The sequence below is a fragment of the Lissotriton vulgaris genome, chromosome 5, assembly GCF_964263255.1.
Source record: "Lissotriton vulgaris chromosome 5, aLisVul1.2, whole genome shotgun sequence".
Classification (NCBI taxonomy): Eukaryota; Metazoa; Chordata; class Amphibia; order Caudata; family Salamandridae; genus Lissotriton; species Lissotriton vulgaris.
In genome coordinates this window covers 1,239,312,694-1,239,384,782 of record NC_141693.1, presented here as the reverse complement: position 1 = coordinate 1,239,384,782, position 72,089 = coordinate 1,239,312,694, and positions in this window count along the sequence as shown.

Sequence of the window (72,089 nt, the reverse complement as noted above, 5' to 3'; positions counted from 1 at the left end):
TGGTGGCTTCCAATGGGAATGGAGGGAGGCGGATTCTCTGGGTTCTGTTGGTGAGTAAGGAGGTGATCCTGTCCAGGGCTTTGTCGCGGATCCCTGCGTTGTAGAGGCATGTGCAAAGGGTGTGGTGGCAGACGGTGTTGAAGGCGGATGAGAGGTCCAGGAGGAAAAGGGCCCCAGTTTCGCTATTGTCCAGCAGGGCCCTGATGTCGTCGGTGGCGGCGATGAGGGCAGTTTTGGTGATGTGGTTGCTGCAGAATCCGGATTGGGACGAGTCCAAGGGGTTGTTGTCTTCGAGGAATTGGCACAGTTGTCTGTTGACGATCTTCTCGATGTATTTCCCCGGGAGCAGGGAGATGGGCCGCAAGTTCTTGGGGTCCTTTGGGTCTGCCTTGGGTTTCTTGAGTAGGGCGTTGATTTCTGCGTGTTTCCAGCTTTCCGGGAAGGTGGCAGTCTCAAATGAACTGTCGAAGATCTTACGGAATTGGGGTGCAATGATTTTACAATTAAATTAATGTAGGCTTCAGCCATCTTGGGTGGAGTACTCTGACCTTGTATAGTCACTCTGCAAAGTAGTCAGCAGGGTTTTGATCCTTCCCTGGATAACGCACAATGGTATAATTGTATTCTTGTAATAGTAGACACCACTGTTCAAAGGAAGGAGGCATCTTGAGTTTTGGATTGCCAAAGATAGTCAGTAAAGCTTGATGATCAGTTACCAGCGTAAAAGGCTCTCTGTACAGGAATACATGGAAATGTTCACAAGCCCATACCCTGGCTAAAGTTAGCTTCTACTGGCATATACCACAATAGGCCTTCGAGCATTTGGATGTCCACTGTGCTGTGCAAGTATAGTGCCTAACCCGACAGGCTAGCATCATCAGCAACCTCTGTGTAAAGCTTTGAACTAAAGTAGCCCATTTCGGTACCAGTTCCAATGGCTTGTTTGATCTTCTTGAAACTTCTCTTATAGTCATGTGGCCACAAATGAAACTTTTTTCTTTGTTAAGTCCACAATGGAGCACTTATAGTAGCAAAGTATTTTATGCATTTTGAGCAGTAGTTGGTCATGCTCAGAAATGAACGTATCAAAGTAACAGCTTGTGGTGGATCAGCATTTAACAGTGCTTTTACTTTTGCAGGATCAGATGTCATATACCATCTGAAAAGATATGGCCAAAGCACTTTAATTTTGTCTTGCAGAACTCACACATGTCTGCATTCAAAGTCAAACCTGCATCAGTAAGTAAACGACATACTTGTGTGAGAGCTTTATCATGCTCCTTCTGTGTAGCTCTGAAAATTAATATGTTATTGCTACAATTGAATGCATTCCCAACAGGCTGTATGACACATCGAATGACTGCTTGGATAAAATCTGTGGCCGATGACACACCAAAACAGAGCCTCTTTTATCGAAACAGCCTAACATCTGTAGAAAAGGTTGTAATGTATCTGCAAACTTCTTCGAGTTCCAACTGATGATAACCTTTATTTAAATCAAGCCAAGAGAAGACTTTTGCAACATTCAATTGCATTATCATGTCAGCAATGTTTGGACCTGGATGTCGTTCTCATTCAATTGCCTTGTTTGCTTGATGCATGCCAACACATATGTTTGCAGGTCCTTCACTGTCCTTTGTGGGGACTACCACTATGGGAGAAATCCATGGCGTCGGATCAGTTGAACTCTCAATAATGCCATTCTTAAGTAATGTTACAAGTCCTTTTTCAACAGCGTCTTGAAAATGATGAGCAATTTGCTTATGTCTCTCAGCAACATGACAGACATCTTCATTAATGTGTAACTTTACTTTCACACTTTTAAGTTAGCCTAAACCATGAAACAATGAAGGGAATTGACTTACTATATCGTTATGAGCATTCACGTTGTGGTTCACCGATATCAGTAGCTGTACTGAAACTGAGCAGACAGGCACTTGACGCTGTACCTTGAGGCACATGGATATGTGCTTGCACCATCATTTTCTTGTGTTTCTTTGTTGCCACAAATGAACCTTGACTTTTTAAGGGCATTGATGCATCCCATGTTTACACTTTGGTTTTCGATGGTGTAAGTCGTGGCCATGAAAATAATTAATTGTATTTCTCTTCAAGGATTATGTTTGTTGATGCACCACTGTTGATGATGAAAGGCACTGAGAAACCAATTATTTTCAAGGTAATCTTCAACCAATGTTTGTTTGACTTTGGTGCTTCGGCATGTCAACTTTTCTTACACTGACATGTTGTCTGATAGCAGCCAATCCGATAGGCACATGTTTCTCCCAGGTAAACATCGACATGGCACAGCCATCTTCTTCACTTTCACTTGAAATTAAGGTAGAAGAACTGTTTGACGATGATTTAGATGACAACTGACTACGTTCAGTGTCACTTTGCCTCAATGGATGATTTTGCTTGGCCTTGTGGGCATGCGTCAAACGTTACTTCTGGAATGTTCAGGGAGCCATTTTTGTTTTTGCTCTGGGACACACTTTTTAGCTTTACACACATCAGAAAATGGTTTTCTTTCCCACAGCCTTTATACGTTTGTCCAATGGCGGTAAATTTATCTTCATGTGGAAACAAAAGTTCACATCTAAAACATAACTTCTTTTAACACGTTGACATCACTTTGCATCCTTCAGTCTTTTGTTTTGGCTTACTTTTTATACTCATGACTGATTCACTCTTGGCACCTCCGATATCAATGTCAGCAGCTTGTCTTTCAGCACGCTCTTCAGCTCTGGCATATATCAATACTCGATCCAGATTAAGAGTTTCTCTATGCAGTCGCTGACTGAATGACTCTGACAATTATCCATCAATAACTCTAAGACGTATAGCTTCTTCATCCTTAAATTCATTGAACTCACAGTGTTTGATGAGTGTATAGAGTCTCTCCAGAAATTCATTAACGGTTTCACTGACTTTTTGGCACTCTTGACTGAAAATGTATGTTTCATAATTAATGTTTGGTTTGAGGTTCACCATTTCTTTAATCTGAAGGTATGTGATTTCATCATCAGTTCGCTGGTTTTGAGATATTTGATAATCATCTTGTTATCAGTCTCTGCAAGTGCATCAATGAAATCTTCAAATATCTCTATCCACGTAGTCCTTCAATCGCCAATATTTAGCTTTTTGGCTGTATCAAAAGTTGTTGGTGGTGGTTTCAGTAAGGCAGCAGCATGGTAACTAGTTATAGGAGTGGCTGACATTAAGGGTGCAGCTCTTTTAGCTCTGATTAACTGTCCATTTGAGTCTGCGCCATTCGCTATTTTTTCTGAAGCCTTTCGATGGACCAGTTTCAGTGAGGTCATGGACAATTGGGTGTACTGTGACTTCCCCCTTGGCCTCCATTGGAGCCCTTTCACTTGCTGGAGACATCTAGAGTTGTTCTGAGCTGTCATCTGGCAGTCTTGGTGGTGTGCCACATCAGGTATTGGACAGCTCAGTAAGCACAACCCTTGTGCTTCTTCTTGGATCTCCTCGCCCGATGGGGAGGTTGTAAAGCTCTGCTTATTGAGGCTTTGGTAAGCACAATGATAATATACTTTTTTGCACTTATTCTGTCACTGCTTCTGTTCACAGTATTATTTTCCAAGTTATTATCAGCTGGCACACTTCGTAAACCTTGTTGAATCTACCTTCAGTGTTAAAACTATGTATAATGTACAACTTTATCTTGCACAGCAGCACAATACCTTTATATATGGCTTGACCAGCAGGCTCTCGGTCATCGTCATGTAGGTTCTTTTCAAAGCTTGTGTTGTCTTCAACTGGTTTACAGTGACTGGAGCTTCACTTTGACACCACATGCATGAAGCGTTGATTCCGTATTTTCACAACGAAACGCGCTGCACGCATAAGCAGTTTGATTAGAGCACGGCAAACTCTCTGCGAGAACACTTAATTCTTCACATTACTTATCCCCTATCGCATTGCTAGTTGTAGCATCTTCTCCAGCCTAGCTACCCACCAATGACTACACCACACACAGAACTTAGTATTACACGTCTTTATTCGTGTGCGTGTAACTGCGAACTCAACATTCTAAAACAAGCTGGATTAACACCTACATCACAGCTCAGAGGAGTCCATTCGGAGCCAAAAGGGTTCAGTCTTAAACTCACAATACACTACACTGTCAATGGAGCCCAAATGTCATTCAAAAATATGTGTTTTTATCCCTTCAAGTGATGATGCATTTCGCTTCTCGACACATCTTCCAACCCATTCAGAAGGCTAAAGAAACAACTGTGTCCACAGAATAGTCCACAAGCATCATACAGAGCATGGGTGGCATCCAGATGATATGTTTACCACGTCTTATGGTGTGGTGCCACTGTACTTCCCTGAGTTAGTGTACAAGATCATCCTTGCCTGTTGAGGCTTGTGCAGTATTGGGTACGTGGGAATACACAGACTATCCAGGTTCTCGAGCTGGCCCATAGATCAAGATCTGCTTCTAAGTGACCAAACTTCACGTCTCACAAATCGGGACATACCACTGCCTACACATAAAACCATGAAACATCGTTGTTGGTTATACCCTCAGGCAAATGATGTAACAGGTAATCATGTGTATAAAACACACCACACAAATGACTTGACTGAAACTATAGTACACGTTTTGTGCCTGTGTAAACACAAATGCGACTGAAATATGTGGAAAAGTATTTATTCTTCCTTTCTCATGTGTGGTTTAATACAACTAATGTGCCTAAACACACTTCACTCAATTAAGAAAAATCGGATGATGTAACCATATGAATGATATGAATGATGCACCGTCAGAGAATAAATATTGGGTGTCATCCAGCCTCAATCCTGAAAGCACTTTTTGTCCCCTCCCCCAACTGTCTGTCAAGTTCCTGTCCTCTTTCAGAACTTACACAAAGCATTTATACGCAGTGGCCATAGACTAATTTGACAAAGATGCGTACCTTGATCTGAACAAGGAAGTGCAAAATCAGACATTCATGAGACATCCACTGGGAATACCAGAAATCATCTTTATCATGCAGCTTTTTACCCTGGAATATAATAAGAATAGGACCGAGAGGTCCCCAATTTCATGCAAGAGAAAATTGAGGTAGTTGGGTAGAGGATCTTCATAAATTTGTCGCACCTGTATGAGTTTCCTCCCACTGAACAAGTTTGCATTCCTAAACATTCGACAATATATCACCCAGGAAGTGTCCAGCAGTGTTTTTTCATCTTGCACAGCCAGATGCCTATAAACACTGGAGGATCTCCAATGATGGTCAAGGATCAAGGAAGAGGACATCTTTGGGAGGTCGCCCATAGAGAAAATCTCACTTGACTCACCCTAATGGATAGCACTAATATGTGTTCTATTGTCCCCCCTCCATTGTTTAATTAATTGGGATGTATTTTGTATGTTTCAGGTTAGACTCAGCTAATAAAGAAATTCATCTTTTCAATGATTATTGCTACATCCTTAACTACACAGCATTGAAATCCCTGTAGGCTCCCCTTTTCGAATGTTGGCTCAATAAAATGTACAAGCTATAATAATGATAAACGTTTTTAGTAGACAGAAGAGGTTTGTTTGAAGATGAAATATTCGGAGGTGTGACAATATTTAAGCAATGTGGTTTGATATAGTTAGAGCAATTAAATCTGTTCTGAATTTTAGTCACGTTGGGAACTACGTGTATAATTATTTATCACACTGTAAATAATGAACAAGGAAGTTTTTTGATGTATTTATATTTCTTCAACATTTTTGTAATATTGAAAAATGGAAATCAAAAAAGCAATCTGTGTGCTGAACTGGATGAACAGTCAGGTTTGTTGCCATGTTTTTTTGAGTGGGTGCGTTTTAGTATATTTGCCATGGTGTCTGTGTTTGTCACATATATATGGTTTGTGAGCTTAATTACATTTTGGTTCTTGATATATGGTGTCATATGTTGGGTCACGTGTGCATCTTGCTTATTTATTTATATAGGTTTTATAGCACTAGCTAGACTCTAAGGCATCAGAGTGCTTTACATGTAATGCAGGGTCGTTCCATAGAAGTACATATAAGTATACAGGACAAACATAGAGGTGCATCCATATAAACAGATCTAGGAGATCGGATTGCTTATGTGATTTCATGACAAGACCGGAGGCTGGCGTTATACATATACTTATTATTGCAATGTCCTTGCAGCACTTTAAAGTAGAACATAAACAACACCAAAAATTCCAGAACTTATGTTCCTTAAGCCTGTTGGTGTAGGTTCATGGTGGTGAAAATCTGCTCCATAAGGGTAAGCCCTACGCTTTCGGATAAGGAATGGCAGGACATCTTCTACCGGGCGCACCACACGGCATGCAACATGGCAATTCGGGAATCAGCGGTCAAGGTGGCCTATTATTGGCACTTGACCCCGGATAGGTTGCACCAGAGTAACCCTAGCCGAGATCCCCTATGCTGGAGGGGATGCGGGCACACAGGGACCATGCTTCACCTGCTATGGCAATGCCCAGGGGTAAAGGAATACTGGGATGAGGTACTCCGGGATATAGACCTCTATTTCGAGTCAGAGATTTCCTGATTCCCCTCGTACGCAATCCTGGGCCTGCCCAATAAACTCACCTTCCCACTCAAGTCAATACGGGGGAAACAAATGGGGCTGGCGATGGGGGCAGCGACACAACACATCCTCTCACTTTGGGGCACTTCAAGGAAACCCACACACACGGGATGGCTGCACCGGCTATGGTATATAGTGGGGATGGAGCGCATACAAGCCTCTCTTACACAAACATCAGACACTTTTCGAGAAACATGGTCACCGTTGGTCTCTCTGCTATCCCATGAATTCCATGAGCTTACATGCCTTACATGCCCTAAATATCTCAAAGATCTCAGATTGGTAGATGAGTTTCATAAAGCTCCGAGAGACAAGGATAAGAAGACATGATAGGGGTCTAGTTGGATTCCAAATGACTACACAGCGGAACACACCAGAGGGGGTGGGCAGGGGGGAGGGGGGACGTTCAAGGGGGGGGCAGTTGGGGTTAGTGTGGACACCGAGGGGGGGTTGGATTCAGAAGCTCTACTGTGCATCATTGTGATGGTTATAACCCTCGCCAACATACATGGACACATGGCATTTACCCCCAGGGATCAGATCTCTAACACTCGGTTTGACACAGGGGGCGAAAGAAGCGTTTCTGGCTGTGAATGTCCTAATTTCGCAATGTCTTGTTTTCATGAAAATAAAAAAAATATTTGATCTAAAAAAAATAAAACATCACTTCACCAATATATTAATGTCTGGTAAAAGAGACACATGGCCACATGCAGACCTGCACCTTAACGGACTACATGAACAATTTGTTTATCAAAAAAAGACCAAATTTAATGTTCATATTTGAAGTTCTCCTAATACATAAAATGGTTAGTTTCTGCAAAATACTACAAAAAATGTACCAGTTTCAATATAAATGATATACATAATTATGATCAGTAAATAAAAATAAACGATTAATTTTAGTCTGGAAAATGAGATTATAAATTGGCCAATTTGAATTCTAGTTATGCATACACTGTTGTATGACATTGTAATGTATTGTATTGCAACATTTATACCCTTATGCGGGGGCGTTGAAGCACTTGCCTATGTGGGTGACATGTAGAGTGTGTTGTCTTTGTTTTGATTCATAGGGGCAGATTTATGTCGGACTTGCGCCGCCGTTGCGTCACGCAACGGCGGCGTAAACGTGGCGCATCCCTGCGACCCATTTACAACGTGACGCATCTAGGCAGATGCGTCACGTTGTAAAGTCCTGCGCCACAAGTGGGCGTTCCGGCGCAGGGTGGGCGTTCTGGGGCAGGTGCGCCTCGCAAAAGTGGCTGAGTGAAATCTACAAGATTTCACTCAGTCACTTTTAGGCCAATGGTGCGTCAAAACCCTGCGCCTGCTTGAAGCAGGCGTAAGGCTTGACGCAGCATTGGACAGATAGGGCACCCCCGAGCCTTGCTGGAGCTGCGTCGCGCTTGCGACGCAACTCCAGCAATGCGCCACCTTTACGGCACAGATGCGTCACGCATCTGTGCCGTTTTTGCCCTATCGTGTGCCACATTGTAAATGCGGCGCACCATGGGTGGCAGAGCTGCGGCGCACAATAACTGGCGCATCCCTGGGGATGCACCAGTTATTGTAAATCTGCCCCTAAGTGTTTCCTTGTCATGAGTGATGATGCAGAGCTTAACAGTGTGATGAATTGTGAGAGAGTGGTGCATAGTGGATGTTTTTCAGTAAACTGGCAGCATACGTTGTAATGGAACCAAATACATCTGAAATAAAAACAGTTTGATATAATTTGACAAATACTAAATTAAATACTCTTAACAAATCAGTAATATGTCTATGAAATGACAGCACACTTTTTGGTCTTGCCTGCATAGCTTTTGCTCTGTGCTTGTGAAATCTATTGTTTTTAAAAATATAACTTTAAAGGGGCTTTTATCCCTCCCCCTTGCCTTCCTGACTTTTTATTGGTTCATGTGATGGCACTTACTTTTTCGCCATTTTTATTGGCTGCAGCATATTTTCCTGCATTTACCAATGCTTGTTTATCTACTCTTTTCAGTTTCCCATCATCAAAATACTATTAACATCCGCTTTGATGGAACTATTTTATCATGACAGTTTGCCTTTTCCTGCTAGCATGTTACTTTAAATTAAATTAACAAATGTATACAGCCCAAATATATCACCCGCTGAGACCCGAACCGGAATCCCCAGCTCTCACATCAGCAGCTCTAGCCCTGTACCACATCCTCTCCACTCCTGTGAGCTTTGTAAGGGAGCTCTTTTCCCCGAAGATGATTGATAAAAACAGCTTATTACAGTTAAAATTATTAGTCTTTACATAGATGAAACCGATGCATTACCAATGCTTGTTATTCAATTGCCTGCAACTGACATAGTACCGCAAATGAAGGAGATCTGAATCTTTAATTTCCGATTTATTAAGAGATCCCTCTAGTTGTTCTCTTTGGTGCAGGCTGATAATCAGAGTAAGATCCAATGTTTGTGTCTCTTCTGCACATACCTAACATGTCCCCTAAGAGGACCTCTTTTCATGCACTATCTCCTGTCAAATAAGATCAAATATCTGTTGTAGGGAAAAGCTGGTTGACGTGCATGTGCAGAGCAGTATTCCCTGCTGGGTAGAGCAATTTTAGGAAGTAATTGTAACACTGACCTCCCCACAGTTAATAACTCACTCCCCCTTCGACAATATTGCTTACTTTTGATAGACGTATTCTTTGCTAAGAGAAATATAGGTTTGCCATGTGGCTACTCCGGTGGATGTAAAATTAGACATATAATAATGTAAAATTAGTTTTCAGTGAATTGTTTTTGCCAGTCCATTGTAAGTTGGTGCATAAATTGCACCAATGGTATTTAGTTGTCCATTGTAAGTTGGTGCAAAAATTGCCCCAATGGTGTGCTAGTTAAAATGTGGACCATTTTGTTTATTTACGTCACTCAGAGATATGACAAATGTATATGTCTTCAGGGAGTACCATTGTGATCTGAATGGAATGTAGCTTAAAAGCACTTCAATTGAACAAAGCAGGAAAAAGTGCCTTTCCCTTGTAGGAAACCCTATTTTTACATATTTAATAAATCATCCATAAAGGGAGCCCTGTTGGCCACTGTGGCTGTTTATTTGATATGTAATGGGTCGGGTACCATATATTGGGAACAGTATGCCCTCAAATGAATAATTGTCCAGACGCTGGTTTCAATGTGTAGGCAATTATATATTTTCCAGAAAGAGATTTGGATTGAATTAAAACCGGTAATTCCTATCCCAGTCTATGAAAACTTTAGAAAAATGATTAAAAGTTACTTTTCACTTAGTTATAAAAATTATTTGATGGGGAAAGTGAATTTTCAATAGTTTAGAAGTAATTTTGCTATCCATGATAAAAATGGTTAAGAACCAATGTGTCCCTCAGCTTGATTTTAGGTTTAAAGTATTTTATTAGGAAAAAAGAACATAGGGAAGGGGAGTAGGAGGTCAGGGTTACATACAGTACAATAAAAGAAAAGAGGCGCAACTCAGGAGTGTTGGCGAAGAGCAGTTCGTTAGTCCAAGGGAGAAGCAACGAAAAATGGAAGGTAAAATGCAACCCGTACATCCCCTGTGTGCATATCCAACACCTCAATCTAAGCAGTGAAAGCCATTAGCAACCCATCAAAGCACAACCCAACCCCCCCTAGTCCTCCCCCCCAAAGGAAAGAGAAACAATTCCCAAACTCCCCCCAACTTCCCCGTCCAATGGCCCATTACTATTGTCATCCGCCCCAACAGAAACGCACCCCCCCCCCAGGAACCCGTCCCCCCTCATTCTATTCCGCTGGGACCACCGGTGGCGTCAACCTAAGGAGTCGAAGGTACCTCGGGCATGTGAGCTCCCTAAATTCGGTGGACAGCAGCACAAGGAAAGGGTGCCACAGCTCCTCAAATTGGTCTCTTTCCCCCGCCACCGTAAGCGACAGTTTCTCCATCCCTAACACGTGCCAGAGCCTATGCAACCAGCCCGTAACAGAGGGGACAGTGGCGGTGCGCCAGTGGATAAGGATATTCTGGACCGCAGATCCCAGCGCAATTGTAATCTGCCTACCCCTACGGGACTTCAATGGGTACATTAGGTCATTGGGAAGGCCCAGCAAGACATACGCCGGAAAGCGCGGCAGCTCGATTCCAAAGTGCTTGTGCACCTCATCCAAAACTTCCTTCCAATAGGCAGTCAGCACGGGGCAGTCCCAGAGAATGTGCGAAAGGGTACCCACCTGCCCACAACCCCGCCAGCACCCCTTATCAGTGTGTTTATGCATCTCATACAGTCTCTCTGGGGTATAGTACCAGTAAGTAGACACCTTAGTGAAGGTCTCCGTAAGGCCAGTATGATACGCAGAGTGCCGTGCCCGGTATGCAATCTTGTCCCATTCCTTGTGGCTAAGTGTCCTACCTAATTCTCTGTGCCATCGCTCCCTTCCTGGGTTGTAATAGTGAAACGGCGGGGGCTGTAGATGCTTGTACAGATCAGTGATCAATTTGGCATCGGAGGTCCGGGTCACCAGCCACTGCTCATATGGTGTAATTTGACGAGCAGCGGAGTCCCGCACCTGGGGCTGGAGGGCCCAATGCCGAACCTGCATATAGCGCAGTCTATCCAGCTCCGTCAGGCCAAATTCCTGTCGGAGCTGCTGAAAAGGAATCACGCCTTCCGGTCCGTAGAGCTGGAAGAGCACTCTGCAGCCCGCGGTCGTCCAATGGGAAAAAGCCCCCGGCTCCATCCCCGGGGAGAAGTCTGGATTGCCCACTATGGGCGTGAACGGCGAAGGGAAGGTGGTTAGGCCCCGCACCTCACAGACCGCATCCCATACCCTCAGAGGGATGTGTGTAACAAAGGAAGCGTAAAGGTTACGGGGGCGATGCACGCGGCGCAAGAACGGAACCTCCTGTAAGGTGCGGCCCGCCACTGCCTGATCTTGAAAGAGCCAGTGTTTGTCGGACTCCCACCTGCTCCATTCCACTAGATATCGTAGCTGCGCCGCCTGAAAGTATTTACGGAGGTCCGGGATACCAAGGCCCCCTGCTTCCGGGGCGAGCGTGGACAGGACCCTCTTCATCCGCGGTGTGCGGCCTTGCCAGATAAAGCGGGAGATGTCAGTCTGCATCTGCCGTATCCAGCCCACCGGGGGCTGGAGAGGCAGGGCACGAAAAAGATACAATATCTGGGGCAGCACCGTCATTTTAACCGCCGCGATTCGTCCCAGCCAGGACAGCAGGTCCTTACTCCAGCGGCCAAGCTCCTCCCTGACCTTCCTGCTGAGAGAAGTGTAACTGGCCGCCACCATCTCCGGTAATGTGGGTGCTAGGAGAATCCCTAAGTACGGCACCGTGGTCGAGGACCACTGCATGGGGAAGAGGCGCTGAAGGTCCCTCCTAGTATCCGCAGCTAGGGACACGTCCAGGGCCACCGACTTGCTCATGTTCATTTTAAAGCCGGCCACATGTGCAAAGGTGTCTAGCTCCTGAATGCAAGCGGGTAATGACCTCCTAGGATCGTCCAGGGTCAGCAGGACATCGTCCGCATAGAGGCTGACTGTGTGGACATACTGGCCCATCTTGACCCCAATCGCATCCGGGTTGTCGCGGATCCTTTGGGCAAATGGCTCCATGTAGAGGGCAAACAGAAGCGGCGAGAGGGGGCAACCCTGCCTTGTGCCGCGTTCGATGGCGAAGCCATGAGAGCTACAACCATTGACTCGTACTGACGCCGAAGGATATTTGTAGCAATTAAATATCATAGTGCGGAATTTGTCACCGATTCCCAGTTTCTTGAGAACCAGTTCGAGGTACGGCCAACAAACCCTATCGAAGGCCTTCTCCGCATCAACCGACAGCAACATTCGCTCCCCCGGGATCCGCGAGGCCTTCTCTAGAACATGCGCCACCCGCTTGGTATTGTCAACCGTCTGTCTGCCGGGTACAAAGCCAGCCTGGTCCGCCTCCACCAAACCGGGGAGGTGTAGGGCCAGCCTGGACGCTAGAATCCCCGTGTACAGCTTGAGGTCGACAGTTAAGAGCGAAATGGGCCTGTACGAACCGCATAAGGTCCGGTCCTTCCCAGGCTTCGGAATTACCGAAACCGTCGCATTCAGGAGATCCGGTGGGATGGCTCCCGGGTCGGAAAAGGAATTAAATAGCCGAGCTAAGACAGGGGCCACAACCGGGCAAAAAGTGTTATAGAACAGGGACGTGTATCCGTCCGGGCCCGGGGCCTTGCCATGCTTCAGCCGAGCGATAGCGGAAATCACCTCCTCAACACGAATGTCCCGTTCCAGAAATTCCGCCTGAGCGGGATCCAGCACCGGAAGGGTCACCGATTCCAAATAGTCCTCGGCGTCCCGCGGCAAGGAAGGCTCCTCAGCATACAGCGACTCGTAGAAACAGCAGAAAGTTTCCGCCACCTCTGCATCCCCGGAAACGACCATCCCGTCGGTGCCTACAAGTTCCTTCACAACGCTACGCTGCTGCGCGACCCGGAGCCGATGTGCCAGGAGCTTGCCACATCTGTCCCCCCCAGTGTAGTACGCATGCTTCAAGCGCAAGGCGGCGTATTCGGCTCTATCAAGATCCAGTGCCGACAGGAGCTTCCTTGCAGCCTTCAACTGCTTCCACACCCTTGGAGCCCCCGTGCGGCGGTGGACCTGTTCGAGCTCCCGAACCTGAACAGTCAGCTCATCCCTTTTCCGCTGCCGCTCTTTATTTTCGGCTGAGGAGATGGAAATGAACTCCCCCCGGAGGACTGCCTTCAATGCCGCCCACTGTGTCGCTTGGGAGGTGTCGGTGTTGCTATTGTGAGCCTGATAATCCTGTATGACCTCCTCAATGCGCTTCACTACCGACTTTCTGTGTAAAAGGGTGTCTCTAAGACGCCACACCCCCCGGTAGGGGGAGGACGCCGGCCACGTGAAGGCGCCAGCGACTGGTGCATGGTCAGACAGGGTCAGGACCCCAATGTCCGCCGCTGTAGTGGCAGCGCGCATTGGTCCACTAACCAGGAGATAGTCCAGCCGAGAGTAGGTCCGGTGTGCATGGGAAAAATAAGAGTAGTCTCTATCCGTGGGGTGCATGGAGCGCCAAAGGTCGTGTAAGTCCATGTCCGCCATCCGGGCCTTTACAGCCTGGGACAATTCGCCCGTCTGCGGAGAGCGCTGCGCCGACCTATCCAGCACAGAATCAAAAACAATATTAAGGTCCCCCCCCCAGGATGACATGCCGGTCGGGAGAGGCAGTGACATCCACCAGCGCGGATTCCAAAAAGCGTTCCTGATGATCATTTGGGCTATAAACAGAGCCAACTGTGAATGTTATGCCCCCTAAGCGCAGGCGATATGCAAGAAGCCTCCCCTTCTGTTCAGCATACTTATACAAGACCTCCCCCCTGAAGGAGCTCGCTATGAGGATGGCCACCCCCGCGGTTTTGGTCGCAGCAGAGGAGAAAAACTGGGTGGGGAATTTCGCAGAGCGCAACCTATGGCAATCTCGGGACAATAAGTGGGTCTCCTGCAGAAGGGCAGATATCAGCCTGTGTCCCCTCGAGCAGAGACAAAATCGCCCTGCGCTTCACAGGATTATTCAGTCCCTTAACATTAAGGGTCACCACCTTCAGGGACGACATGTCTCCCAGGGAGCAGGAACGCTGTGTCGCGGGCAGGGAACCAGCGGGCGGGGCGGCTGCGCGGGGTAGGCCAAAGTAGGCCAAGCGTGGGCATGGACAACATCGGACGGGACTTCCCCAACTCTAGAACAACCCCTGAACCCCCCTGAAACAAACCCATGGCAACTAGCCAAATGCCAACTCAAACCCCCCATTGTCTCAGTCAAGCCCCAAGAGGGCGAGTCCGTAGAAAAGTAGAAAAGTGGACGTTCAGCCACTCACCTCCATCCGCCCCCCCCCCCCAGCCCCAAACCTGGCTTGGGGCTGAGGAGTGAGTTTAGGCCGTCATCGCCACGCCTTTGGAGTCGGCCAAGTCCCTGGCCGCCGCTCTCAAAGCGTCGGCCATGTCTGCTCTGATAGTAGGGGAATCAGGGCGCCCAGCGCTAGTCGTCGATTGTCTCCTCGCAGACCTCCTCCGGCTCCTTCTCTCCGTCCGCCTCCACGACGGTGTGGCTCCTTCCTCCTCTGTAGCCGTAAGCCCCAGGACCCCACAGATGTCCTGCAATGAGCGTAGTTGATGCAACACTCCATTCCATCGAAAGATCAGGCGGAAGGGATGTCCCCAGGAGTACGGCGTCTCGTGTTCGCGCAAGAAGTCAGTGGCAATCCTGAAGGATCTGCGTTTCTGCAGAGTAATGGCGGACAGGTCTTGATAGAGCGCGACCGGCCGCTCCCGGAAAGTCAGGGGCTGCTTTTTACGGGCCTCAGACATGATGCGCTCCTTCAGCGGGAAGTCGGGCAGGAAAGCCAAGATATCTGGCGGGGGCGCCCATGACTGGCGTTGCCGACCGACCCTGTGGGCCCTGTCGATGCGGATAGGGAAGTCTGCAGCTTCCCCCAGAATCTCTCGGAACAGGTCCTGCAGATAGGCCACTAAATCCGCTCCCTCGTCCGCGGATGGCACACCACGCACTCGGATGTTATTTCTCCGTGACCTGTTCTCAAGGTCTTCGGAGTGGGCCTGGAGTTCCACACACTGCTCCCGGAGGCGGAGACCGTCCTGCTGTAGGTGGACTATCTCCTCGTCCCGGCGCTGGGCCGCCGCCTCCACCGTCTCAACCCGCTCACCGAGGCCTTCCACTTCCCTGCGTACCTCCCGGACTTCACTGGCCACTTCCCGCTTCAGCGTTTGGAAGTCCTCTTTGAGGGAGCTAAACAGTTCTTCCATAAAGGACCTCTTGACCGGGGGTTCACCTCCAGTCGCGTCCGCCGAGGCCCGAGAGGACCCTGGCGACGGCTGTGTTCTGTCCCGTAGTTGCTGGGCCCTGCCAAGCATATCCGGCAGGGTGCGATCCCCCTTCCCCCTTCCAGTCATCACAGGCGCTGTAGTTGATGAGTGGGCACAGGGAATGTCCAGCCGCCAGCAGTCACTTGATGCCGGGAGCTCCCAACAGAGCCGTGGTGCTGCGTCACAGACGACAAGATGGCGGGTCAATCCTGGCACTTCCAGCCGTGGGCGCCCAGTCAAGGTGGCAGTTGAAAGCGAAACCGGGGGCCATCGGCCAAAACGCACCACCAAGAGTTAGTTGTGCAGCGGTGGAGGGCACAGACACCCGCTAGCCAAGGACTCCGGAGGGGACCGACGACACCGATCCCTCGAAGACAAAATGGCGGCAGGGTGGGGCCCGGCAGAGCGGCCAAGCCCGGCGACACCACCGGGGGCCCTTCAGGAGCCAGGCAAAATGAGAAGTTCCACAGCCGACACCACACTGTTACGTGGAGGGGCCGAATGATCCGACCCCGGCTTCAAGCCGACCGTCCTCCGCCCACGGGACCGGGCCCTTCGCAAGTGGGGGGTGTCACCGCCTCAAGTTCGGGCGCCAAAGCACACGCTCAAAGTCCTCCGCGTGGCCGGTCCTCAACCAGTAGGTCCCCCTCGGTCTCCGGCGAGTGCTGGGACGGACTCCCTCCGGATCGCTAACTTTCAGCACCAGGCCCAGCCGAGGCGTCTGGACAGCACACCAAATCGCTCCGCCTCTCGGGCGCTCCGTCGTCCCTCGATCTTCAGACGGTCTTCTGAGGTGCTTTCGCCGAGGCGATCTTGGCCAAAGGGACACCAACGTGCTCGCCAGGTGCTCCGCCACACTCCTCTCACACGCTGAGCATCAGCGGGGGGAGAGAAGCGTAAGAAAAGGGCTCGAGCCTAGTCGGGCTGGAGGAGCTGCAGGAGGAAGCGTCCGCTCACCCCGCCATCTTGGCCACGCCCCCTCAGCTTGATTTTAGAGCCTAAATACACCTTCCTAACTGAGAGTTAGCGGCCCTGTTACCTAAGGACAATGAGTTAGCATCTGGGCCCAGAAAGGTCGGGGTTAACAAGTGGCCACTTAATAAAGATTAGCCATCTGGGTTGATGACAGGAACAAAAGATAGTCTTAGCACTTCTTCCTTTTGACTTTGTGACAGCTCCCATTCATTCCCATGGCAACACTAGATCTCCTGGTTTAAGCCCAGCAGGAGCAAAAAGCACTTTGGACCCTGATGGAGGAAAGGTCTCCTCATCTGAACAAAGGAGCAGCTGTGGACGGAGTAGACACCCTCTCGCTGGAAGCAGGGGATAGTTATCTCAGATTTAGGTATTCTGGAAAATGTTTTAGTTAAGCAAATAGAAAGTGCTGAAAAAAGGAGGTAGGAAAAGACCAAGAAAATATTTAGGACTGGGAGGCACGAAACCCCAATCATTCTTTGGTGAAAAGGATGAGGCTGGTACCTCTCCATCACCACCTGGAAACACCCCTCGACTTGAGAAGACAACATCTGGAAGAAAGAGGAACGGAAGAAAAGGATTTAAGGGCTCCTGGTGCCGGTGGACAACTGGGGACTTGAACTGCTCACCAAGGTTAAATTGGTTGTCTCCTGTTTGCCTGCTCCAAAAGCACTGAAAGTATGAGGACGTCTAACTATAAGAAAGCCGAGCTGGCCACTGTAGGCTGGACTTTGCGGTTGCCCTAGTTAGAGAGAGACCGGTTAGCTAGAAGCTTACTCTGAGGACATGTGGGCTTGAAGAGAGACCAAAAGGAACGTTCTCAGCCGCTGGTCAAATGTGTGATATTTTTTCTACCTCTGGTCAACACAGCCAGGGTGCTGCGGGTTCTTTGGGGAGGGCACACCATAGGAAGACAAAACAAAAACAGGTTTTGTCCCACTCTTGGAGCCCTGCCCAGCTGCTGCTTCCAAGGGTTGCTTTGCAAGCGGTTTTTGGGAACCAAAAATGTGACTAGGTCTAAATGTAAAACCTTCCATTGCAAAGTGACAAATCTATCCTAACAAAGAAGCAACCTAGGCAGACACAAAATTCAGATTGGTCCTGCTCAGAATGTTTGGATTCAAAACCAATTGATTCAGCTGGAGCTCGACAATGGCATCTGACTTTGTGGAGTCCTCTTTGGCTTCAACCCTTGACTTGCCCCACTGAAAGACTTTCAGAACTAAAGAGCAGACTAAGTCCCAATGTAAAAACTTTTATCAAAACGATCCACTTGGTGATTGACTTCAGCTCCACCAGATGTAGCCTACATTTGCACCTAGGTCCTGTTAAACAACAAACCCTTGGGTGCTTTACTTTTTTCTAGTTGTTTTTCATCTTAAAAACTGGAAAGATCCATCTCTTTAGTTCCCTTTATCTTATTTTGATAATGTTTGTTGTCTTTTTGCCTATTTGATGTTTATCTATTCCTCTAATTTATTTGGGATTTTATTGTATTTGTTTCTTGACTTTAAAGTGTTGGCACTGCTTGAACTTAGCATGCATTACTCTGGAGAATTACCTGCTTCTTGTGCCACAAGTACCTGGGGTTGCACAGAGATTTTCTAAGACCTGGGTGTTAGACTAAACAGGGTGTGTTTATTAAGTTGGTTTGGGATCCCCTTCTCTAGTTAATAACTCACTTTCCAACACATCTTGTGTGGTTTTGTAGGTTACACATAAAGGGACACTTTTTTGTGCAATTCTGGAAATAACAGAAGTAACTGGTCAGTGACTGATAATTTGGAGTACAAGTAGAGAGGCACAGCAGATTCCTTTTAGCAAAATTATAACAGAGCAGACATGCACATTCAGTGGTCTCTCGTTGGAGTAATTTTCTTAAGTCATGCTTATTGAGATCCTCTGAATGAATTAAACATTAAGCATTTTGGCTTCAGTAAATGTATTATTCAACTAAAAAAATATAGGTTGAATGATATGAGATGCATTTACTACTTCTGAAGCCATCAGATTATAACACATTGTATGACCTTTGAAATACGCTCAAATTCTGTTTGTGAGGGATTTGTCTGCTCATACCAATGCCAAGCGGAAGCAGTTCTTGGCTTTATGCCCTCGACTTAAGCAGAAGGACATTACATTTGGATGACTAGAATCCACTACCATACTCATCACTTTTAAGGGAAAAACATCTGAAAACCATAAGCCAAAATATCTAGAGTTCTTTATGGATGCCTTAGATGACACTAATATGGAGGCTGCTCCTTCTGTGTCTTCCTCTCCTCCCCTGTCCCCGCCCCAAAAATATGTAATCTAAGGGGGTGCATATACTTCTAAGGAAGAACTTAAACACTCAGACTCAGTTACCCAGAAATGATCACAGTTTGCTCAGCCGAGGTCTGGAAAGTCTTTTCATCCAAGAGGTAAATCTAGGTCCCTCGCTTAAATCTTGAGGGATTCTCAGCTCTGTTATATGTGTTTGTGATATGAGCCTTCATGACATGAGTGGGAAACCTTTTTTCTCCCTTCTGTGTTCTGCTCACTTCTTGACTGTATTACATCATGGGGACAGATGTTGTAGTTTGTCTAGTATATTGGATTTGGTTATCGTATATTGTTTAAAGTTCTATGTTGTAGTTGTTCTTTTCCAGGGTAGGAGGCTGGAGGGTTAAAGAAGAAAGAATTGTTGTGATGAAACTGATTATAAACACTGGGTCTGAATATAATTTCCTTCTATTCTAGTTCTCCAGAGCAGCCCTCCCTCTTTATTATCTCCCATTTTAGTGTATTGTCTTCTAGTCTAATGGGGCAAATGTGTTTCTCGCATTAGTGAGCAGCCCGCTCCCTTCGGTATCTATGCCTTCTCTCATAAGAAACCCATCTGTCCTCACTAAAAAGCGACAGATGCCGGACTGATGGGTAGGTCGGGTCCTTCATGCTAACATCTCGTCTACGTTACTGGGCTGGATTGAGACGGGTGGGTCAATTAGGATACGGGACATTGCTATGCTTCTTTATAAATACTTTCGGTTTAGAACTCAACAAACTTGGTCAGATACTGACGGTAGCTGTGTGTTTACTAAATTCTTAATTCAGGGGGCAACTGTTATTGTGGGCACTGTGTATGCCCCACAGACTTCTAAATATTGGTTTCTCTCTCAAATTTGCAGAATACTGACATCATTTGGTACCTCTAAATTCATCATTGTAGGAGAGTGGACTGTGACACTTGATCAGTTTTTTGGATAGATCAGGCAGGCCGGACATATACCATGATGGGGATAGCATGCATTACATGACTTAATGCAGGACCATGATCTATCTGACCACTGGAGTCTCCTGAATCTGTGAAATAGAGACTACACATTGATAATCACCTTATAGATCTACTATTAGATTTGGACTTGCATATGCCACCACGCCAACCTTGGCCCCTCAAAACCTCACACTAAAGAGATCTGAAGGCAAAAAATGTTGTCTCGCAGACTATGCAGAACAATATTTAGAGAATAATAAGGGCTCGGTAACCTTAGAACAGATGATGTTGGGGGCAGGGAAGGCTGTTCTTCGCGGCATGACGGTTAGGGACTCAACACCGATCAAATGGAGATTATCAGAGTACAGATGGCAACTGAAAACAGAAGGTCGGGTCCCTGACAAGTGCCTATTCCTCTTCTCCGAATCCATCCCTTCTCTGGGAGCTCCTACTGGATAAATATGAGGTGAACACACTCTACACTATGGAGGCAGAGAAATGTCTCTTCCACATACAACAGAGACACTATGAAAGGGGCAAGAAGGTGGGTGGGTTTTTGACTTTTTAACTCCTCCATCAAGACTCTTCTAGAACGATCCATGCAATTCGAGACTCCGAGGCTTGCTTTATCACCCTGACAACAGCAATAGTGGCAGGGACTCCGAAATATTATGAACGCCTTCACACTGCAATACTCCCTTGGTCCCAGATGCCGAATCTTCCTTTTTTAATTGCTTAAAACTACCAAAGCTAACTCCCTCACAAAGTGTGCAACTGGAAGGCACGATCATGGCAGAGGAAGTCGCCTCAGCAATCAAAGCCATGCCCTCTGGGAAACCTACTGGTGAGGACGCCTTCCAGCTAAGTTTTATAAGGCCACCAAATCCCAGATTGTTCTCATCTTAGTCCCATTTTATCAAAAGGCCATAGATGATGGTCACCTCTCTGCAGAGTTCCTCAGAGCTCGATTTTAATTGCTTCCAAGAACAGGGAAAGATCCCCAGAAGTGTTCTAGCTATCACCCAATTTCTATGATAAATGTGGATGTTAAGATATTGGTGAAGGTTTTGGTGACAAGCTTGAATAAAGTTATCACGACTCTTATTCATTTACTCACGTGGGTTTTGTTCCTGGTCGCTCCTCGACCAATCACTTACACACTCTCTCACATATTATTTGGCAAGTGAGGGATGAGTTGGAAGAGAGGGTCCTTCTCTCTTTGGATGCCTAAAAGGCTTTCATTTGTGTCAACTGGAGTTATCTCTTTTGGTCCACAGAGAGGATGGGAATAGGTCACAGCTTTCTTATATTAACGAGGGGCATGTATTTCGACACTGCATCAGTCACTTTTGAAAATTTCTCCTCCCTATATTTTGGAATCCAACGAGGCACTACACAAGGTTGCCTCTGTCCCAGTTGCTGTTTTTGTTGGCCCCGGAGCCTCTAGCAATTGCAATTTGATCTGATGACGACATTAAGGGTATTCTCACATCAGCTGGTGAAGTTAAGGCCTTCTACTTGTGGATGACATTCTCTTAGCATTGTGAAATCCGCCGGCCATTGCTGCTGCTTTCGTTTTTCAACTGGTTTCTTTTCCTCAGTTTTCGGGCTACAAAATACATTGGTAAAAATGTGAGGCCCTGCCTTTATAGCCCTCCACCATGAGGCCTCTTAGGGTAACCTGCCATTTAAGCGGCTTCCTTCCCGTTTGAAATATCTTGCTGTATATATCAATTGAGTCCTACAAAACATGGTCACATCAATGTGCAACCCATTGTGGATTGTATGGATCATGATTTTAAAAGGTGGTCTGCCTTGAATCTTTCTTAGGATATGGTCCAGGTTATCAAGATGAAAGTCTTCCCCCAATGTAATTACTTTTTTGGAATGCTACCTCTAGTTTTACCGGTCTCCTGTCTGCGGAGCATACCTCTACCTCTCAATTCATATGGGGCTAGGAAAGACTGAGAATACAGGGTTACGTTATGTTAGTGCATACTCCCTGGAGTGTCCCGGCGCTGAAAACTAGTCATACACCACCTAACATCGAGTACACTGACCACAATCGAACGGCCTACTGCTGAAAGACCCATGTTTTAAGACTTTTCGTAAAGGTCAGGAGGTCTGCGCTCTGTCTAATGGGGAGGGGGAGGCTGTTCCACAGTCGTTAAGCAACCACATGAAAAGATCTCCCACCCGTCCCAGACAATCTCACCCTAGGTGTGATAATCAGAAGCTGTGAAGAGGATCTCAAATTGCGCTTCGGGAAATAGGGCTGAAATCTGTCCCTTAGATAGGGAGCTCCAATCTTATGAAAGGCTTTAAAAACCAGGACCAGTGCTTTGAACTGGATTCTTTTCCCTACAGGATGCCAGTGTAGAGACGACAAGATCAGGGTGGTATGAGTTCTAGAGCCTACCAGAAAGATGGCTCTAGCTGATGCATGCTGAACCACTTGTAGACGGCCCAAAAGATATTCCGGCAAGCCGAGATACAAGGAATTCACATAATCTAGTCTGGATATTATTAAAGCCTGCACCACAGTCTTCCTGTAAGGGATGGACAGCAGAGGGAGAAAGTTTCGCAACATTCTCAACAGCCAGAAGCATACCCCAGCTGCCGAATGTATTTGCGCCTTCATAGAGAGGGTTGAGTCCAGCTTAATTCCCAAATTTTTCACCTGAGAGACGGCTGACACAAGGGGTGACATGTCCTGGGGCCATCATTCCGACCAGATGTTGGGTGGCTGGTGCCCAAAAAAGATAATATCTGACTTCTCGGTTACATTTGAGATGGTTATAACCCAGCCAAGAGAAGACTTTAGTAAGGCAGGTGTTGATCAAATTGCCATCAAACTCTGCTCCTTTCTCGCAAGTAAACAACATCTGAGTGTCGTCAGCGTACAACACTATCTTGGCACGAAATTTCTTCTTCGCGAGAGTGGCCAGGGGGGCCATATACAGGTTATATAATGTGGGGCTCAGGATCAAACCCTGAGGCACCCCCACATTCAGAGAAGGAATCTCCGCCGAGAAAGGGGGAGTCCAGATGGTTTGGGAGCAATTAGCGAAAAAGGACATAAACCAACTCAACACCGTGCCTCCGATACCGCTATTTTTAAGTCTTTGCAGTAATCTTGAATGAGGCACAGTGTCGAAGGCTGCGGAGAGGTCCAACAACACCAAAACAGCATTGCCACCTCTATCCAATGTAGCTTTGATGGATTCTGCCACCTCCAGTAGGGCCGTTTCGCTGCTAAAATTGGCTCTAAAACACAACTGACTCAGGTGTAACAGCGCCTAATTTGTTAAAACCTGATATACGAATTTTTAAAAAACTTTCGAGAAGAAAGGCAGAAGGGATATAGGCCTATAATTGCAGGCTACCTCAGGATCCGCCAGTGGTTTCTTAAGAAGTGGAAGGATTTTGGCATGTTTCCACTGTAGTGGCATCATTCCTTCACACAGAGCAGCGTTCAGGATAGGGTTCACATAGGGATTAATCACATCCGCCAAGGCGGATAAGACCTTAGCCGGACAAGGGTCCGTAGGTGATCCTGATTTCAAAGTTTTCATGAATACCGAAGATTGTTCGAGAGTCAGCTCCGGAAACTCCATAAGGGAGGCACCCAGACTGAGGCCCACCGCTTGGTGGTCATCCTCAGGGACCTCCAACCTTGTGGTAGGAGCTGCGAAAGAGTGCTGAATCAGTTTGATTTTCTCATAGAAAAAAAGGGCCATTCGCTCCGTCCAGTCCTTTGAAGGTTTAAAAGGTTGACTCAACACCGTCGGGGAGGAGAAATTCTTTACAACCTTAAACAAAGTTTTACTTTTGTTGGCCGCCAAGTCAATTTTTGTTGACAGGAAAGCTTTCTTTTCCTCCCGGACTTTTTTATAATACTTTTTCAGTGCCAATTTATAAGTCAGTTTGTCGGAAGAATGGTAACTCCTCCGCCATTCTCTTTCGAGATGTTTACAATGCCTTTTACTAATCCTTAAGGACTCAGAAAACCAGGGAGCTGAGCCTCGGGTAGTTTTGGCCTGTTTTTCCGAGGGAGGAGCCAGCTCAGAGGCTTGTTGTTGTAACCATCCTTCTAAGGTCATCGCATCTTGCTCTAGAACCCCACTCAAGGGAATTGGTTGCTGTTGCATGCTGGTGCTAAGCTTTGGTCCACACCAGAGAAGGGTGGCTTACGTCTTCCACATTTGGAGGGTTATTAATTGGGGCAGCAGCTGTCCCATGCTGTGAACTGTTTGCCCACTTCTAGGGCACACCCTTATGGGTATTGATGGAACGTCATATATTGCAGTCTCCCAGAGATCTTGCACTCACACTTCGAGACCTTTAATTACTCCCCTCAGTAATCCATCACTCACACTTCCCATTAATTTTGGCCCACGAGCTCACAGGCTGGTGCAAGTTTCGAGTCATATTCACGCCAAAGCCCATTTGTGGCGTAATGTGGCCATCATGGTCAGAGGCAAACACATTCATTGCTATATCTGTATTGCTCAGGGTATCCATCACATTGAGAACCTTGTCTCTAAAGGTTTTATCAAGTCGTTTTCAGACCTGAGAGTGGAATATGCAATTCCATCCTCCTAACATTTGAGATACATTCAATTGTCCCATGCCCTATCACATGCCCAGGGGAATGCACATACTGATCTCCCTAGTTTGTCCATTACTCAATATATTCATATCTGGAGAAACTTTGTGGGGACTATTTTGGGATTATATGCCACATTGATAAACTCCTGCTGCTTCTGTGTTCCCACATCTGTGACTTTACGTATCTGGTGGGAAACTCGTCTTAATACACAATTCTTGGAAAATTGAAAGACATTCATAGGAAGATTATAATAAAGAACTACCAGGAGCACAGGTTAAGTAGAGTTTTTTAAGATCCTGTACCCCTGGTCCCCAGTGAGGTTACACAGAGCCCAACTTGCTGTGGATTCACACTGTTGGAGATGTGGCTTACCAGACTGCATTATAGTCTATATGTCATGGGAATGTGACCTCCTGAAAGCTTTCTGGTTGCTCATTTGGGATCATATGAGAAGGGCCCTCTGTTGGATAGACCTTTGACCGCCCAGTTGGTACTACTAAATCAAACGTCCAACCTCCCTTCAATGAATCAACATGTTTGTAGATGCCTATCCACCACTCTGGGGTTTGCAAGATTGGTGACAATGGGTTAAGCATGGGCGGAAAATCCGTTTCGCTCGCGGATTTTGCGGATTTTCGGTAAATTCGCAATCCGCGAGATTTGCGAATGTCCCGCAAAATCCGCAAATCCGCGAGCAGCGGATTTTGCTCGCACTGTTCGCACTGTTCGCGTGAGTTCGCGCCCCGCGAATAAGTGCAAAATTGCAGAAATACGATCTTAGCAAAACTGAAACTACTTACCAGGTTCAAAAGTTCAGGCTCATCATTAGTAGCCATTTCCTGTAGTGCTTCCTGAGGGGCCCCTCCAGAGTTCAGTTGCCAGTTGCAACTATTATGTGACCCTGCTCTGAACCTCAGAATAGTTACACATATGCCACAAAGGTCCTGAATTACAGCTAAGGGAGACAAGCAGGAGCCAGGCTGGAAGTTCAAATCCATTAATCAGCCCCTAATTCATTATTGTCAGTTGGGGCAGGGCAGGTGTTGTAACTAATATTGCAACAATGAAAGCTCTTAGCAAGTGCAAAAGATCACTAATCAGGAAGCACTAAGGAAGCAGGTGCCAGCTAAAAAAATATTCTGTGACACATTAATCAGCCCCAAATTAATTCAGGTCACTTGAGGCAGGGAAGGTGTGCTTGCGTTGCCATAATAATGTACACTGACTGGACAACCAGAGGGTGCTGTGATGAAACAGAGGGTGGCATGGGTGGGCCAGAGGGTGGCATGAGTAGTCAGAGAGTGGCAGTGGTGACAGAGAGTGGCAGTGATGAAGAAGAGTGTCCCAAACAGGCTGGACACGTAGAAACAACAAGTTCGCGAAACTTGCGACCCGACAGGTAAGTTCGCAATTTGCGACATTGTACAAAACCCTGGCGAACTGGCAGAAACCCGCGCAAACACACAAAAAAAAAATCCGCAAATTCGCGAGAATTCGCGGATTTTGCGGATTGCGAGTTCGCAAATCCGCAAAATTCGCGAAAGCGAGATTCGCAAAATTCGCCCATGCTTACAAGGGTGGGCGTAAAATCCGTTTTGCGGGCGAATTTGCGGATTTTCCGCGATTTTGCGATCCGCGAATCTCGCGAAATCGCGGTAAAATCCGCGAATCAGCGGGGACGAATTTTAAGCCAAGCAAGGGTTACAGCAGCAGGTGCAAAAGTTGAACCTAATTTCTTTGTAACCTTTTATAAAAGGGTTACAAACAAATTAACTTCAACTTGGACACCTGCTGCTAATTGCTTCCTGGCACCTCATTGCCTACTTGCAACTATTCTCTGACCCTGCTCTGACCCTTGAAGCAGGGTCAGAGAATAGTTACAAGTAGGCAACGAGGCACCTGTCCAAGGAATTAAACCTCATCAGGAAGCACTTACAGATATAAAAAACAGGAAGAAGGGAGAGGATGGCAAATACACCCATTTTGAGTTGTCAGGAGGGGTTAAACTAAAAGAGACCTTTACAGCACAATTTTCATATGCATTTTGCTAAAAATAAAAAGCTGTATGTTCTGTAGGGGCAACTCAGGAATCTGGCCCTTCAGAGATCCGGCCGCTCTTTCTTTCTCTCGTTCTCTCTCTCCCTCTCTCTTTCCCTCTCTTTCTCTCTCTTTCTATCTATCTATCTATCTATCTATCTATCTATCTATCTATCTATCTATCTATCTATCTATCTATCTCTCTCTCTCCCTCTCCCATTAACGACTGCATGGGTAACTTCGCTATGCAAGCGGCTCGCAAAGACGCAAAAATCCCTGCGAACACGCAAAAAACCCAGCGAACACGCAAAAAACCCAGCGAACACGCAAAAAAACAAAGATCCGCAAATTCGCACAAATTCGCGAATTTTGCGGATCGCAAATTCGCAAATCCGCAAATTAGCGGATCACGAATTCGCAAAATTCACCCATGCTTACTCTGGGATCACTATTAATAAGGTTTTCAGGAACCCCTTTTTTATTAACTCCATCTTAAGGTATTGTACTATTAAGCTTTAATTATTAATGTTTTCCCTATATTTTATGATTGCTCCAATATATTTACTATCTGCCTATCCACGCCCGCCTGCAGTTGCTCTGGGTATAGATTCCCACCCAAAACCGCATCTTCAATAATAGTTGAGACATTACGGGGCATCGGTATTCTCATTTACTTACAACTATTATTGCGCCGCATTCTCGTAACGGATATGTGTAATGGCGATGTTAAAGAGAAAGGTGCTTTATTGAGAATCAAGGTCCATATTGATAAACATCCACCTAGCCTCAGCTTTAAATATAGTCTTGCTGTACGGTTTAACTATAATTACGGGTTTAGCCTCGGCATTAAATAGAGATTTTTGCTCACTCAGATTGACTGACGTGCGCCATGGAGTCGCCGCCTCCTCGGTTACGAAGTAGAGTCGGACCAGATAGAAAACCGACCTCAAACATACATAAAGGTGGACCTAAGTGATTGTAAGATCCAATCAGCTTCCAGCTTTCTTTAGGCCCTGATTTGCCGGTCACGGCCTTCAAACACTCATACGCAATAGGCCCCCTAGTACGTGTTAGTTAACCAATCATAAGCGTCATAAGGGCTTTAAAAACGCAACCAACGCGTACCCTTCGTGTATGCAATAGGGACCCCCACTTGTACCAGACACTACCAACAACCCATCAGGTAAGCAAGGACCAGGGCCCTTACTGACCCCGCAACAGACTTTAACCAGATTTATAGCACCATATACACTAACGTGACGATTTATGTTTTTTAAATTAAAGGTAGTCACTATGGAGGCCAACAAGCAGTTCTTGGCATCGACCAACAGTTCCCCTCGATAACTGCGAGGATCAGCCCCTATACAGATACTGCTGAAGGTACATCTATTAGTAAAGAAGGTTTCTTCTCATACACAATTCTGAGCCACTTAAAATACGAGTATTAGGTCTGTTCCTATCTCCTTTTTTCCAGTTACTTGTGGCCTGGAACAAAAGAATTTTTTTAACAATATTTCCAATTTAATTTCTGACATTGACGTGAAGTGGGATAGCCATAACTTGTGTACACCATAACAGGTAGGCGTTAAGATATCCTTAATAGACTGTAAGACTAAGTCCGAATAGAATAAGTAGATTAATTTATGAATACCGTTACTCTAGGACAGATAGCAGGAGACATCAAGTAACCAAGTCCCTCGCTTGAGTCCGCGTCTCGATCAAGCACTGATTCTTAATCCTGTGAAGTGAAACATATCTGGAGTTTAAGGTAAGAAGGCCACATAATTAAAATACATACAGCTATGAATTTTGGGTGCTCTATTTAAATCAGCTATATTTCATGGTCTATAGATTCCATATAATTCCGTCTAAATAATTTACCAAATAACATAAGCCTCTATATTGTGCCCTTATAAATGGGTTACTATCACACGTATAATATCCCCCAAGGTGTAACGGAGAGAACTGACTGCAACCTTCCCTACTTTGATAAAACTCTACAATATGAGCGTAGTACATGAATTATACTATACATTAAAGAATTGCTTATATAAAATGTTTACCTTTCTATGTTGAAATTAAAACACACTTGTGTAAAAAAAATTCTAGGTCTCATAAGGTTGACCATGTACACAATGATCATAGGATGTGGAGCTCGAGAACTCTAGGAATCATTAGACATGTTATTTTAACTATGAGATCCTAGGCCTAAACGAATGTGCAGAGTGAATAATTGATGTTTATTGTAGGACTCACTGATAAGTAATTATTTATTTCATTAGATTGATTTTAACTGTTTACATATCATTTATTGCAGGGTGATTTGATATACCCCCTGGTTGTGACAGAGAATTGCATGTCTTGACAAAGGTGGTTAATATAACAAGAACCCACCGAAACGCGTTGACGCTACTACTGGTATAAGTCAAGTCTCCCAACACCAAAGTTGATGTTCTGATATTATAGCAACACAATATCGGTGTAACCACAACAGAGCCCGAATATTCAATTTGCACTCAACAATTTTATGTTGTACCTGTTCTGTCCTTTTTTCAATTGTGCAGGTCGCAATTGTTTGTATTTTATTTGATGTTTTTAGACTAGGGATCTAGATTAGTCAGCCCTATAATTGTCTTTTTTATAGTATATTCAAAATAAAATGAATTTTTAAACTTTCAATTTTCTTGTTGTATGATATTGTACTTGTGATACTGTGAGTATTGTTTATGTACACCTGTTGTCAGTCTTGCTTCAAGGGAATCTTTTGATACTATGAGTTAAGCTTGAGGCAGCTGTCCTTCATCCAGGTGGCAACTACCTTCATCCTGTTGTGGAAGTTGCTGTTGGGGGCTGTGGGTTCATCAGTGAGGGAGTGGGGTTTTGCTGATGGAGGTGGTGAGCTGGTCTTCAATGACCTCGTTCCAGCTTCTACAAGGACCACAGTGGGATTTATGGCATACTGTGGGTCTGGTGAAGAAGAAATGGATGCAATGGTGGCTGGTCCAGTGGGGCTGGGAGGTGTGGTTGACGGAGATGTTGCTACCAAAGGGTAAAGCACAGGTTAATTTGGGGTTTGCTTCTGTTTCACTCGGACAAGAATTGTGGTTGCTGCTTCAGTAGGGTTTCACCCTCCCTCAACCTGAAACCCAATTTCCTACAGCCTGTTGATTTGCTTGTGTGTAGTTTATGTGGTGTGCACATGTGCTCCTGTACTAGGAACAGAGAGGGGTGACTGGGCATACTTGGGCCTTTTAAGGGCTGGCATAACCAGCACTTTGTGTTCAATCAGTAGAGAGCGGGTTTTGATCAGACTCCATCAAAGCATTGGCTTGTTGGGTGGGCCCCATGTAGCCACTGGCTTGAAACATTGTTAATTACATTTTGGATCACTCCAGAGAAGTATTTTAGTCTCATCGTCATGCTAGTGACTGTTTAGGTGAACATTTCTATTTCCTTTTAAAGGTCTCCTCTTGGAATGCATAAAGGACTGTTTTATTTCTGAAAAGAACACACGTTACACTGTTTGTCACATTCAAATATATATCTCATACGAACACTTTATTCAAAATGAAGTATTTTATTTTTTTCTCTAGACGACATGGTGATTCACTTTAGGGCAGAACAAATTAATTTATGGGGGTACCAAAAGTTCATGTTTACAGTGTCTTTCAATAGAGAAATAACCCTTTGACACCCCTAGCAACTAGACCAAGTCACTTGGCCTCTAGATTTAGTGCAACTGCCAGCTCGCTTGTGCCTGCGAAAGGGTAAATGTGGAAATACAAATTTTGCGCACTATGCAGCTTTGGCAAAAACAATTAGTTTTTTTCAGGGATGGACTGTCCTATATGGCAATCAGCAGTACCAAGGTCTCTGTATGGGCCATTCTTTTGGCAGTTTATGAGCCTGTTTTATGGTCTGGTGGGTCTGTTTGTACTGATGATTTCTCTGCTATTACCACAAACATTGCCTGCACCAAGCACACAAGCATGCACTCTGCCATGCCTTGTCAAACACTTATACAGCTTGTCTTTACAAGTTCAAAACTGCCCTTATTTGCAAATGTGGCCACTTTTTTAGTTTCCAGATTTGCTAATGGGGTCACTTTTAATTTGGTGCCCAGGCCTATTTTCTGTCTGCGTATCTGGCTTACATTTGAGAATGCAGGCCTGACATATTGGTTTTAGCCACTGCTTGTTTGTTAAACACAACACAAACTCTAGTTCCAGCCTTTCCTTCAATCTAGCGAGCGTATTCTCCTTTCCTTCTAAGTAGTAAAGTTTAATTACCAAGCAAGCAATTCGCAAGCACGCTTATAAGATACACCAGAGAAAAGCCAGGAAACCGCGTCGTTCTTCCGAGAAACAAAATCGCGTGAACTGCGTTCCTCCAGTGACAGGCAAGTGTCAGAGCTAGTCCAGCCACTTAAGACACCCGGCACCGCCAGGCTCGATTGCAGGGTTCAGGCATCTTGCAGCAGGCAGGAACATGGTGGGAGTCAACACTGAAGGCTGTAATTAGGAGTCCCTTGTGTTCAAATAAAACGTTAAGACTCACAGGGGGGTTCACTAGAGCAGAAAGAGTCCTGCATGGCTGTCTGCTTGGAAGCCATAATGTGTATTTTAAAGCAGTTCCTGACGTAAATAACCAAGAGCAGAAAGAAACAATACCACTTTGAGATGATTCATTTTTTAGTGCACTGGAAAATACAACTCTGCATTTGGAAACACTAAAATCCCAGCCGCAATAACTTAAATAAAGTGTCCAAGTTCTAAGTCCTGATTTGAATGCAGTACGCAGGATTCGGAAGAAACATCTTTAAAAAAAATAAGTATACACAACTTCCCTCCGTGATAAATAAGAAACACAGTCACTGCAGCTCATGAACAGCCAAAAGGAAGTACAGTGGACCAAAATGCTACTATGGACTGCTTCTTTGCTGCCTGAATGAAGGTTACTAGATGACTGACCCCATGTCCACATGGACATCTAGGTTGTTGATTAACAAGTTCTAGATGTTGCAGTCCTGGCTTGCTTCAGTTGACCCAACTGAATTGACACACCTGAAAACAATAATTTGTAAAACAAAAGCCAGGAACTGGAACATGGGGGTTTTATTTAGTGAGATGGGGTTAAACGCTGAAATTACTGATTTGCCTCTGTTTATCCTGGTCTTGCATCAAACCTGTTGAATTTAGTTTTAAGTAAGAAATTAACTGGTAAAAACTGAAAGACATTATTTTTAAATAAATCTTGACAGAGAAATAATTCATTCATACGTGCACTTTTGTAAGTCACTGACAAATCATTCAAGCCTTGTGCCATGGGGCTTGGTCAAAACAATGTTTAGCTTTATGTACAAGAATAAATAGTTTATTAGCCCAAGTGGTGAAGCAGGTGAAATTCCATATGGGGCTGTGCTTTCATTTATAACGTAGTCCACAACAAGGTGTAGAAAGTGGGATAACGGATTAAAAACATCATGTAGCAAATCTTCCTTTTCTACATTATCGAACCCAGATATTTCCCCTTTTTCTGGGCCCTATGCTTTGCTGGTTTTATGGCTCTGTGTACTTTACTGGTGCTAAAGTCTTAAAGTGCCTGTGCTTTCCCTCTAAACCACCTATTGTACTTACTATTTGGCCTTTTTAACTACCCTACAATTCCTTTTTAAAGAGTTCCTAAATCACTTGGCAAGGAAAGTTAATTTGAATATGTAGGCTGCAGTGTATATTTGCACCACCCACATATGTGACAAAATATATGTCTGCCTGGAGCACCACAGAGTTCTTGATAGGCTGCAGTTTAAATACACTGTAGTGACACATGGGAGGGAAAAATGTCTTAGACATGCAGAAAAAGTCTATTTGTATATATTCACATCACTCCTAAAGTGCACCTTGTAAACTCATGGAACAAAGATGTAAGAAATGGAAATAAGCCACACTACACATTGGGTTAGTGTGTTCTCATCGTGAAATAAAAACCTAAAACTACTTTACTACAATTACATTTCTATTATTTCCTGTTCAGTTTTTAAAATCTAACTTAGTGGTAAAATCATATTTTCTTGATGGCTTAAACAGAAAAGTAACTTTGTAAAAAATATACTTTGGGCTGTGAGTCAGAACTGGCTTAAAACCAGTTATACTACTGATCATACCTCCAGAGTTGGAATACACATCCTTAGCTGGGGGACTGTGGACTCTTTAGGAATTAAGGTAGGTTGTATGGTATTGTGGGCGGGGAATAATACGCCAGAGAAGGTCTTTTAGTGTAGGTCAGGAGGATTTATAAATGGGAAGGAAAAAATATATATATATTAATAGTAGGATCCTGATCGGAAACTTCCTCTTGTCCTAGGAATGGGATTAAAGTAAGAGAAGACAGTAGTCTAGGGAAAAACACAGTCCACATCCATAGGGCTGCTTCTTGTACTCAGCGTTCTCTCATCATCTCATTAACGTCCCTCGGGGTGTGTTAGGTGGCAGAGATGAACAGCTGGTCCCATGGGGAAGTAGAACATCGTGGATGAATAAAATAAAATAAAAAAAGGGAGAAAGAAAGAATCAAATCAGAGCTTCGCTCTTCTATCACGGGGAGATAAGGGGTTTAAGTGAACCCATCACCGTTGCTCCTATTGTGCAGTGCCTACTGTGCCAGGGGATTACTCAGTGGTGAAAGGGGTAGTGAGTTTTGACCCCTGCCCACCAACCCCTCAGTGTCACAAACCCAGCCCTTGACACTTGCCTTAACCCACAACCCTCCTGGGTCATGGGGTGGGAGTCACAGTCTCACCTCCAACCGTTAGAGTGCTGGACTCAAGCGCAGTGCTCCCAGAGCGGCTGCCTGAAAACTGCCCCTCTTCCTCGGGTTGCTGTGTGTGCTTAGACGCTGTCTCCTCCGCAGTTTTCCTCTTTTCTTCTTCGGTCTTTTTCTCCGTCTCTTTGCTTGCCTCCTCTCCTTCCGGATGCCGCAGCTTTTCCGGCTCTGCCTCCTTTTCCCCCTCAGCTTCCTCTTGGTGGCCTGTGATTGGTGCGCCGTCTGGGATGCTCCTTTGGTCCACTAGACCGCTGTTTCTTCCATACTCACCTACATTACTGCCAATATTTCTTTCTCGTCTGATCCTATTATACATTATTGAAATGTCTTCACCCATTCCTAATCTGACTGTTGAGGGGGGAGCTAAACGAGGCACGTTAGATAATTTTGTCATTAGGTCGGTCTCCACGGTCGATAGGGACCTAGCCTTAGCGGAGCGACGTGCCAATAGGCGTGCTCGATTGAACATATTAAGAACAAAAGATCCTCAGGTGGTCCCACTTTCTCAGGTTTGCCTCTGTTAACTGATAGAGCTGAAGGTCCTAAGAGTCCAGAGCCCCCGCTTGATTATAGTATTCTCCTACTACTTCAGGAGAGGGTTACCCCCCCCAGATTCCTTGGCCATTTCCAATTCTGTTATTAATCTTTCCGCCTCGCTGGTTAGCATCCTAGATGAGGTGTAACTTTTGACAGATACCCTGTCACTAGTGACTGAGCCATCTTCCAAGACTAACAAACGGCCTGTAGATGTGGACGTGCACCGCTGTCATGGTCCTCCGCCTAAGAAAAGGCGAAGGAAGGGACATGGCACAGCTAGGAAAAAAGCTACGTCCTCTCCCTGTACCAAGAAGTCTGACAACTTACCTTTAGGATCACTTTCTCCGTCTGTTAACACTACTCTTGCCCCAGATCAGCAGGGACTAGATTTATTGGGGAGTATTGAGAAAATGATCAGATCGTTTACCTTGTCCTTGGTGGAGAGGCTCAAGAGGATAACTGTGCAGCTGGACGAGCTAGAGAAAGTCTTTAAGGGGTCCCAAAAGAACACAAAGGGTTCAACTGGGGCACCCTCTGCCCCTACTTCCAGTATCGTCCCCCTGGCTTCTGAGCCCCGGATCCAGGATAAATATCCCAAACAACCCAGAACTTTTACGTCACAGGTTATTACATCTCCTGGACACAATCCTAATAGGCAGGATAAGAAAGCAACGGGGTGTATGACACCTAGTTGTCCATTACCCAAACCCCTAGTTGAAGATGACACTGCTAGGCCCCATATTCCTAAAAGACACAGAGTCAATTTGCCCCCTGAAGCGGCCCCTTTCGTGGTAATTTTAACGGGTGTCCCAGTCCTAGAAGCAGGCAAGAGAGAAAACCAAGTCCAACTTAAAAATAAAGCCATTCATTGGCTAAAACAGAACCGGCCCCTACCCCTTCACCTAAATGGTGAAATACTTATGGTACGGCGACTTGCATGGCTGGGTCCCAGCACAAAAAGCATTACAGGGCACATTGTTATAATCAGCTTTAAAGATAAAATGGCGGTTAGCCACATTCTGAACTGGTCCTCTCTCACAGGCAGCAGCTCGATTACCCCAAGAGATCTGCCTTATTTCTATCCCAGAAACTTGTTAAGTCCAGGGGTGAAGTCAAGATCGTGGGTTCCCAACACGGATAGTCTTGTCAGGCCATTTAGGCATCCGCAGCTTAACCGTATGAGGAGACAACGCTATCATCCTGAGGGCCATCATCACGCTCTTAGATCTCCATTTGCCCCGCCGTTTCTAAATCTTGCACACTCTGCCCATCTGGCCTATTCGGATCCCTGGAACCAGTATTCAAACGTTCCACGTGTTCCACCTGATCCTTGGTCATTAAACTGGTTCCAAATTCCCCTCCATAATCGATACGATAGTCTGCGCGATTTGGAGGGTGTGGACTGACTGAGCTGTAAATTCTCCGCACCAATTCGTCCGACAAGTTTTTCATCTCCAGCACTCATTGCCAGCAGCCCAGATATTCCAGCTGGGCTGCGCCTAGGAATTGCCCGAGTCACTGTTTCAGGGCTGTGCGATGAAACCGATTTAGTTACCACTTGTAAATTGGGCCCTGCTATCCCCGAAGCTCCTGATACCTGTACTGAAGTCACCACTTGTAACCAAGGCTCCGTTATTCCTGAAGCTCTTGATGCTAGTTCAGTTAGGCCGACTTATGAGCTTCCTACTGTTCATAGCAATAGAGTAACAGCTGCCAATTATAGCTTTCTATTTTGGAATATTGCAGGTATCAGGGATAGGGTTTTGGATCCTTCCTAGGTCGAGTTTGTGAGTTCATTGGGATTATTGTGTTTCCAAGAAACCTGGACCATTGAGCCTGTTCACATAAACAGGTATAGTACTTTTTATGCTGCAGCTCTACCATCCAAACGTGGGAGGAACAGCATGGGGCTTTGTATATTCATTTTGAACCTGTTGGGTGTTGAGAACATTAAGGTAGTCAAAGTGGGAACGTGCTATCAGATTTTATTAATTCGGTTGGCCTTTATGGTTGATATCATCTTGATCAATATTTATAATAACTTGAATAAATGTTTAGTTGCGGAATTGGTTTCCTCACTGAGTAAGGACATATTTGGGGCCATCACCCCAAAAGGGAGGGATTGTATTATTGTTTGCGGGGGGGATTTCAACCATTATTTGTGTGATCTAGTGGGGGGGGAGGGGCTGTGGTTTTACCGGGGCAGGCGTGGAAGTTTCATCCCCACACTTTTCCCATTTGGATGGGGGCGAATCACTGAACGAATTGTTGGCATCCTTTAACCTAGACTTTGTAAACAGACTGTGCTCCCCTTGTGTTGATTTCAGTGCAACTTTTGTGGGGAGAGGGAATGGTACCATCATAGACTACATTGTTGCCTCCGAAAGTCACGCCACTTGGTATACAGGCTACTCTACTCATTCTGTAGGGTTTAGTGATCATCTTCCCCTTTCCTTTGGCATCAATTTACCACAGGCCCAACACAACACACTTATAGAAAGATTGTCATGGTTAAAATTTTGTGAAATGCCCAGACAAAATGGCTATGCTATTAAATGGAGTCATATCGATGCGGAGGCCATGCACAATAAGATTGTCAGGGGATCCCTTGACTCAAGTGAGAGGTGCTTAGATGCCGAGGCCTCTCATGAGGAAATTATGGCAGCCTTTGAGACTATCTCACGAAACATCCGAGAAAGCTTGTTCCGAAAGGGGAGAGGTTCTATTTCTAGGCCGACGACCAACTCTTGGTTCGACGCTCCCTGTTCTAAGGCACACTTCCATCTCAAGGCTACATTACATAAAAAGAACAGGGACCCGGCTGAGGTGGCTACTTGCAGAAAAATCTATTGTTCATCCCGAAAGAACTGCAAGAAAAACATCAAACAGGAGGCCTGGAACAATTTGGTTTCTGCTGCACAATCCAAGGATAGTGCCCAATTTTGGGGTGCAGTTAATGCACATTTTTTTTAATACAACAAATAATGCTAGGATAGAGGTCGCCATTAGCGAAACTTCCTGGATCGACTTCTTTTCGGAAGTTTATAACCCAGGGGAGACCATAAAGCTAGTTGATATGGAGGGTATAGAAAAAGAGGCATCTCGGATTTTCCAAAAAGTAAATCTGGGAATTTCAATTGGCGAAATGTCCACCGCCATAGAGCAGAGTAGGGGAGGAAAAGCCCCAGGAATTGATGGGGTTCCAATCGATTTGTTCAAACACTCAGCCGATTTATGGTCCCCTATATTGAAGAGAGTCTTGGATGCAAGTAGTGAGTTGGGCTTTCCCAGGACCTGGTCTGATTCTATCATCATTCCCATTTTCAAGAAGGGCGATAGAGAGAGCCCCTCTTGTTATCACCCTATCTCCCTTCTTGATTCTTTTATGAAGATTGTGGGAAGGGTTGTTTTGAATCGACTATTATCCTGGGTAGATGAAGCAGGAGTTCTATCCCCGGTGCAGTACGGATTCCGAGTAGGGATGGGTACTATAGAACAGGTTCTGAACTTCACACTCCTCCAAGGGAAATACGTCCAGGCCAAGGCTGGAAATCTTTATGCAGCATTTGTTGACCTAAGTGCCGCATTCGACTGCGTGAGGCACGATCGATTGTGGAAGGTGCTGGAAAACCTTAAAATAGAAGAGCCTATCATTTCTTTTTTGAAGCAACTTTATGCTGGGGCAAGGGCAAGGGTGAGATTCGGAACCAGCGGTGAATGCACCAAACCCTTTTATGTGAAACGTGGAGTGAGACAAGGGTGCGTCCTTGCGCCTCTCCTTTTTAATCTATATACGAACGAATTAGAAGATGTCCTGGTGTCCAAAGTTATCGATTCACCCAGAATCAATTCTAAACAAGAAGGGTCCCTATTATATGCGGATGACGCTGTTATTATGGCCAGGACTGAGAGAGGCTTGCAGTCAGCCTTAGACACTTATATTAATTTTATGGAATCTAGGGGCTTGACTCTAAATGTTAAAAAAACATTTGCGATGGTGTGCACCAGGGGCAAGTTCAAAACCTGCAAATTGTTTGCATGCAGGGAAAAAGTGCAGACCACCAAAACCTTCTCATATTTGGGAGTAGTCCTTGAGAGCGGGGGACACTGGGGTCCAGCCATTATGAGCAGAATCCTGTCGTTTAAAAAAGCTACTGCTGCACTCATGGCTTTTTCGCATAAGATGGGAAAAAGACCCCCAGCAATCTTACTTAAGATCTATTCGGCCAAATGTGTCAGCACATCCATTTATGGGGCAAGCGTCTGGGGTATTCTAGATACCAGGGAATTACAAATTGTAGAAAATGCTTTTTTAAGGTTTATTTTAGCTGTACCTTTTAGTTTATCTGTGTTTAATTGCCATGCTGAGCTGGGGGTTCGACATATTAGTGACCTGATTGCGATGCAACCAATACTACTTTGGCACAGGGTCTGGACTGCAGTTGAGTTAGAACTAAACAGAGAGATCATTTGTGATGTTATGGCTCTTGACAAATCTCACAAAAAAGCGTGGTTATCATGCATTCAAAGGTTTTGTATAGATATGGGGAAACCCGAGTTTTATACCGATCCAGAGGGGCTATGTAGGATCTTGAGGAAAGACCTAAAGAAAGATTGTTGGTTTCATCCGGAATCCCTGCGGCTAGGGGTAGAGCTGAACAAGGTTACGGTAGTGCGGCACCAATTGCTGATTACATCGGGCAATATGCAACCCTATCTGACCTGGTGCATCAAGGGTTTCGATAGGTTCTTACTTACCAGATTCAGATTTGATATCTTTTTCCGCTTAGTCTCATTTCCCCATATCAATGACTGGTCAAAAAAGCTTATTAATTGTCCATGCGATGGGAGAGCTGAACAATCAACACTTCATGTGATTTGTTTTTGTGGTTTTTATCAAAAAGAGAGAGCACGATGGATTAAACCACTTTTGAAAAAATATGGTCCCTGGCACCACTGCCGCCCAGCTTTAATGTATCTCCAGCTTTTAAATGATGAATTGTGTGTGGCCACCATGACTGGATTTTTAAATAGTGTTTTTAGAAAAAGTAAAAATTTATTATGTCCTTAAATTGATTGTATACACAGTCATTTTCCTTTTCCATGTATTGTTATATATGTGTACATTATGTATCGATTTATGATGATGTTGCTTTTATGATTTTTTATTTTACAAAAATCGAATAAAGCTTTTCTACTACTACTACCTCTTTCACTTGGAGATGTCAAGGAGGGATTCTGTTATTATTCCCCAAGACCTTCCAAGACAGGTAGGCCCCAGCTGCAACAAAAAAGGAAAATCAGTATTTGCCCTCTTAGGTAGGGAAGTGGTAAAGAAGCTGAAGACATGCCTACCTGGAGACAGCTGGGTCCTCCTGTTATCTTGAAACAGGGGCTCTTGTCAATTTTACACTAAAGAAAAGGGAAGTGCTGCCAAAGAAGGTGAAGGGAATACAAGAAACATGTTAGACTTAGGCGGTAGAATTTTTCCCATGACTGGCAAGTGCACAGAATTCATGTGGCACCTCCATCCCCTTAGAACATTCCTGGGCCTGGGAAATTCCATCAGAATAAAAAGGCCGTGTTGGAAAAGGAACCCTGAGTCCTGCTGGAAGAAGAGGACTCACACAAGGAATCCTGAATCCTGCTGGCTCCCTGGTACTGGAACTCCTCTCCAACGGTTCTGTTTAGCAGCTTCAGGCACACAAAAAAGTGGAAGGGCTCCCGATTTCAAGAGGACCCATCGCACAAAAGAGGATTCGATTCTGCAAGAGATCTGACTGAAAGAGACCTGAAGCCCAGAAGTCTGCCCCGAGGAGCTAAGGGCTGCAGGGCTGACCCGAAGATGCTTTCGTAGCAGTTGGATTCTAGGTCTGAAGGTGACAACTTTGACTGGGACAACTTGCAGGGTCTATCCAACCTCTTCTCTAGTTGGAAAAGCCTGGAACTATGCCTAGGTCCTGGTCCACTGCAAAATGTTGTGTTTTTAATAGTAGTTGACTTTGTCTGGTTGCTCTTAGACATGAACTTTAAAAAGTCCTATATCCTATTCCCCTTAAACTATTTTAATGATCTCAGTGTCTTTTAATGTATTACATTTTTCTAAATAGTTTTATAAGTTTTATTGTGCTGATTTTTACTTTCACAATTGCCGGTACTACCTGAGCTAGCACACACTACTTTGGGGATTATCTGTTGCTTGTGGCGTAGCTTCTAGTACTTGAGCTGATCTTTTCTCAAAACTGTTCTGACCTAACCAGAGTGAATTACTTGATATTTTAAGGGTAACCCTATACCAAATTAATAACCTCATGTTGGGCATATGGTATACATGTTTAGCTCCCAGAATGATTATTGTTTCGACAGTAGATAGAACTGTGATGCAATGGCTATGTATCATGTCTTTTTAGGTCTCACTGAGGCAGTGCTTGCGCGGTCTCTTCGTGACATGCTGTATTCAGGATATGGGCATTGAGCTCCACCCACTTTCCACCCATCATTTTAATTGCGTACTGTCCTTTATAAATGGTGGCTTTTTATTGGTCAGTAGGCATAGCAGTCCCTACCCAGTACAGCCTAGTCTCTTCTTGTAACCTCCCATGAGGACACACCCTGTTACAGGTGTTGGTACTCCCTAGGTTAAAATGACAGCCTCAGTGCACTATTTTCTTAAAGGGCTTCAGGCAGGACACATGCTTGGTCCTAGGCAAGGCTTGCAGTGGTTACTTTACTCACTAGCACATCTCACATTTATATGAGACCGTCTACAAATTCCGCTGAATCAGCTCTACACAGTACAACCTAATCTGGAATTAATATAATAATTATTTTGTCACATTTTAAAGTTACTAATTGTATATATGGACATAGCTATTTGAATGAACTCGTGGTACTGTCTTGCATGCAATGTATTATGGGTAGGGTGAATTTACCATATCTTCTGCAGGGTGCAGTATAATATGTGGTGAAAAGAGGTCCCATGGGACCTCTTATTCGCCACGTATGGTACTGCACCGTGCAACATGGCTAGGTAAAAAAACATTGGCATTTATAAGCCCAATAACTTCAACTTTGCAGGGTGCAGAACTATATGTGGCCAAAAGAGGTCCCATGGGGCTTCTTTGGCCACATATGGTACTGCACCCTGCAACAAGGCTGGGTAAAAAACATTGGCGTTTGTAATGCCAATAACTCAAACTTTGCAGGGTGCAGTACAACATGTGGCCAAAAGAGGTACCAAGGGACGTCTTTTTGATCACATATGGTACTGCACCTTGCAACATGGCTAGGTAAAAAAAATTGGCATTTATAATGCCAATAACTCCAACTCCAACAAATGCAAGACAGATTGCATTTCCAATACAATAGGTCTCGCATTTGTTGAAGTTAGAGTTGTTGGCGTTGGAAATTACAATGATTTTTAACCATTGGCAATAGTGCTATGCAAATATACTAACTCCACTGCAAAAAAAAAAACAAAAGTAAAAAACATTGATATTTTCAACGCCAACAGCTCTAACTTTAACAAATGCGAGACCTATTGCATTGCAAATGCTTGTTAGTTCTGCAAAGGGGATTGAGGGTCTGGTGTTCACCCATAGCTGAAACTTGGGACCTTTACAGTGGGTAAAACCTCTGAAGCACCAACATTAACATGCAAAATTTACACCATGCACAAAGTGTGGCTGTATCTATTGCAACTTTAGGTACACTTAAAAATATTTGTATTCCTAATTCTAGGTTTGTAAAGATGTGCAGATTTCCTCCTCAATGCTTCAACACATCTTCAAAAGTCATTTAGTACACAGCATACCATAAACTAATGAAAGACACCCTTTTCACTCAAGGCACAATAAATGTAAACATATCCTTTCGATTTCACAGCAAGTGTTTCGTCATCCTGACTATTATTTGGGAGGAGCGCAGATGGAGTTTGATAGCTACAAACTGCATGGGCTTTGAGAACACTTAGCCCTTTACCCCTGATATATGGTTTCACACACATTTGTGGGGTGTTTTGTTATTGCTTCTCTTTTTCCTTTTTTTTTGGCTTTCATCTCATAAAAGCACCTTAGTCTCCAAAGGAATTTAGAAAAACAATATCATCCCAGTTTTCTGGTTGGTGCTGTATGGATAGCAATTTTTACAAGTACTTGTGGGCTGCACTACCCAGGGATTGGGATATCAGAGCTTCAAGCACTCTCTGTTTGAGGAAGTGCAGGTGCTCTCGAACTAACAGTAGTGTGTCCTGGTCACATGATCACTATGCCTTTCAATTACAAGGAATGGAGATGCTCAAAGCGTCAGAAAATGCACTGCTGTATGACTCTGAAATGCCTGCTGCCTTCATTTTTCTTTTTTCTACAGGACGCAGTATGACTGCTTCACTGAATAAATGATCCGGCCGCACAGTCACCCCCGAGGGTAGCTATCACTGCGAGGTTCAACCGTGAAGCCTTGTGCTCCAGCAAGGAGCACATTTTATTTATTCCAAACACATAAGGCAGTCCACAGCTTCTCCAGTGCCTTTTTGGCTGCTGTAGCTGTGGGGATTTCATGCTGCCCCGCTTGGTTGACACAGTAACAGTTAATGTCATGAGGGATTGTGTTCAGGAGAAAAGCAAATTATAATTTGTTTGCAGTTTTATATAGCACAATTTCGACCTTAAGGTACGGAAGCACTTTGCATTAGCACCGATTACATTACACGGACACATTCATTTTTGTAGGCACTGGGAGATTGTGATTTGCCAGAATTACATGATGTTAAGCCTACATAAAGAATCAAACCTTGCTCCCCAGTCCCAAAGTCGGGAGCTCTGGCCCTTATGCCATTTCCTCTTCCATGAAGGTCAAACTTTGTAAAAAGAGAGGCAGGGAGCTGATGGAAGAGGGATGTGTACTTTTGCAATATTGTATTCTGGATTATTTGGTGAAGCTCTTGACAACCTTGTTGTCAGTGCTAATTTGAGTTGGTGGTTGCCAGCAATCATGTGTGGGGCCAGTGGGGCCCAGCAGCACTAATCATTCCCCAAGAGCAACAGAGGGGAAAAGACACAAATGGCAAGGAAGAAGGAAGAGAATATAGAATAAACGTCAACAAGGGGAAAGCAGGAGACTGCAAGAGGGGGATAAAGAGGCAGGGAGCATCTGGCAGTGGATTAAAGAGGCATGCCAACAGCAGAGACTACCTCTGATACCAGGCACAGGACTGGTATTTGCGGTAGTGGTGAGTCTTGTCGCACTCATAAATTCCATGACTGTGTTTCTTGCACCCACGTGCTTTTAGGACCAAAGTACAGTTACGAACAAATACATTAATCACAGTTGACTAAATCCAGAAGTAGGTCTTCCAAAAATCTCAAAACAATCAAGTGGTTTAATGGATGCATCTTTCAGGACAGATTGGGACAAATGTTCAAGACTGGACATGTGCAGTGCTTCTGATGAGTCTGTCTTGTGATACAATAACAGAGAAATATAGGTCCAAGAGGACAAACATCAAAGCTAGAAATTAATTTAAATAGAACTAATTTACATAGGCTGCGATTAGTCAGGATACGTCTCTCCTACACTTGCATTGCACAACTCTGGACTAAAGCATGCATGACACATGAAGTCTGTGAGTTAAAAATGGATGCCATGTCACACATATCATTAGGAAGGGACTGAGGTGTCAGAATTATGGTGCACACTCAGTTCAGGTGTGCAGTGTCGCTATCTGGATCAGATGCTGCTTTGGTCAAGATTGTTCTGCCTCCTAGCGGGGTTTCTTAGAAACATTGTGAATATTACTCAAAAACGCTGGTAGATTTTAGGCTTGCAACCAAAGCTCCATAGCACTGGACACCTGAACCCCCACACCCAATTGCATTTGATGAGAACCAGCAGAACGGGTCAGTGAGTTAAATGGTTATTCTGAGACAGCCAGTTATCTGCAAGTAGTACTTTTGAATCCCGACAATGTTAATTTAGCCTTCCATCCTTCTAAGGCTGGTAAATTGATCAACATTACATTGCGTAGTATCAACATGTATAATTTACAACGCATAGACGTGGAAAAGGTACAGTAAGAAACACTTTATAAAATAGAAGTTTCGAATCACTATTTTTCATGCTTCACAAGTAAAGTTTTCATTACAAGGGAATTTACCTAAACTATGCTTGAATGTACTGATCCGGGCATTTTTCCACAACACTGACCTGTACTGATCATTTCTGAATTGTTATGATGAAAGACACTATAAATTCAACGCACATTTTCTTGCTCAGCTGAACTTTAGAACGGTCAGCAACTGTGTGATTCTTTCCTTGTTTTCTGTTATCTCAATAGGAGTGCAAAGGCACAAATGAAAGAGTAGTGTCATCAGAGTTTTACAACCAAACCAACTAAAAACAGTAAATACAACCACAATATACAACAAGCTTACAAAGCTTGATTCCTATTAGTTATGGATACAATTAACATGCCCTGAGAGAATTTGTCCTCCTCTAAAAGAGACTGGCATTAGCCCTGGAGTCAAATGAAAACAAACATCACTGTGGGAAAACCCATCATTGTATGGTTCCCTGTTTTTCGGCTGTTTGACTGGACTATCTGTACCTCCGGAACTGAGCAGCCTCTCATTGCCTTTGTCCTACGCTCAAAACGTGTTGTTTAAACACCAATTAGCATATTCGACTTTTACTGTAAAACCATGCAAATGTTGTGAAGTGGTATATATGTCAAGTGCCCACCAGTGGAAGGCTCATTAAAAACTTACGCCAACAGCAAATACGCATTCCAAATTATAGCAGAAGGGCTGATCAGAAAAGCTCTAGCACTGCAGTCAATGCTGCACTTTTAAGATGTTAGAATAAACTATTTAGGAATGTTTAGGATATATCGGACTTTAAATAGGTCCCCTGCACACTGTGACTGGTAATCCATATCGCCCAGGTCATTAGTTTTTAGGAGGATCCTCATTTAAATGCTTCTGTAGCTAAAGTGACACTATGGTGTTATTACTTCCTATGCTGATCGCAACTTTCCATTAACAAAAGCTGTAAGAAGTTCCTTTCCTGATCTAGAAACCACAAAGGAATGTTATGATAAGAAATGGCCTTACCCTGGGAAGACAGCCTGGAATGCACCGCCGGGTACATGGACATTTGTAGGAATTGTGAAATTCACTTTCACAAAACATGTAATGATGTGCAAAACTTAAAGTATTTTACTGATAAATGCCAATAAAACATACGTTTGAAAAAACAAAATAAGAAAGGGCCTTTGAGGTAGCCTTCCGTAGGAAGTCTGACACCTCACTCCCTGGAAAAGCAATTGATAGATGACTAGTTAGAGTGGGTTTCGCCTCAATCTAAAGAGGGGGGAACCTAATTAAAATGGGAAAGTCCAAAGGCAGGCTTAGGGTGTCCATGCAGCTCTGCAGGACAGATCTTCAATCCATAATCTTGAAAAAGGGTTTCTAGGTTAGGTTTACACAAAGCAAACAAGTACAACAAAAGCTGGATGGGGGCAGAGTGCTAATCTTTTAATGAGTGGATTATTGGTCACCACTAATATCTGTGGTGGTTGTACTATAAAGAAGATTTTCCACCATCTGGAAATTAGTATGCTGCATGAACATGTCACCCAATGATGGACTAAGGGAAATCCAGCTTCGTTTTTTTAATCTCTAGAGTTGGTCCTTATTATCAAGGTCAGGGGAGTTGATATTCTGGAATTCCACCCGAAGAAGAGGACTAAAGGCATTTTGGAAAAAGAAAAAACAGTCCAACATGACTGGGCTTTGGAGGGAGATGTTCGTGATCTGGAAAATATTCCTAAAACGTTGGGAAATGTAAATTTGACCAAGAGGACATGCAGTATTTTGTGAAGTAGCGGTGTGGACACATTTGGATTACTAGAGTACCGGGACAAGGTGCTCAGTCCTTCTGATGAGGATACATCCTCATCTGCCAAGATTTCCTAGTTTGCCTCACTCAGAGTTCTTCGAAGCGAAATTTGAGATTCCTGACAGGCCATAGAAACCAGGTACCCCACCTTTTGAAATCATGTCTGGTTGTGCCTCTAACATTAGTTCAATGACAAAGCCTGAGCTACACAAGTGATGGAGCAGGGTTTTTGTGAAATAAAACCTGCTTGGATTGAACCCTTCTGTATGTTAAACACTAATCAAGAAACGAGTGGAACTAATAAAATAAGACTAAAAGTGGAAAGATTACAACTGCGTAAGCGCATGCTGGCGGTAGTCTGCAAATGCACATGACTAATGTAGAAAATAAGACAAAAATTGAGAGTTTATTTTTCACTAATAAATAGAAAATAAATGTGCAGTTCGTAAAGAAAAGAAAAACAAATGAAAGCATTTAAAGTGCATTTGATAACAGAGTTTTATAAAGTGATAATTAATGCATGTATTTGTCTTTCCTAGACGTATGACCTGTTGCCCTGTAGAAAAGGCCGAGAGACATTTTAGAGTTAACATGTGATGTTAGAAATGTAAAAGGGGAGAAAGTTGAACACTGTGAACTGGTCTTCGCGTGCCTCTGGTGATGGCAAAGGTCTTGGGGAGGAAACAATAAATACAACGAAAGCGGAACTTCCAGAGTGGGCATGAGGACATTCGTATCACAGTTTGATACTTTTTCCTGGATGAGGAAAATGTACGAGTCGTGGAAGATAGATATGGAAGTTTTACTACTGAGGGCTGAATGACGTGTATAGTTCATAACAAAGAACAGTTGAAATTGAAGAAATGTCAAGAGTTGGGTGATTCAGACACCCCTTATAGCCAATAAAATGTTTTCTCTATGTCGGGTGGATAGAATAGGGGATGGACTTGTAGTGAATTTGGGGTATAATTAACTGTACTGAGGGGTGGAATTTGCAAGCGTGTTTCCTACTTTGCGAGAGGAGAGAGCTGTGATGCGGTTTCCTATATTCTATGAGCTGGCTGCTGTTCTGCTAATCCTGACTCTTTGACTTTGCTCCTTAACTCTTCTCGAGGGGCCTAGCTTACTCTCATGGCCAGAGGGTAGCTTTTAAGATTTCCTAAACCTTGTAAGATCAGTTAGTATGATATTCTGAATTTGCATAACTTATTTGCAAATGACTTATTCTTTAATCTTTTGTCTCTACGCCTATCCACTCACTCATTGCGCTGACATTTGAGATGTTTAATTGCTATTATATTTGTTAATGATTTCCCATGTGTGGTGATCTATGATTCAAGCTGTATGAAGCTGTATGGTATTTGATGACCAATCAGATTATTTAGATAAAGCATTTAATTCACAAATGACTTTGTCATTATTAGTATTATTTATATAGTGATACACAACGTATATTTCTATGATCATTTGGTAATTCTAACATTATTTTGCCAAACTCTGATTAACTCATAAAGATTTCATATCCAAAGAGAAGGATAAACAATGATGAACCAATTCGTAAGTTTGCAGGAGATGAAGGTTTATATGTGTTTGTTGAAATTGAGGATCAGACTTGAGGAAAAAATAAGGAGAAAAAGAATAATGTAGAAAGTACAGATCCAGATCCAAATGAAATTAATGATGAGATATTGGATGAGTTATTGTTAAACAGACATCCACCATGGCAGGAAGAGCAAGAAAGAATTACTCCAAATGCTCCTTTGATTCAAATTGAGGTTCCTCGGCCTTCACAAGTAAGAAGTGTAAATGAAGTGAGTAAAGCGAAAGATGATTTGACACAAAGAAACCCTCAGTTGAATTTAAATGCAGAATCTTTAACAGTTTCAGTGACAATTGGTCCCATAGTTCCATTGTATAGTAAGGGTCAAAATATTTCACAATTGCATGATTTGACAGTACCTGTTAATGATGATAGGGTTAATAATGGTGTTGGAGCGAATGAGACCGGAACGTTCATTGATACTACAGAGTGACCATTGGAAACCTCAAAGCGAAATGTACAGATAGAACCTAGAAGATTAGTACAGACTGGGAGAGAAGTGACACCTACTTCAGGGGGTTCAGTAGGACCATCAACCGAAGAGTTTGATGAATGGATTAGAAGGATGGTGTCTAATAAAGTGAATGTAAACATTGATGTGAGCAGATTAAAAGCAGATTTGGAAGAAATGATTCTTGATACAATTAGTGTAGAGAGATTGAGTAAATATCAAGAAGAAGAGGTGTTGTTTTTGTGTAAAACTATTACGATGAGGGTGAAGAGTCTTCATGAGAGCTTTGCTGAAGTTGCACAAACTTATGGAGTTGACATCGAGAAATCAAAAGCTTTGCAAAAGACATACAGATTGTATTTTAGTGACAAAGATTTAGAAAGTTTGAAGGTTTATGGTAAAATGTTGCAGATTAAGGAGTTGATTAATACTTTGAAACGATCGGGTGAATTGGAACGTTGAAAAGGCAGATGGGCTAAAACGAAAGAAATGCTTGCAAATAAGGGAGCATCACCTATGTATCCTGTAAGGGAGACAGGGACAGGAACAGTAACAACTGAAATGATATATCCAATAATAGAGGTGCCAGGAGGCGGACATGTTCCTTGGTCAAGACAAGATATATCGTCTTTTACAAATGAGTTTCCTAGTTTGAGAAAAAAACAGTTGAGTGGTACAAACAAGTAGAGAGGTTTGTCAAGGTTTCAAAAGTTTTGTTGAAAGATTTGGATAGGTTGTTTGATATTGTGGTTCCAGCTGATTTGTGGACAGAGTGTAAGATTGCAATAGATTGGCCAAAAGAGGAATATCCAAGAGATGCAAAGACTTGAGCTCTGTCAGATGAAGTGATGAAAATATATAATCAAGTAATTACTTACTTGAAGGGTAAGATTTCACCAAAAGAGACACATTGGGTAAAAATTGACAGAACGACACAGGAGACTAAAGAACCAGTACATGCTTATTATGAGAGGCGTTTACAGGTGTTTAAACAGTATGATGGTTTTGTGAACATAACTGACAAAGATATGGGACATTTTGTATACAAGTTTGTGTTTGGTTTGAAACCAGAAATTAGTAATATAATTCAACAACATTTGATTTATTGGCAGAATAAACGTGTAGATGAAATACTACGGTATGCAAACTATTGTAGTGATGACACTGAATCAAGGCACAAAAAAAAGAGAGAAATTAATGTGGACTCAACTGAAAGAAGCACAGAAAGGTGGACATTTTGCGAATTATTCTCAAACAGGTTTTCAAGGAAAGGGTCAGAATATTCAAAATGGTCAGATTTCTAACATGGGAGGTGTTATGATGAATGAAGGTGTTCTTTCTCAAGAAAAGGGTAGAGGTAAAGGTAATAAGGATGAAATGAAAATGAAATATCCTTGTCATGCGTGCTGCAAATTTTGACACTGGAAACACAAGTGTAGGGCTTTCCTAGAAAATAATGGAATGAATCAGAATTTTAATCAGCAAATGCAGAATGAAGTGAACAGTAACCAACAGCAGCAACAACAGGTAGTTACTGTAGGAAAGACTGGAGGACACAGGAGTCTTGAAGTGAGGAGTTTAATAGGAACACGTCTGGAGCAAGTCCAGTCAAACAGTTAATACCCCATCATTCTAAAACCATGACACACTAACATATTCAAAAGATGCAGTAGCTTATGAGCATAACAGAAAGCGATTGACACGAGATGTCACGAGTGGAACCACGTGTCATCTCGTGTCAGGAACAACAATATACAGTGTACAGTATACAACACACCTCCCTTCCTGTAAATGAAAAATAAAAAAAAAACAAAAGAACAATAAAACTCTAAAGAATAATCCCATACAATTCGATCTTAACAAGAATAATCCCATACAATTCAAACTTAATTCATGACAAAATCCTTGTATCTTGCAGGAAGACGGTGAGACCTGTGGCAACTTCTTGAGAGTTCCATAGGTGGAGTGGTCCTTACAGCCCTAGTGCTGGTATTCTCACCCAAAAGATTCCCAGAAGTGATTTCTGCATTTCCAGGGACCCCACAGCCAGAATCAAAATCAAGAAAAACGTTGCTATCATTGCTTGACACAACCGCATCCATACCTTTAAGTAAAGCGCTACCGCCATCCTCAGACGCACACATATCTTTGCCTTTAAAAATGGAGACTCTGTTCAAATTCCAGACACTCCCGTCCTCAACTCTGACAGCATGCTTGAAAACTTCAATAACTTCCTTGGGACGTGACCAAACTTGACCACCCTTCAAAACACCTTCCTTCTTTTTTATGCGAACAAAATCACCAACATTGATAACATGTTTGCTAACGGATCCCCGCTTTGCTTCCATCCTTTCTTTCATCTTACCCTTATACGCACTAACCCTGTCTCGAACCAAATCATAATCCACTTTTGAAAAACCACAATGGTCACTTAAACTTCTTTTTAACCACCACGGAGTTAATCTAGTACTGGGTTTCCGACCCCTTAAAAGCTCAAATGGACTAACCATAGTGACAGAGTTAGGAGATGTTCTATAAGACAATAACATAGACTGAAGAGCATTACGCCAATTCAAATGACCTTTAACAGAAAGTTGGATAGCCTCCTTCACAACTCTGTTAAATTTTTCAACTTGGCCATTGGCTTCAGGATGGAACACAGCAATCTTGTTGTGCGTGATCCCACATTTGGTGATAAAACATTGAAAATCCTTGCTGGTAAATTGTGGGCCATTGTCAGTCACTAATTCTTCTGGGATTCCTTCCCTACAAAAAACTTCATCCAAGAATTCTACTACATTTCTGGTTGTTATTTCCCCAATCATTTTTACCTCTGGCCATTTTGAGAAATAGTCTATCAAAACCATACCAAATTTCTCACGTTCAGGTAAAACGGAAAATGGACCAATGAAGTCAAGGCCTAACTTCCGCCAAGGACCGAAAGGGCACTCCACAGGGCAAGGTTCAGGACGTAGAGGAACAGCAGACTTGTCACTGTTGGCGCACTCTGAACATTTTTTGACATAGTGTTCCACACAACTGTCCACTCCAGGCCACCAAAAAAAATCTTTTATGCGTCTCCTGGTAAACGAGATTCCTAAATGCCCCTCATGGGCAATACCAATGATAGTATCTCTCAAGGAAAAAGGAGGAATGAATTTATCACCTCTCATGAGAACCCCATTTTCGATAGCTAACTCATCTTGAACTTTGGCATAGCTCATCATTTCACCTGAAAACTTCCTTTGTTCTGGCCATCCTTGTAAAATGTAATTTTTAACCTGAGTCAGTTCAATACTCTTCTCCATTTCCTTTAACCAGGACTCCTTGCTCAGATCAAATTTCTCACCAAACACTAACATAATGTCTTGCGAAGTGAAAGCTACTTCACACTCATCGTCATCACACGGAACATCACAAGAAGTGTGCAACCTGGACATGCAATCAGCATGAATGTTAGTTTTCCCTTTTACATATACCATCTCAAAATGAAAAGATTGTAGCCTGGAAGCCAACCTAGCCAAACGAGCTGATAAGGTGCGACCTCCACCTGGTGCCATCATGTAAATAAGGGGCTTATGGTCAGTCTTAATAGTGAATTTTGTTCCCCACAAAAAAGTTTTAAAGTGTTCAGCTGCCCAAACTGACGCCAATAACTCTCTTTCAATGACTGAGTAGTGTTTTTCAGCATCCCTCAGGGCCCTTGAAGCATAGGCAATTATCCATTCTTTCCCGCAGTCATTCTGCATGAGCACAGCTCCTAACCCTGTGCTACTAGCATCAACCATGATGGTACATTTTTTACCAATAACAAAAGGTCTTAAACAAGGTGCATTCACAACAAAGGCTTTAAGATTCTGAAATGCCTCCGTCATTACGTCAGACCATAAGAACCTTGCATTTTTTTTAGAAGTGGTCTAAAAGAATCGACTTTTGAAGAAAAATTTGGAATAAATTTGGCATAAAATTCCATTAAACCTAAGAAGGCAACCAATTGTTCTTTTGAGACTGGAACCGGGGCTTTGATGATACTCTCGATGTGTTTTTGCTTAGGTCTGATCCCAGCACCACTTATGGAATGTCCCAAATATTCAACTTCCTTTTCTCTAATTTTGCACTTATCAAGGCGAAGAGTAAGACCTTTAGAGGATAATGCAGAAATAACACTCCTTAAATTATTATCATGCTCCTCTACATTTTTCCCAAATACAAGAATATCGTCTTGAAAGGCGATAGCTCCTGTCAACCCTTCAAGTGTCTCTTTCATTAGCCTTTGAAAGACGGAAGCGGCACTAGCCAATTCAAAAGGCATGCGTTTATACCTGAAAAGACCTTCTGGCGTAATAAAAGCTGTCAGATTTCTGGAATCATCATCCAAAACGACCTGATGATAGGCACTTGCCAAATCTATACACGAGAAAATCTCAGCACCTCCTAATGTCGAAACCATCTCATGCAGATTTGGCAAGGGGTGAGCATCTACCCAAATTGAATTATTTAAACTGCGAAGATCTACACAGAGCCTCAATTCGCCGTTGGATTTAACCGAAATCACGATCGGAGAAACCCACGGGGAGGACTCAATGGGCTCAATGATGTCCTTGTCACACAAGTCCTTGAGCAAAACTTTAAGTTTATCTCTGTAGGTAAGAGGGACGTTCCTGACTCTGTGCCGAACAGGAACAACACCATCATTGAGCTTAATAGTGTGCTTGAAACCCAAAAATTGACCAAGTTTTCCACTAAAAACATCAGAGAATTCAGATTTCAACTTATCAATCATGAGATCACGATCAGGATCACTGGTGTTAGCAACAGAGTAGACAGGCGGATTGGCTCTTGGATCTATCTTAATGCCCAATTGATCTTGGTGTGGCCATCCTAACAGAGGTTGCCCAGACTTAGCGACATAGATTTTACCATATGTGGATTCAGCAGCAAAGGTGATTTTCCCCCAAAAGTAACCCACTAATTCAATCCTATGTCCAGTATAACCCCCTGGGGAAATGTCAGATTCAAGTAACATTTTGTTTGGCCAATTTTTTTTTACAACATCTAGACCCAATAATGTATACCATGCACAAGTGTCTACAAAAATGTTAATTGTCTTTCCATCTATGATTACATCGCAAGATGGAAATTTACTTACACCTTCACTACCACAAATATTAATGACAGTATTTATATCGTTTTCATTAGAATCATAGTCATCAAAATCTTGAACAATGTTAACTTTTTTGGTAGTGGATTTGCAAAACTTTGTTAGATGCCCTTTCTTATTGCATTTCATACACATTTTATCAAGGGCAGGACAAACTTTAGAATTTGCTAAATGATTTGAACTTCCGCATCTGAAACAAATCCATTGAGTGTTGTTCTTCTTATCACTTTTAGTGTACTTAAATTTTGAGTCACTCTTATTATTAGCAAAATCATTTTTAAGAGTAAACGGTTTCCTAAACTTCTCTCCTTCCTTGGAAACGCTAAAAACATCTCCTTTTTCGCTCCCTCTTATCTCCTTTACAAACTTCTCGGAGTGTTCAATTGACCTTGCAATGTCAATGGCTGCGTTTAAGGACATATCCGAAGTTGTCCAAAGTCTTTCCTGGACCTTTTTATTGTTTGTTCTCATCAGTATTTGGTCTCTTAATACCTGTTCATAGTTAATATGTTCGAAATCACAAGTTACGGCAAGAGATCTGAGAGATGATACAAAATCATCAATTGGTTCATCTGCAGATTGTTTGCGAGAGTAGAAGATAAATCTCTCCATGACAATGTTCTTTTTCTTTCCGAATCTAATTTTTAATTTTTCTGCTGCACATTCATACACATTTTTTTCACCAGGATTAGTTAAGGGTGGAAGAGTAACGAATTCTTTTAGTCCAATCCCCCCAAGGCAATGTTTTAAAAGAGACAATTTCCTCTCAGGTTCACACTCAGTACCTTCCATTACTTCAACGTAGGCTAGGAAAACAGATTCCCAAATTTCCCATTCCATTGGAGGATCACCTTTATTTGCCATAAACAAAGGAGGAGGAACAATTCCACTCATATTGAAATTCCAATGTTAAAAAAAAATTATTATATGTGTATGTGTAAGAGAATGAATATAGAAAAAAAAATACCTTAAACAAAAGACCGTTGATGAATGGAACAGATGTAGAATCCAAAATAGTACCTCTGAAGAAATCGAGTTGAAATTTGATCGTGTCACGAAGAAAAACGGACTTAAAAAAAAACCGAAGAAATACAACTCAAGTCGATAGAATTTACCAATCTAAGATGGCCGCCATGTAAATTGCTTGTTTCTACAGCCGATGGGCTTATTTTTAGAGCGTATGACGATCCCACGTAAGCATAGAATGATTTCACGAGGCTCGCGCATGCGCGCGTGTAAGCAGGGACTCGAGCAGACAGAAGCTCGCGCTGACGCCAACTCTCCAAAATAAAGGTAATTAATCACCAAAATACCTTGAGAGTGGAAGCGAGTGCTGCTTAGGAGTCCGCTTGACAGGCGCTGAGTCGCTGAGTTGCTGAGTCGCAGTGAAACAAGACGTTCAGAGGAAATACGTCAAATGTTGAAAAATTAACTTTTTTTTTTAAATACGATGAAATAATCCTTTTAGAGTAGTAAGATAGTCTTTTTTTTCCCTCGTCGCCAGTGTAGGAAAGACTGGAGGACACAGGAGTCTTGAAGTGAGGAGTTTAATAGGAACACGTCTGGAGCAAGTCCAGTCAAACAGTTAATACCCCATCATTCTAAAACCATGACACACTAACATATTCAAAAGATGCAGTAGCTTATGAGCATAACAGAAAGCGATTGACACGAGATGTCACGAGTGGAACCACGTGTCATCTCGTGTCAGGAACAACAATATACAGTGTACAGTATACAACAGTTACCCATGTACAAATACCACAAGCTCCGATGCCAAATAATATAAATGCTCAGGTACAAAAGAGAGCGAATGTGTGCTTTCATACGGATGAACAAGTTGGTAATAATCAAAATGTACAAATGGCTTCACAATACTGGTTACAGTGCCAGGAGAGTTATTCAGATACATCTCAATGACTGTGCCTGAGGGGGAGGAGGAGTGCGTGCTTGGCCCATCCCTAGAGGTAAATCAATGTGGTCCTTTTGTAGATGGAAAAGTTGAAGGTAATATTGTTACTTTCCAAACTACATAGTGCCTGCCGTGAGGGGAACCGATGATTGTTGCTTACCTCCTACATGCTCAAACTTCACCCGGCTCATTGCTGTCAGTACCGCCGTGAGGGGAACGGCCATCGGCTAACCAAACCAGCAGCCCCCCGGTTCCTATAACTCCCACGGGGCTGTGCGAGGCGCGCACAACACGCGTCATAGGAGGGCGCCTGAGGCCTTCAAAGCCGGGCCGGCCCTCCCGCATGCCCAGGCACTGCCTGGGCAAAGCCCGGGCCAAGGGTGGGCCCATCACGTGCCCGTCCACGCCAGAAAGAACCAGGGCTGGGCCACCCCCTAAAACCTTCTGTTTTCTAGCTCCAGGCATTTCTAATCAAAATGTGGACCGACCCAGAGAACTGAGGAAGGTACTGTTTGCCTGTTTTATCTATTGTTTCCAGAGTTGTAAGTATCCTTGTCACTCACCGTGGACTATCCGAGGACTGATTGTGTTAATTGTTATTGTATGAAGCTCTTTAGCGCTAGTAAGTGAGGAGTTTACTGGTATGGGCAAACGTAAGTCATTGGAAGGGGGGGACTGGAGACTGCTAACCCCTCTAAACAGCGAAAGGGGAAGAAGGCTATGATTAGACATGCTGCTTCTAAATGTATCCTTGACCTCATCGATGGCCTTGTTGAAGAATGTGAGGCGATTCTGACTACTGGAAATGGTGTACATAAGGGTGGGCCTACTATTCAACAGAATAAAGGTGGTCTGGGAGTAGAATGTGAGGACAATGTATCCCCTGTTATCCCTGCTATGTTCCTCCCGAAACAAAAAGGGTCAAATGGAAGTGATTTTGATGTAATGGGGTCTTTATCCCCAGTGAAAAAGATAGTAAGGTCACCGATAAGTCTATTCTAGCTCATAGTAGCTATCCATCTGTGTGTGATCTATCAATATCGTGTACCAATAGATTCTCTGTTCTGGCGAATATACACAATGAGAGTCCTGTTTTACAAACATCACAAACCATTAGATCTGGGGTGGCCCCAGTTTCAAACTCTTTATCGTGCCACGCTCCAGATCTCCAAGTTCCATATAGTCACAAGGATAGAAAGGATTCACAAGTCATTAGTGATTTGATAAATTTAGTATCACTTTTAAGAGATGAGGCTGAGTCCATGAAATTCTTGATTATAAATTTAACCGCTATGGTTGGACCTACAATTGATGGGGGGTCACGCACTTTGTTTAATATTAGCACAACTAATGCCAATTCTTTCCCTCTGAAACCTGGATTAGTAAATCTGACGGCTACGGAAAAGGTAGTGGGCGTTGGATGAAAAAACATCCCTATGCCCACGGAGGTAGCCAGGGAAAGTAGACCCACACCATCGCTGAAAGTCCAAAATAACACACTGTTAACACCATTTAATAGATCAATGCACCTGAAGTCGACATCAGATCGGGAGAATTTGCTTAGTGACACTAGGGGGAGCGCTAAAAATAGGACGGCATTAAAAGAAAATATTATCTTATGTTAGAAGGGAGAGTCTATACATGAGTGGAGCATACAGTTCAAGCAGAATTGATATGACCAATGTTCCTAAGTTAGCTCAGGGGGGAAATAATAGCGAGAGCGCCGATTCTCTAACTAACAAAGCGATTCAATGGTTGCGATACGTCAGAGGAAATCAGGGAGGATATTACTAAGGCAAGAAGGCTAAGTTTTCCCTTTGAGCAATATGATTCCATTGAGCCAACGGTACGGACAGAGCTACTTGCTGAAAACTTGTTTGCCCTTGAATTTAGAACTAGTCGTCCAGCACATTCACACATCCAGTTAAGGAAGATTTGCCCCTTACCCCAGGTTCACTCGCTTTCTAGGCAAAGTAAATGGGGCAAGTCTGGCGGTTCTGGGTTGGAGAATATCGACTGACTTCCAGTTGATTTGAGTCTAAGTTGCCCTAGTGACACAGTGGGTGACTATAGTAGGGGGGAAACTGTCACCCTCATAATTGAGGAAAGGTGCAGACGTAGCTATAGTGACAAGGATCAAACTGATAGTGCTAGTATCCCCAGTAACATCTTGGGGGAGGCTTCCATTATAACTCACCCAAATAACTGTCCTACCTTAGGACCAAAGAGGCAGCCTAGTAATAATTCCACCAAGTGAAGGAAATATTACATCATTCATAAGTCGCAGCACAAGGGGGGGTACGTTAATCTCATTAAATGTAGCAGACCTGGGTTCCAGAGCACAATTGCCGGAATGGCTCACATTAATGAATGATTTTGATGTCTGTATTTTCCATGAGACCTGGTTGTGTGAACCACATTTTTGCCAAGGTTATTTAAAAAATGTTGTTCCTGCAATTAAAGGGGCTAAAGAGGGCCCGATGGGTGGTCTAACCATTTGGGTTCGCCAACAATTATCACTCACCATTAAAGAGTTATCTACTAGGAGCAATGATATTCAGCACTTTAGATTAGATTTGGGGCCCCTCGGGTTATTCGGACATCTATAACGAGTATGTGAGGGGGTCCGGGGGGGGGGGGTAGTGGGGAGTCCCAGGTTATAGCGGCCCTGGACTACCTCCTAGATCTCCACTTAGTAGAGAGTAGTGTAGTTATTGTGGGAGATCTAAATTCAACTTTTGAACCTTTGGCTGATTCTGAGTGGTATCTTGTTGATGATGAGGATAGCCAATGGGGGTACCGAAATTGGATCTTAACCCTGTAAAAAAGTGGACAGAGGCTGTCATCCAGATTAATGCTATTTGTTATGAAAGGGGACTGAGGGCATTAAATGGCAGAACTCTGAAAGATAGGGCTGGGGCAAATACATTTGACAACGGGCGTAGCAAAAGCAGGATTGATTACGTCCTTTGCTGTATGAAGTTCTGGCACACGATAGTGGACATGATGGTCAAGGTGCGTATAGAAAGTGATTATAACCCTTGGTGTGTTACGCACCTATGGTGGAAGTCAGAACAACTAGGGGTAGATAGGTTTAAGCAAGACAAGGGCACTTAGCTGAAGGGACAAATTGCGCTTCACTGGATATTTGGTTTGGTTGCTAGGACTTGTTCTGATGAAGTGGTGCTACTCGGAAAGGGGTGACCCTAACAACCCCTTGACAATGTATTAATAAGCATACATCTACAAATTGTGGGACAAAAACTGAATACAGATAATTGATAATTCTTTGTCTTTTTTGAAACAATGACGAGGATCAGTTGGTATATGTAGCACTTGTATTTATTGCGTCAGCCGACACGTGGTGCACTCCAAATCTTCAGGGCTAGATCTAATGGGAAAGTTGGGTAATGCCCCACGACCGGTGATAATTCCAACCCAGTCAGGGTGTCGGTAGATAATTCGGTGAAACAGTCCAGGGGAGTCTAGGCGCACTTTGGTGAAAATCCAAGAGAAATGGTCTTGCGCCGATAATGCGCCAGGACAGGTGAGGGCGGTACTTGGGTAAGGACTGATAGGTAGTCGGTAAAAAATGTTTGGAAACTGTCCGAATATTTCTTAATCGTGATGTAACTGTGTCTCATGAAAATGATCCAAGTAATAATCCTGGCGGAAAGATGCTGCCACAGTGGGCGCTCTATTCCAGCAAGTGTCCTATAGCACTGTCCTGCGACTCCTCTCGTCGTCCTACACGTGGTGATGGGTGCATCAATCACCACGCGTAGGACACCAGTTGGGGTCCCTGCGGACGTCTTTCTCCATGATAAGGTACGCTGGGGTAGGTACATCATGTTGTTGGCTAACGCTGTGGCCCAGGGTGCACCGATCCAGGTATCATGGAAAGGGGCGGTTATAATCCCAGTGCATAAAAAAGGTGACAAAACGCAGCCGGGAAATTACAGGCCTATGACCTTGAATAAGATCTTAGACTGGGTCGAGGAAAATGGTATATTGTCCACTTTTCAAGCGGGTTTTCGCAAATATACAAGTACTATCAGATCAGGTCTTTCGTTTTACCCTACTTCATTGGAAGATCGTGGCATTGGGCAAAGGCAGCCTCTATGCTGCCTTTGTTGACCTACATGCAGCCTTTGACCTTGTTCCCCGGTTACAGCTAATGGCAGTCTTAAAAAAAACTAGATCTACCTGAGGAAATTTTAACTCTGGTGATGAGGCTTCGCGAGGCTAACTATGCCAAGATCCAGTGGGGTGGACAGGGAAAGGTAACTCCCGAATTCCCGGTTAAGCGTGGTGTGCGCCAAGGCTGAGCAATGGCCCCTACGCTCTTTTCATTGTACATTAATGGAGTAGTCGACTGCATGCTACTAGTAAACACAGATGTCCCCACCTTAGCCGGCGCTAAGATTCCAATTTTAATGTTTGCGGATGATATGCTTATTTTATCCAAAACTCAGAGTGGCTTGCAGCGTGCCCTAGCAATTTTTGAAGAGTTTTGTACTGACCGTGGTTTGGAAGTTAACGTGACAAAAACTAAACTCATGGTTTTTAATCCGCATCATAGTTTTAAAGGGAAGTTTTTTATGAATGGCCAACCGCTTGAAATGGTCAAGGCTTTTACTTATTTGGGTATCCATCTAGCAAAAGATATTAAATGGGACCAACACATAGACATAGCTGCCCTAAAACACAGACAATATGCGGGAGCTTTAAACTTGGAGCATAAAAAAACATTTAAAAAAACGATCAAGTCTGTTTTCCAAGTTTATGAAGGTAAAGCTCTCAGTTCTGCACTCTATGGCACAGAATTATGGGGGTTTGAGAAACTGATGCCACTAACTCTCTCAGAAAACACATTTTTTCGTAACATCACCTGTCTTCCCCAGAGTACTCCATTAATGCCACTCAGATACGATCTGGGCAGGAAAGCAATCGCAGATGTAGCAAAGCTCCGCCCTATTTTATATTGGCGCAGGCTTTGGACTACACCGGTGCTTTCCCCTTATGCTGAAGGGTTCATTGATGTTATAAAATCCGATGGCTTCCACAAGATCAGTTGGCTAATGGAACTGTGAAATAGTCTGGCTGTATTGGGCATGCAAATGTTGTGGGAAAATCCTGCGGTAGCTTCGTTCCCATCTAAAAGTGTTTTAAAGGAGAAGTATTGGGAGCTGGTTGCATATCGTACATGGAGTGGCACGGATTCTTCCACTATGGCGGGGGACTTTTTAGAGTCAAAGCCTATCCCCAGGTTAGAATCATATTGGGATGTTATTACTAAACCGGGAGATAGAAATCTCTACTTTCAGCTTAGAGCTGGATATTTGCCCCTTAAGCCACAGGTGGACTAGCACAAGTAGCAATATCTGCCCTGCTTATGAGAGCCAAAAGGAAACTATTGCTCATCTTTTGTTTGTTTGTCCTGTATATGTAATCCCAAGGCGTGTTTGGCTCACCCCAATGTGTAAATTACTGGGCACAAACAGAAGTGCTGAAGCACTAAGACTCATGTGCACCAGCACTTTGCCATTCATCTCAATAGCTTTTGCTAAATATTTGGAATGGGTGTGGGTGTTAAGGCAGAACCCAAAGTTGTGATTACTGATTATCTCTCTGTTTAATTTTTTATGAAAATTGCGATTCGCCTAGTCTGACCATGTAGCAAGTCTGACCAGAATTCGTTTTAATAGTATTTTTATTTAGTTGTCGAGATGAATTCTTATTTCTTCCATTTGTTTAGACTGTGCTTTTAATATAAATCACTGTATGTATTTAAATAGCAGAAAGGCATTTTGAATATTTGTATACAATGTGGCGCTATTCGTTTTCTGCTTTTATGAGTACATCTCGAATAAAGCTAGTTTGAATGAATGGTTACTTTCCTTGTAGACACTAGTGCTACCCGTTACACTGTAAGAACTGCCCCTCTCAGGAGATTATATCCAAGTTGTAGGTGTTTCAAATCAACTAAATAAAACTCCAGTGGCAAAACCAATGAAGGTACCCATTGGAGAGTTTAGTGATTTACATTGTTTTGTGGTGTGTGATACAAGTCCAGTATATTTGTTAGGTAGGGATTTGTTGTGTAAAATGAACTGCACCATCAATTGTACGCCAGATGGCATTGCATTTCAAATGCCCGATAAGGATGTTGCGTTGAAAGTGATGTTGGCATGGCAAGGGACAGACAATGGGAAAGAAAATGATTTGTATCCTTCAATTACATCAAAGGATTTGAATGTTGAACTGAGAGACACAGTGATGGCTGATGTGTCGGATTTTACAGGGAAAGACATTGGAGTTGATCCTATCCAAACTTCAGTCAAACAAGATGCAGAATTTCAAAAAACACCTCAGTACAAAATGAGTCCTGAGACCATTGCAGGAGTTACACCTGTAATAGAACAAATGATTGAACAAGGCATTTTGAGAGAGATACTAGGTAGTCCTTGTAATTTACCTATTATGGGAAACTGAGTTGGAAGTACAGGATAGTTCAAGACCTGAGAAAAGTTAATAGGATTGTGATAACCTGTTGTCCAATAGTGCCAAACCCAGCATTGATTCTTTACCAGATTTCTTGTTATGAGGAGTGGTTCATTGTACTTGATTGATGCCAAGCATTTTTCTCAATACCCTTGCATCAGTATAGGCAATATCTTTTTGCATTCTGGTTTGGAGATTATGTCTTGGCATGGTGCCGAGTTCTTCAAGGGTATCCTAGAGTCAATCAATTTTCAATCAGATTTTGAAAAAATGTTTGGGGTCATTGATGATGCCAGAAGACTCAGTATTGGTGCAATACAAAGATGATTTCCCTATAGACTGCTACTGTACCCTCGACTTGGAAACAGGCTAAGCTTCTGCCACTTTAAAAAAAACACTCCTTGGATCCGCTTAAACTTGCCAGCTATCGTCCCATCTCTCTCCTCCTGGCACTGTCTAAGGTTTGCGAAAAGGTGGTTTTTCGTCAGCTTGAGGCCTAAGTGGAAGCATCCGGTGTTCTTCACCCGGCGCAATCCGGCTTTAGGGCCTCATATAGCACAGAGACTGCACTGGTGAAAATGGCTGAGGCGATTAGGGAATGTCTGGACGCAGGCGGCAGAGCAGCTCTGGTGTTACTTGATCTCCCTGCCGCCTTTGATACGGTGCCCTGCCAATTACCTCTTACCCGACTCTCAGACATTGGCATTGCTGGCCCCCCTTGGGATTGGCTGAAACCCAGCAGATCTGGATGCCACCTTTCTCATCGGCTGCCAGGAAAATATTCATGGGAGTCCCACAGGGTTTTACTCTGAGCCCTTTGCTTTTTAATACCTACTTGACTCCGTTGATCTTTCTGGCAGAGGAGCTGGGAGAAAAAATAATAGCGTATGATGACGACACCCAGCTCCTATTTACCTGGAAAGATTCTGACCTGTCGACCGAATCTGCCCAGAAATGTCGCCCGTCGGTGTTTCAGTGGCTTGCACTTGCCCAACTGAAATACAACAAGGATAGGTCAGTTCCCACCTGCCTTTAGAGAATCTCTGTGGCCACCTCACTTCCCTCAACCCAACTTTGAGGGTGTCCCAGCAAAGAACTTGGGGGTAATGTTTGGAGAAGACCTTCGGTTTTCAGTGCAAATCAAGAAACTCATCGGAGTGTGCTTCGGCACTCTTAAATCTCTAAGTAGATTCTTCCCCCTGCTTCCTAGGCCAGCTAAGGAACTGGTCGCCCGGGCTCTTATTCTTTCTCGCATTGATTATGCCAATGCCCTGTACATTGGCATTCCGGGCTATCTGGTAAAAAAATTGCAGACCATTCAGAATGCCACGGCTAGACTTCTGTTCAACATCTCCAGAAGATCAAGCGTAAGACAGCATCTTTGAGATCAACACTGGCTTCCTGTGGCCCACAGAGTACAATTCAAAGCTCTCACTCTGGCCGACAGAGCCCTGCATTGTCTTGGACCAACGTACCTTTGGAAGCACTTTATTTTCTATGCTCCTAGCAGGTCTCTGCGCAATGCCACCCAACGCCGCATAGTGATTCCCAGATTCCGTAGGATGCGGCATGGAGGTCAGTCTCTCTCAGTGAAAACAGCCACAGCATGGAACTCCCTCCCCTTGGATTTACGATATATTCAGGACTCTAGGTTGTTTAAAAAACAACTTGTAACTTTCCTCTTTAACCAGATGGTTTAATCTCCTTGCTCCTCAGGTCACAGTAATTTTGCACGCCAGGATACTCACGAGTAATTGTGCGCGATATAAAACTACTATAAAATAACATAACATATAACATAACTTGTTGCATCAAAGATGAGGAAAGCATGTGTGACAGATATAATTGCTCTACTGAACCATTTGGCAGTAGGTGGGCATAAAGTGTCACTAGCTAAATTGCAATTTTGTCAAAAAGAGGTTCAATTATTTGGGACATAAAATTGAAAATGGAGTCAGGAAAGTATCACAAGATCGAATAGCTGTGATCTTGCAAATGGGTGCTCCCAGATCACAGAAAGAAGTTTGGATGTTCTTATGTATGGTTGGATACTGCAAACAGTGGCTCAGTGGCTTTTCACTGACAGCCAAGCCATTACATAGATTGACACAAAGATGTGGTTGATCCAATTGAATTGGACGAAGACTGTATGCAGTCATTTGTAGAGTTGGGAGACAATCTTTGTCTAGCGTCTGCTTTAGGAACGCCAGACTACAGTAAGGACTTTGCACTATTCTGTTGTGAAAAAGATGGATGTGCACTTTCAGTACTAAAGCAAACACATGGAATGGCATGTAGTCCAGTGGCACACTTCTCTGCTACTTTGGACTCAGTGGCTACAGCATTACCAGACTGTTTGAAAGCAGTGGCTGCTACTTGTGTGAGTTTGGAGCAGAGTGAATCAATTAAGATGGAACATCAACTGAGAGTGTATGTGCCACATTCTGTTGAGATTTTGTTGACACGAACCAGAACGTAACATCTTACAAGCTGTAGATTGACAAGGTATGAAAGAGTGATACTGGGAGCAGAGAATGTTACAGTGACAAGATGTACACATTTGAATCCAGCTACATTTTTACCAAGTCCAAATTGTGAGAAAGTGATGGACGAAGCAGATCATGATTGTCTGGATGCGATTGAACTGTGTACAAAGCCAAGGCCAGATATAAAAGACACACCATTACCAGTATATGATTGTGTTTATGGATGGATCTTGCTTGAGAGATGAGAAGGGCACTCTCTGTGCTTCTTATGCCGTTTGTGCAGTGGCTATGGCTCTTGAAGCATCATGCTTAAAGGGAATAACTTCTGCACACATTTTTGAGCTGGTGGCTTTGCCCAGCGCATGTATGATTGGGAAAAATCTGAGAATAATCCATATGAACTGATAGTCAAATGGTTTTGGGGTGGTGCATGACTTTGGACAATTGTGAAAGCAGCGTGGATTTTTGACATCTTCGGGTTCACCAATAAGGAACAGTAAAGATGTTAAGGATTTGTTGGTTGCACTACAATTGCCCAAAGAAATTGCAGTGGTTAAATGTTCATCACATAAATCTTGAAACGACTATGCGATGAGTGGCAACAGATATGCTGATCAAGTTTCACAATTTGGTGCTCAAAATTCAATTTCAATAAACAAAGAAAAGCAAAAATATGATACAAATTGAAATCTAATGTTCTCTTCTGTGGAGACGTGGGAAGAGGTTAGACAGTTGCAAGAAGAAGCTAGTGAGGAAGAAAAAGAAACATGGATTAAAGCAGGCTGTACACAAAGAGCAGAGGATAAAGTGTGGGTGTACAAAGATGGAAGACCAATAATGCCAGATAGCCTGCTATTACAGATGGCAAGGATTTATCATGGCTTAACACATGTAGGGAGAGATGCTATGCAGTCTTTGTTTAACCCAAATTTTAGGGACATTGCAGAAAGTCTTTGCCAGAGATGTATAACTTGCCAGCAGCAAAATGCAGGAAGAAAGACAGTTGTCAGTTGAGGACAAATTAGAAAAGCAGCAGGACCATTTACGGTATTGCACCGTTACATCACAACTTTTACAACGGGAGTCTATTACAACGCAACTTTTACAACGCTGGATCCATTACATCGCATGCCTTTACAACGCATGACATTACATAGCAGATGCTATTACAACGCATGCCATTACAACGTAAGTATAGGTAAGTATATCATTTTTTTTATTTTATTTAATAATATTTAATTAATTTAATTATTATTAATTATAAATACATATTTTTATTTATGTTTTTTTATATTATAAATTAAATATATTAATTTAAGTAATTTTAAAAATAAGTATGAGTATAGGAGTATATGTTTTGGGGTACTGTGGTATATGTTTTGGGGTGTTTGGGTATTTTTAGGTTTCAGGGCTGGGTTTGGGTTTTGGGGTACAGGGGTATTTTTAGGTTTTAGGGCTGGGTTTAGGTTTTGGGGTACAAGGGTATTTTTAGGTTTCAGGGCTGGGTTTGGGTTTTGGGGTACAGGGGTACAGGGGTATTTTTAGGTTTCAGGGCTGGGTTTGGGTTTTGGGGTACAGGGGTATTTTTAGGTTTCAGGGCTGGGTTTGGGTTTTGGGGTACAGCGGTATTTTTAGGTTTCAGGGCTGGGTTTGGGTTTGGGTTTTGGGGTAGAGGGGTATTTTTAGGTTTCAGGGCTGGGTTTGGGTTTTGGGGTACAGGGGTATTTTTAGGTTTCAGGGCTGGTTTTGGGGTACAGGGGTATTTTTAGGTTTTAGGGCTGGGTTTGTGTTTTGGGGTACAGGGGTATTTTTAGGGTTCAGGGCTGGGTTTGGGTTTTGGGGTACAGGGGAATTTTTAGGTTTCAGGGCTGGGTTTGGGTTTTGGGGTGCAGGGGCATTTTTAGGGTTCAGGGCTGGATTTGGGTTTTGGGGTACAGGGGTATTTTTAGGTTTTAGGGCTGGGTTTGGGTTTTGGGGTACAGGGGTATTTTTAGGTTTCAGGGCTGGGTTTGGGTTTTGGGGTACAGGGGTATTTTTAGGGTTCAGTTTTTTTTTTAAAACGACTTTAAATAAATTAAATTATTAAATTAATTAAATAATTAAATTAAATTAATTAAATTATATTATTTACAATTGATAAATAATTAAATTACATTAATTAAATTACATTAATTAAATTAAATTAAGTACAATTTTAAAATTAATTAAATTAAATTAATAAAATAAAATTAAATTAATTAATTTATATTATTTACAATTTATAAATTAATTAAATTACATTAATTAAATTAAATTAATTACAATTTTAAAATTAATTACATTAAATAATTATATTGAATTAAATTAATTTAAGTATATTAATTCCATGTTTTAATTAAATTAAATTAAATTAATTAAATTATTTTAAATAATTTAATTTAATTACAATTTTAAAGTTAATTAAATTAAATTAATTAAATTAAATTAATAAAATTTAATTAATTACTATTTTTAAATTAATTAAATTAAATTATTAGAATTAAATTTATTAAATTAAATTACTATTTTAAAATTTATTAAATTACATTAATTAAATTAACTTAATTACATTTTTAAAGAAAGATATACTTACCTATACTTACGTTGTAATGGCATACGTTGTAATAGTATCTGCTATGTAATGACATGCGTTGTAAAGGCATGCATTGTAATGGATCCTGCGTTGTAAAAATTGCGATGTAACGGTCTGCGTTGTAAAATAACACGTTGTAACGTCATACATCCCCATTTACCTGGACTGCAACAGATTTTATTGAGTTGCCCCCATGTAATGGTCTAAAATATGTGTTGGCTGTGGTTTGTTTGTTCCCTCATTGGGTAGAAGCATATCCAACAATACGAAACGATAGTCTAACAGTTGCTAAATTGTTACTAAGAGAGATAATACCTAGATTTAGAATTCCAATCTCTTTAGAAACAGATTCAATAATGAAATAATTTGGATGATTTGTGCAGCAATGTAAATTGAGCAAAAATTACACTGTGCCTGTCGACCAGAAGCTTCAGGTGTGGTCGAGGAAATCAATGACACTATTAAGTCAAGATTGTCCAAAGTATGTGCATCAACAGCACTGAAATGGCCAGATGCTTTACCTTTGGTTTTGATGAGTCTGGGAAGTATTCCCGATAAAAAGACTGGATTGTCGCCCCATGAAGTGCTTATGGGTAGAGCAATGAGGCAGCCAATAGTCCCAGCAAATCAACTGATGAGTATAACTGATGATCTAGTGCTCAATTATTGCAAAGGATTGGCTGATGTGGTGCTTTCTATGTCTCATTAGGTTGGAGAAGTTGCAACCACAAGACAGCCAGAACAAGCACATTACCTAAGTCCAGAAGAGTATATGTGAGAAAGTCGTGTTTTGAACCACGTTGGCATGGGCCACACCAAGTGATATTTGTGACAACGACAGCAGTGAAGTGTAGTGGTTTTCTGAATTTAATTAATGCTAGCCACACAAGAAGAGTCCCAAGTCTACTTGAAAGACCAGAAGAAGAAGAGCAAGAACGGGCTGAGAGTCAAGGAGAGCCTGAGCAAAGTTAAAAAAGGAAGGCACCAGCTACTGGGTCTCGAGAGACTGTTGTCAATACAAATGATGGAGAAAATTTGATTCAAGTACAAACAAAGAAAGAAGCAAATAAAAGAAGTTGTGAACTTTGTCTTGAATATGGTGAAACTGTGCAAGTGAAAAAGGTAATAAAAGGAGATATATGGCCAAAGGGAGTAAAAAGACTGAAATACACTCTGAAAGAAAAAGTTCCAAATGCAATAATAGAAGTTTCAAGTCAAACAGAATAAAGTGACTCTGAGGAAGATATAGTTCGGAGAACAAAAAGAGCAAGAGTTCTGAACAAGAAGTATACAGCACCTGAGTGGACATTTGTGGTGACTGAAGCAGCTGAACACACAGATCAGTGTGGGGAAGAGACTGTTGCAGAATCGAGTCACAGAAACTGTTATGAGCCACCCGAAATGAACTGTGTTAAAACTGGGGTGCAGAAAATTGAGTAAAAAACACCCTGAAGACTGCAGAATTAAAACTGGAATTGAGTTATTGGTAGTGAATATATAAAAAAAGACGGGTGAAGCAAAAAGGCTTTTAGAAGTGCTTGGATACACTATACATCCTTTTTTTCTCGTTTTTTTATAGTTCTAGTCTAGTGTTTGATTTTTAAAATGTTTAGATTTTTTATAATAGAAAATGCCCAAAGCAGATTTATTAGAGACTCGATATCAAAGTCAAAGTTTTAAACATAGATGTATTAATTAGGGGTGGGCGGAATTTGCATAGTCGCGCTACGCAAAGCTACCCAAAATGGAAAAAAATATCCACGAGCACGCCTAAGTGTAGCGAACATGCGGAGTTGCTTGTTTCGCCTGTTTGCGATGCTTTTTTCCTGTTCGCGAACGCTGTTTGCGTGCTCGGGGAGAAATATCTTGCGAAGACACATTTTATGAGCGCGAACAAGCAAAAAATTCCACGAAGCCACGGATCGCAGAATTTTTGGCAATTCTGCGTTTTCTGCGGAATGCAAAATTCCCCAATTTCTGCAAATTCCACAAGCGGAACAGAATTTACCACCCAGGCCTAGTATTAATGCTTGCTTTATAAGTGTTTTACTACCACTGTTTGTATGGTTAACACTAATTGTTGTTGGGCCTTACTTTATGTAACCTACTAAAAATAATGTTATTAATAGTGTGTTGAGTGAAAAAGCAGATGTAGGTAATCTTAAAGAAGAACCACAAACTAATATGGGAAAGATAACCAGTGATATTACAAGCTAACTCCATTAATGATTTTTCATTAAATGTTTTTACTAAACTTTTGTATGAGTATGTTGACACTATGGATGCGAGAGATTGCTATGTGTGCATCAATAACCTTCGTCTGTGCCGGAGGGGGGTGACTTATCATCACCTTCCTTTAACATATGGACTTTTATGTAATGTAGTGAAAGGTTTGTTCAACACCGTTCATTTTAGACCAGTCTCAGTTCTGCGATAATTGAGTTCAAGAGTTTTTGGACATGGTGTGAGAAGGATATTCCTCCCCATCTTGATCTCTTTATCTTTGGCATGTTCATCAGGAAATCGGATGATGACCTGAGGGGCTGGTAGGGACGGATGAGGAGACGAAGATTATATCATGGCCAGACATCTCCCCGGCATGGCTTTGTGGGCGAGGCATAAGGCCTTGAACTTAACCCTGATTTGAATGGGCACTGTATATGCACGTCGTAATAATTTAACACGTAGAGATTGAGTTTATAAATTTAGTAGAAGATAGAAAGCAGAGTTTTAAGGAAAAAGCAGCTGAGCAAAAGTCCTGTGTACCGCCATGGGCTTTTCAGAGAAGGTGATTACAAGAAGGGTGAGACAAATGCTGCAATGACTCTGGAGTGGCATCATCGGGGAAAGCTTTGCTTACTAAGATTAAAAAAATATTTTAACAATTACTTCATCGGTTTCAGTGAATGTGAACATGTTTTTCTAATTACAGGAGTTTGGGAAATAAGAGGTGGTACGGATCCTGTTTTCCCGGGAATATATTACATGTGCGGTAAAAATGCCTACTATAGGTTACCTGCACATTAGTATGGCTGTTGTTATATGGGAATAGTTTTTCCAAAAGTATACCATTTAGATAAAAATCACTGAATCAATGAAATAAGAGTGAAATAACACTAAATAAAAGGGGAATTAGTGTTGCAGAAATTGTGGGTGATATATTTAGAACAGTGATACCTTCAGTTGTTGTAGTTCTAAATTCACATAAAATTTGAAAATTGTCCACAGTGGTTGATCGATTATCAATAGACACTGCTGGTGGGTTTTTCATTATAGATACTGTAGTGCTTGCTATAAGATCTATGGTCTTACAAAATAGACTTGCTCTTGATGTATTATAGGCAAAAGAGGGTGGAGTCAGTAGCATGTGGAAAATGTAACAGTACTGTACTGGATACTAAAGGAAGAGCAGCAAAGAGAAGATATAGAATTGGAAGATAGAAGAGGACATTATTCTGAGATAGTAAAAGATATAGACGGGGTTATGTTGAAACAAAAGAGAACTACTGCTTTCTAAGTAATGTAAATGATGACAATCAGATTTTTGGGTTGTGTTTTTATGATGGATTAAGTCGCCATCAAAAGGGGGATTTATGGAGCATGGTTTTCGTGAAATAAAACCTGCTCAGATCAAACCCTTCTTAGTTTTAAATACTAATCAAGAAACAAGTGGAAGTAATAAAATAAGACTAAAAGGGATAAGATGAAAACTGCACAAGTGCGTGCTGGGAGTGTTGGAGCAGGCTGCAAATGTGCATGACTAATGTAGAAAATAAGATAAAAGTCGAGAGTTTATTTTTCACTAATAAATAGAAAATAAATGTGCCGTGCGAAAGAAAAGAAAAGCTAATGAGAGCATTCAAAGTGTGTTTGATAATAAGAGTTTCGTAAAGTGATAATTAATGCATGTATTTTTCTTTCCTAGAAATATAGTCTGCTGCCCTGCAGAAAAGGCTAGAGAGACATTTTAGAGTTAACATGGGATAATAGAAATGTAGAAGGGAGTTTGGGGAATACCATAGCAGGATTTATACATCCCAGACTACACAGAAGCAGACGCTGACTCTCTATTGAGAGATATCTCCCTACCCATGCTCTTGGATGAAGACCGCGTGGACTTGGAGCACAAACTAGAAAGTACAGAGGTACAAAGTGCATACAAGACTTGCGGGCAGGCAAGGCGATGGGCCCAAATGGCTTGCCCACTGAACTGTGCAAACTCGCCCCGAGCAAGACAGCACAATATTTGACCAAAAGAACTGGCCTTGTCCCACTGGGGTTTTTTAAAAAGTAACATTGTTGACACAGGTGAACTACTTGGTGTTACCTGACCTGTACATTCACAGCCACTGGTAGGCAATTTATAGGTATACAAAACGTTATCAGTATCAGCAACATGTACCCAGGAAATGGACATAAGGAAAACGAAAAAGGAAGGACCCTTTGGCATATAAAGGATTTGCCATGGTGCAAAATAACATAAATAAAACTAGTTTTCCCATTTTTCCTGTTTGAAAGAAACTTGCCATATTTTACATTGCATGTGTAAATGCAGAGTGGCGAGGCATCAGCCAAATACCAATAGGTTTGTAACATCTCCTTTATGAAGAAACTTAATCACCAATACAATTTCAGTCATTTAAGTTCTGTATATTTAGGCTTTTAGAAATGGGTAAGCAGAATAACAAAGTTATCAAGAAAGAGGCTAAAGGAGAAGATACTTCTCTTTACAAGAGATTGTTCTAAGCCTGGGAGACAAAGTAACAACAAGCAATTGCAATGCAATAGGCCTCACATTTCTTATATTTAGAGTTATTGGTTTTGTAATGGTATTGTTTATTTATTTATGTGTTTGTTGTGTACTGTTGTGGTTGTATGTGGTGTGTATTGAACTTGTATTAGTTGTAATAGCATGGGTTTTGGTGATGAATTATGTGTTGTGTAGTTTATTTGTGTAGGAGAATTATGTGGTATGGTGAATAGATAGTGGCAACAGTTGTAGAGAAGAGATAGATGGGACAGTTCGTACAGTGCATCACACAAACGCGGTAGTCCATGCAGGCCCAGTCTTGGTGTTAAACCTGTTGAGAAGCCATCCTTGACAACCCTGCACTTTAGTCTATGCCAGGTCCTGAAAGTCGAGAAATCTACAGCAAGAACCTATTGTTTTATTACACAATCACAATGGACTTCGTCTGTAGCCTGTTGTTATAGGATGTCCTTAATGTGTCATACATTGTAATGGTAGTGGTCGTAAGATCTCTATGTATACTATATACTGTGAATGCAAAGAGGTGTTAATGTAGCCATGAAACGCTGTTTGCACTTCTGTAAATCCATCTCCACTTTCCAGGCTGCAGTCTTACAATTTGGGGTACACAAAACAAAAGAAGCAGGAGTTTGGGATCACTTTATTAGTCAGGAGAAGCTTTGCATGGCAGGGATGGGCTGAGACGTCATTTGCAGTGGTCTGGATTAGGTTTTACAATTGGCGTGTGTGTATCTTTAACATGCCTATATATACATGCAGAACTACAAGTCCCATAATGCAAAAGAGAACGGACTGGACAGCATGCTCATACAAGATGGCATAAAGACATGGGTCTGCAGCTACAAGCAACATGTGCAAGAGGCAGCACACTCTAAAATAGTTTCCTGGCTGGGCAACGCGCGAGTTGAGACACTAATGGCATGAATCAAACACTATAAGCGGTTCCGCTTACA